We start from the raw sequence: 72,089 nt of genomic DNA on the forward strand, positions 1-72,089 counted from the left end.
AACATGAAATGGCCACGCATTTTTGTTCATCTTTGGCCGAAACTTCAAAAGAAAAAGAAAGAAAAAGAACAAGCTAGGTTCAGCCTTGTTCAAGCTTGACTAAGGTATGTGTTTAGCTCAGTTTTTTATAATTTTTACGTTTTTGAGATCGTTGCTTCGAATACTAGCTAGCCCATGTTTGAATTTTTTAATTTTTTGATGTATTCATGATTTGCCATTGATGATAGCTTGTGGTTTTTTTGGTTGATGATGAAAAATAAATATATGTTGATAGATTATCATGTTTAATTAAGTGATTTTTTGGTAAAAATGTGTATTAATGATTAAATTGTGAAATTTGAAAATTTAGGGGGTCACTGCTAGGAACCTTAGTAAAATTCGGCTATGCTTAGGTGTGGTGAAATTTTGAATATTTTGTGTTTTGTAAAATATGGACTAAATTGTGAAAAATGTGAAATGTTTAGGGCAAAAGTGTAATTTGCTCATTTATGTGTTTATGGATGAATTTGAATGAATATATGATGAAACAAGTCAATTTTGTATTAATTTAGATCAAGAAAAGAGGAAATCAGATTTGGATCGGGAGAAACCAAAAGTTGTCGATTAGTCATTCTGGTCCATTCATCTCCGTACGAGGTAAGTTCATATACAAATGAATGTTTTTAAATTGATTTACAAATGTTTATTAGTTATTGAGTTACCATGAATGTTAAACGAGAAAATATGAGCAAGAATCGATAAAGTTACGATATCTAAAAGTCTCGTATGAACCATAGGAATAGTATAGGATACGAGTGTCATGACATGAGGATTCTGAGATGTGATATCGTGTAAGACCATGTCTGGGACATTGGTATCGATCTGAGATTACATGTAAGACCATGTTTGGGACATTGGCATCGTATATGATTTCGTGTAAGACCTTGTCTGGGACAGTGGCATCGATATTTGATATCATGTAAGACCATATCTAGCATATGGCATTGTACAAGTTTACGAGCTATCAAAGTATCCTTATCAATTCCGAACGGTTCAACGAGCAATATCGAGAATGGAATGAAAATGTGAATGAATATTCGATTCAGGTACGTATGAAATGTATATGTTATTCAAGAATGAAAGGTGAGTATGTTTATTAATGATGAGATGTGAATTATGAAACTTGTGTATGTGATTTGCTATGGATATCATGGATAAGTCGGCTTATAATTATCTTATGTGTTAAGTTTATTTGTATATGGCTTACTAAGCTTTTGAAAGTTTACTTTGTGTGTTTTTTTCATTATTTTATAGATTATCAAATCTACCGTGAACTCAGGGATCGTCAAGGATCGTCGTCACACTATCAAACGTTATTTTGGTATTTTTGAAGTTGTAAATATTAATATACAACATGTATAGGCTAGTGATGTTATGATATGTGTTATGTGTATTTCTTGCCATGTGATATGGTATGAATATAATTGAGACTATGGAATTAGTTTTAATATAGACTATGTGATGGAAAAATGTTATAATTGATGTATATATATATGGTCTTGTGTGAATGGCCATCTTGGTAAGATTTGGTAGTTAAAATGGTAAGCTTTTTATATGATTTTGAGTTTAATTATATGGTGTTTGAGACAAATGGATTGGCATGATTTTAGTTCATGAAATTGGTATGCTTTGATATGAAATTGAGTATGAAATTGATTGGTGATATTGTGGATTGAATTATGCATGTTTGGGTATGGTTTTGATTGCTATTTGGTCATGAATTATGCTTTGGTTGATGCTTGTAGAGATAACCCTTTTTGGGTGGCATGTTGGCCTTATAAATAGCCTATTTCTTTCCAAACGGGGAGAGACACAGGCATGTGTCTCAGCCATGTGGGACACATAGTCATGTTACACGGCCATGTGTCCTTTGGGTACCCTTCAATTTAAAGTCAGTATACCCTACAATTTTGACATGGCCTAGACACACAGGCGTGTCTATTGGCCGTGTGTGTCACACGGGCTAGCACATGGGCGTGTGATCGGCTGTGTGACCCAAGTCAGCTACCCCCTTAGATTTCAAACGGCCTGGCACACGTACGTGTCCTCAACCATATGTTACAAGTCAGTACGTACGCCCTATTTTCACACGGCCTGTGACATGGGCATGTTTGGTAGTCGTGTGAGGCACACGGCCTGTTCACAAGGGCGTGTGACCCTTAATGTTTGAAATTTTTTTATGTTTCTTTAAGTTTGTAAATGTTATCGATTTAGTCCCGAACCTCTTCTAAGCATGTTTTAAGGTCTCGTAGAGCCTTATAAGGGACATTGTGAATTTTTTGAATGAATTCCGATTATGAATGCTTAAGTGTATGTAAATGAGGCATGTTATTTGGAAATACCTTGTAACCCTATTCTGACGACAGATACGGGTTAGAGGTGTTACAAAGTCCACACTTTATTGGACCATATGAGATAACCAAAAGGGTAGGGCCAGTTGTCTATCAGTTAGCCTTATCATCCGAATTGGAAAAGATTCATGATGTGTTCCATGTGTCTATGTTGCACCGATACCGATCTGATCCTTCGCACATGATTTCACTAACAGAGGTTGAGATCCGACCGGATATGACTTATGGCGAAGAGCCGATTAAGATTTTGGCTTGGGAAGTCAAGCAATTGAGAAAAAAAAGTATGGCCCTTGTGAAAGTTTTATGCCAAAGACATGGGGTTGAAGAGGCTACACTGGAGACTGAGGAAAACATGAGAAACCAATACCCAAACCTTATCACCGGTAAGATTTTTGGGGACGAAAATACCTAAGGGGGCGAATTGTAACATCCTGAATTAGGGCCTAGTCAAAACAGTGGTTTTAAGACCACAAATCCAAAGTAGAAATAATTATTTTATGATTCTCATGAGGTCTATGATATGATTGCATGCTTCTGTGAAGGTTTCATAAAGAAATTCAATTGATAAAGTGTCCAATTTGACTTTAGGGACTAAATTGAATAAGATTCAAAGTATGTGTTTCTAGAAGCTTTTAGTATGAAATAGCTTTGGATTATTAATTAGAGTTCCTAAAATAGCAAATTGCCCAATTTCTATTTTTATGGACAAAAATGGGCATGAATAGGAAAAATTTTAAAGAAATGCCTTAAGGGCATTTTGGTCATTAGGTTAATAAAAGAATAAAAACAGAAAAATAAGTCAAAAATCTTGTCCATCTTCCTCCTAGTGTGCCAAAAATTTCAAAGAGCCATAGCTAGGGTTTTGTTCATCTTTTCAAGCTTGAAAGTAAGTCAATCTTAGCTCCGTTTTAATGTTCTTTATGTTTTTGAGATCTTTGAAGCATGATCTAGCTATTTCTACCATTATTTTGAGCTAGGGTTCATGTTCAAAAACTTACCCGTGTATGGCATGCATGTATTTTGGTGCTTAATGGAGGAATACGAAAGTTTGATGCATGATAAACATCTTTTACTAAGTGATTTTTCATGAAAACACCTAAAAAGGACCTTTTTGTAAAAAGTCTAAAATGGATGGTAAGATGTATGATTTAATGAGAAATGTGGGCTCTATGAGTATGTTATAGGTTCGGCTAGGCTTGGGTAATAAAGAAAATGAACACATTTCATTTTAGGAGCCTAGGGGCTAATTTGTAAATATGTGAAAGTTTAGGGGTAAAACGATAATTTTTCCTAAATATAGTTTTTGGACTGATTAGAGTAATGTGATGATTAAGTGAGATGAATTTGTTATTATAGATCAAGAAAAATAGAGTCCGAACTTACATTGAGGAAAATAAGATTTTGGACTAAATCGAATTAATTGTCCATATTTTGTACCGAGGTAAGTTCATGTGTAAATAATGCAATGTTGAATCATGTTTTAAGGCTTTATCAATGTATGAGTTTCTATGTTTAATTATTATGACGAGTGTATGAACGACTTTATGGTAAATGAGAATGACATTGTGAATGAGTTTGACGAATACGAGTTATCAAGAAAACCCTGTTTGAAGCTTAGGAATAACGTAAGATACAATGTGACATACCACTAGGAACTATGTGATTATGAGCTCATCATATTATGTGTATATGTGATTATGTGAATTCGGGTGCTAGTCTGGTACGTTCTACCGGTAGCTGGGTAGCCCGGCATGTGTTGCAGGTACCGTCAGCTTGTGTGAGCAGCCCGAGTAGTTACGTCTTGACAGTCAGCTTGTGTAAGCAGGACCATGATTAGCTCGAGAGCGAGCAATGTGTTATTGAGATATGAGGTAGCATGTGGCTACATTTGAAGCACTATGTGCAAGTCTTCCATGTATCTGATAGTATTTCGAGTGTTCAACAGGCAAACCTGTGAGTTATTCGACAAGTAAGTCAATGATGAGGAAATATGGCAATGGGTTATGAGTTGGTACAGGTATGTACTAAAAACATATATGAATGAGTTTGGTATGTGATGAACTTTGGTAAGATTGAAAAATGCGTATGTTATGTCTTCAATTTTAAGCTATGCTTATGAATTTATGACAACACATAAGTAAACTATGTTATGTCAATGGTATTTATATATATGATTATGTGGCTAATTATTTGCATTTAAGCTATGCCTATGAATTTATGACAACACATAAGTAAACTATGTTATGTCAATGGTATTTATATATATGATTATATTGCTAATTATTTGCATGTGAACTTATTAAGCTGAGGCTTACTCCCCTCTCTTTTTCATTTTCTTATAGTATCACCAAGCTAGCTCAAGGATCAAAGGACGTCGGAGGCTCGACTACACTATCAACTGGACATTTGGTATAGTTAGTCTTAACATTTTAAGTATGGCATGTATAGGGACTTGGTCTTTTCGTTATATGTCATATTGGTCTTACCAAATGTGTTGGCTTATGGTAATATTTGATTTATTTTGTATACGGCCATTTGATTTGGTTCATATTGATTATTTGGGTTGTAACCCTAATCAGTTATGCATGCATGCAATGTATTATTCTTGATGTGATTGCTTGTGGATGAGATGTGTGATGAATAGCACATGTGCTAAATAAATTATGCATGGCTAATAAGTATGACCAAAACTATGGTATAATTGAGCAAATTGAAAGTAGGTTTAACAAGATGAATGAATATGAAATTGGTGTGGAATTCCATATGAAAGCATGATGGTTTGGATTGGAGATATGTTGGAATTACAAAGGCATGGGTTAATCATGTTTATGAGTATTTGAGTGACTAATTATGCTATGTTGCATGCCATCAAAGATGAATGAGTGAATGAGCATTTGAGGGTATCAAATGGCTTGGAAAATAGACTCCAAGTAGTCCACACAGGTAGACAGAAAGGCGTGTGTCTAGGCTGTGTGCAACATATGGTCATGTTACATGGCCTTGTGTCCCTTGAGGTACCCTTTGATTTAAAGTCAGTATACCCTACAGTTTTGACACAGCTTAGACACACGGGCGTGTCTATTGGTTGTGTGTGTCACACGGGTTGGCACATGGATGTGTGATTGGCCGTGTGACCCAAGTCAGTAACCCCCTTAGGTCTCACACGGCCTGGCACACAGGCGTGTCCTCGACCATGTGTTACAAGTCAGTATATATGCCCTGTTTTCACACGGACGTGTTTGGTAGTCGTGTGAGGCACACAGCCTGTTCACACGGGCGTATGACCCTTAATGTTTGAAATTTTTGTATGTTTCCTTAAGTTTGTAAATGTTATCGATTTAGTCCTGAACCTCTTCTAAGCATGTTTTAAAGTCTCGTAGAGCCTTATAAGGGACATTCACAATGTTTTGAATGAATTTCGATTATGAATGCTTAAGTGTATGTGAATGAGGTGTGTTATCTGGTAATACCTCGTAACCCTATTTCGATGACAGATACGGGTTAGGGGTGTTACAAAGTCCACGCTTTATTGGACCATATGAGATCACCGAGAGAGTAGGGCCAGTTGCCTATCAGTTAGCCTTACCATCCGTATTGGAAAAGATTCATGATGTGTTCCATGTGTCTATGTTGCGCCGACACTGATTTGATCCTTCGCACTTGATTTCACTAACAGAGTGTAACACCCCTATCCCGTAACCGTCGCCAGAATAGGTAAGGGGCATTACCAGACTTGTAACTCATGCCAGATCAGTAAAATTTTGAACATTTTCTTGAAGTAAAGATCATTCAATTGGGTAATTGCTAGACACAACCAGGGATAAAATTAAAAAAAAAAACTTATAAAAGTAAACATTCAAAAGATGTCATATTCGCATAGCTTATATACATTAACCAAAATATCCTCCCACTACTAGTCTATTCTATACATGCCATAAGATAATCTAAAACATAGCAGTACCAAACGGTGGATAGTGATAGTGTGACTAGTTCTTGACGATCCCCGAGCACTGTAGCTTCCAAATGAGATCTATAAAGCAGAGGAAACAAAGTAAGCGGAGTAAGCATTACAATGCTTACTAAGTTTTAAGCGATGTAAACAGATAACAATCAAATTATAACATAGTTGTTCGTATTTTATTTCACTCTTCCTTCGGCATACCATCCCTTTACCGAATATGCACATCTCATCATATATAATAGGCAGATAAATTCTCACTTGATAGTGATCTCTTATAAACATAGGTACATTACATATTTTCACCTAACTTTCCACATTGACCAAACGCACAATAATCATACAGCAGTCTTATTGGTTTACTCACATATGCATCACATAACGACCTTGCGATTTAGTCCAAATCAAGCTTAAATATAATCTCAAAATACATACCTGACCAACTTAACACATTGAACGTATTTATTACCAATTGTTACTGTGAAGTCGTATAATCTTATGCTTTACTCGGATCTTCATGAAACCTTTAGCTCGAATAGTCCCCACACGTAGTTATCGGTCTTACCGTACAAAATCTCCACACGTAGTCATCGGGTCTTACCGGACATAATCTCCACACGTAGTCATCGGGTCTTACCGAACATAATCTCCACACGTAGTCATCGGGTCTTACCGGAATATATTTCAAGTTTCATGTACATTTAATCACATGTTACAACATTCACATCGACTGTCATATTTGTAATTCATTTGCCTCATCAAATATCTAATAATACACACCTTTCACATTTGGTCATTCGGCCACAATATACACACATCTCCTACATATTTCACACTAGCCATTCGGCTTTACCACATATACATATCTCATACATACTTCACACTAGCCATTCGGCTTTACCACATATACATATCTCATATATATTTATCTTGTACATCAATTTCAGCAATAGCTTATAAGCAACTCAAATAGTTTCATCAATGTTTACAACAAATTCACATATTCACTACAAGCTGTTTTCCTGAGCAATAGTCACTAAATTATTTATAACTGGAGCTACAAAACTCAAAATCAATTGCCGTTAATTTTCTCTGAATATAGACTCATATATTTTCCATCCATAAAATTTTAAGAATTTTAGGTTTGGCCAATCAATACCAGATTTTTCTTAAAGTTTCCCCTGTTTCACTGTTTGACTAATCTGAGCACTCTTCACTACAAATCAAATTTCTCATTGTACAGAATTCAAAATATGTTCTATTTGATTTCATTTGAAACTATACTCATTAAGGAGTCTAAGAATATAAATTGTATCTTATAACCATTTTTGTACAAATTATAATGATTTTCTAAAAATAGAATAGGGGATTTCGGAGTCATTCTGCCACTGTCTCACACAACTTTAAATATCTCTTTATAGGAAATTTCTTTGCTTACACGGTCTCTTTTATAAGAAACTAGACTAATTAAGCTTTGATTACATATTTTATTCAGCCTATAATTCCACACCAACAATTTATAGTGATTTTCTAAAATCACGTTACTGCTGCTGTCCTAAGCAAATTATTACAATTTGCTCTTAAATTTCCAAGTCCAAACACTTATGAACTTACCATTTGAGTTTGAGACATATCATGGCCACATCATATCTTATTAAATCAACTCATTATGTCCTATTATGATTGAATTTACTCAACTCATTATTTCTCTTTTCCCCTATCCGACTTTGATCCTCATTGCTCTTAAGCTTAAGTAAAACAATAGATTTGCTTAAGTACTTAACTAATATTATTCACTTAACAATCACATTTGGCAATCACATATCATTTAATCTATATCTAAAACAATAGATTTCAATATGTATCATATTTAGTAAAACATGCCATGACTCGATTTCATGCTTATTTAATTTATATCTAATTCACATTCACAAGCAAGGAGTCACTTAATTTATCATGCTTCCTTATACATGAATTTAATCATATTGTCGAATGTCCTTATGTGTACATGGTACATTTAATCATAATCGGCAAGCTTTATTTCAACTATTTAAGGTGCAAACCAATTATTTTATTCATTAACATTTCGTCATATTAAATCTTTGATTAACCAATTTAACACATACCAAAATCCAATCATACATCTAACATTTATCTCAATACTAAACCGAGTTACAAGATTATACATTACACTAAGCATATCATTAAACATACCTATTCAATTTAGCTAATTTCATAGCCGATTAATCACCTTACCCCACATTACTCAATGCCGAATATTAACCCAACATCACAAGCATAATCACCACGAAACTTACCTTCATACACATTTTATGTAATATCCTGAATTAAGGCTTAATCGGAATAGTGGTTTCGTGACCACAAATCGAGATAGAAATAATTATTTTACAATGATTTTGATGTTTATGATATGATTGCATGATTGTGTGAAAATTTCGTGATGAAATTCTATGCCTAAAGTGCTTAAATTGAAAGTAGGGACTAAATCGAATAAGTTGCAAAAGTTGCATTCTAGAAGTTTTAGTATGAAATTGTTTTGGAATATTAATGAGGAGGTCTTAAATAGAAATTTGACCAATTTTAAGTTCATGGACAAAATTAGGACATGGAAGGAATTTTGGAAAGTTTAGTAGTAAGGGTATTTTGGTCATTTAGTTATTAAAATGAATTAAAAACAAAATTAAAAGCCAATTTTGTCCATCTTCTTCATTAGGCCGAAATTTCAAGGGTTCTCCATAGCTAGGGTTTGTTTCAAGCTTCCAAGCTCCATAGTAAGTGATTCCAAGTCCCGTTTTAATGTTCTTTACGTTTTGAGATCCGGTAACTCGATAAAGCTTATGTTAGCAATAATTTAACCTAGGGTTTATATTTGGAAAAATACCCATAGGTGAAATTTGTGTATTTTGATGTTTTATGGTAGAATATGAGGTTTTAAATTATGTTAGACAACTTGTACTACTCGATTTTAAGCAAAACGAGTAAAAGGGCTTAATCGGTAAAAATACCTAATAGTCACAAGTACATGTTAGAGTGAGAATTTGATGTTGCCATAGAAGAGAAAAGTGATCAGCATGTTGTAAAACATAAGAATAAGGAATAAAGTTTAATCCCGAGCCTAGGGGCAAAAATGTAAATATGCAAAAGTTTAGGGGTAAAATTGTAATTTTGCCAAAATTTGAGTTAAGGATTAATTTGATAATGTGGGTATTAAATAAGGTAAATGTGTTATTTTAGATCAAGAAAGACGTGGTATCGACCTCAATCGAGGAAAAGAAAAGATTGTGGACTAAATTGCAAAATCTTTGTATTTTGGTACCAAGGTAAGTTCATGTGTAAATAATGTAGCATAATTTTTATTTTTAAGTTATTGATATTAATTATGTGTTATGCTGAATTTCATTATGAAATGTATGCTTTGTGGTTAATTTCAAATAATATGTAAATTATGTGAACTACTTGTTAAATATAATTGTTACCGAGTATTGATTTCGGCATTCTACGGAAGACGGCAAGGATAAGTGTTCGAGAAAAATCCCGTTTGAACCTTAGGAATAGATTAGGATACAAGTGACATGTCACTAGGATGGTTGAGCATCCGAACTCGTTGAGTTGAGTCTGAGTTCACTTATGGATGCGAATGTCCGGACTCGTTGAGTTGAGTCTGAGTTCGAGAGATGTCACTAGGCATCCGAACTCGTTGAGTTGAGTCCGAGTTCGCTTATGGGCGGGTTACATGATTGCTTGATTGCATATATGGCACTTATGTGCAAGTTATCCATGTATCCGAATTATATTCCGATGTGTTCAACGGGTAAAGTTCTACTCAAATGGAGGAATATTCGAGATGTAAAGAGATGTATTGGTAAGTGATGTGAAATGGATATTTTGGACAGGTATGTATTTAACCCTCGGGTTTAGTATTGATACAACCACGATAAGGTAATAAGATGATGAAAAATGATTAAAAATGTGATATGTGTTTTAGTGATACATGCTAATGTTGATTGGTATGACTGTTTGTTATGTTACTTATTATTTGCATATGAACTTACTAAGCATGTATGCTTACTCCCTCCTTCTTACTCATTGTAGTTTTGGACAAGCCACTCAGAGTCGGGATAGGTCGAAGGCTCGACCACACTATCCGAAGACTTTTGGTAAATGGCTTGTAAATTTAAGTATGGCATGTATAGCAATATACCCATTTTGTGTAAATGATCTTATGGTATGGTTGTGAAATGGTTGAGGAAATGCTTGATAATGATAAATTATGAAAATGGTCAGTTTAGATTATGTTTGATGTTAAGGAAAACTATTAAGATACTTAGTGCATAAAACTCATAAAAGGATGAAATTTACCATAAAATGAATCTGCAGCAACACTAACGCGAGTTTGAAAATTTACTAAAATCATAGAAATTGAATTTGGTGGTGAACTACATATCAAATTGAATCTTATTATGTCTAGTTTCACATGAAACAAATGAAACAAGTAAAGGAAGTATATGTTAGAAGATATTTGAATTTTAGTGAAATAGAGTCATAGCAGTTTCTGAATCCCCTGTTCCTACTTTAGAAATTCACCATAAATTGTAAAGATATAATTAGGTGGTGTATTTTATATCCTCAGAATCCTTATTGAGTATAGTTTTAGTATAAACAAATCTCATAGTCATATTAATTTTTTACAGAGAGAAATGTGGTTCGTAGTAAACAGAGGTCAGACTAGTCGAGTCCTGAAACAGGGGTAACTTTAACTAAGAAACTGTACTAATTGGCCCAACCAAAAATTCTAGAAAAAAATTAGTAGATAGGTATATGAGTCTAGATTCAGGGAAAATTTACGGATCTTAATTTTGAGTTTCGTAACTCGAGATATGATTTTTCTTGTGACTGTGGCGCAAGTAGCTTAAAAGCTGTGAATGTAGAAACAAATAATCCAAAGTTCTAAAAATGTTAAACTAAGCTTAGTAACACCTCATACTTGACTCCGGCGACGGTCTCGGGTGTGGGGGCGTTACATTTAGTGGTATCAGAGCAGGTTTAGTCAGTTCTCAGACTACGTGTTGTATGTACGGATTTTGCTATACATGCCATATGTATGAATTGTGATAGTGTGACGACTTCTGACCTTTTTAAATGAATTTTTTTTTATATAGTAAATGGATCCCGATCCAGGTGTGGCGGATGAAGTAGAGAGTAATGCGCCAGCTCCGGCTGAAGGAGCAGCGCCGACCGAAAACCCACCCTCATGTTGGTCGAGCAGGGAGGAAAGGGATCGGAAGCCTTTCTCCAAATGATGAGTGCATGGTACACTGAGTTCATTCGTACGAACCCAAATGTACGACCTCCCCCACCTCCCCCAATTCCTCAACCTATGCCTCCAATGCCTCAAGGAGTGGATATGATAAAATTTCACAGAACCCCCGTTGATAGAATTCGTAAACAAGGTGCTGAAGAATTTAGAGCAAATATTGATGATGATGCAAAGAAAGCAGAATTCTGGCTTGAAAATTCTATCCGGGTATTTGATGAATTATCTTGTACACCTAAAGAATGTTTGAAATCTGCTACATCTTTGTTGAGAGATTCAGCCTATAATTGGTGGAAGACTTTGATTTCGGTGGTACCGAAAGAGAGGGTAACACAGGAATTCTTTCAAGAAGAGTTTGGAAGAAATATATTAGTGAAAGATTTATTGATCGAAATGTAAAGAGTTTCTTGAGTGAAGCAAGGTAATATGAAAGTCTCGAATATGAAAGAGAGTTTGTTCGATTAAGTAAGTATGCGGGAATATGTTCCTCTGAAGCCAAGATGTGCCGACGATTTGAAGACGGGCTTAACGAAGACATTAAGGTATTTGTTGGGATCCTTGAACTAAAAGAAATGGTGGTACTTGTCGATCGAGCTTGCAAGGTGAAGAATCTTGAAGGAAAAGAAAAGGTAGAATCAAACACGAAATTGGAAGAAAAGACCAATGAGTAATGCACCCTCACAAAGAAACCGGAAAGTCAAGAAATATGAATCCTCGTTCCCAAGTTTCAGCTGGGCAATCATATGGAAATTTTAAGAAGCGAAATGTGGGTCCTAAATCTCAGACTACTTTTGCGGCTAGTGTGGGAAATACGAGATTTGTTAAACCCGAGTGCCAGTGTGTGGTAGAAATCATTTTGGTCCGTCAGAGCAAATGAATGTTTTCGATGTGGTTCTCCGGATCATTTTATTAGAGGCGCCTGAGAGAGCCGAGAAAGAAAAATTTCAGAATGTAAAAGCTAGTGGTGCAGACTCGAGGGAAGGTATCCAGAAAAGTGGAAGTGAAACAAGCGATAAGAATGTAGCGAGGATGCACCGGTTAGACTGAAGGAAGGGCTCCGGCTAGAACTTATGCTATTAAAGCGTGAAGATGCTTCCTCACCGATGTGATTACGGTACATTTTCTCTCTATAATGTTAATGTTATTGCTTTGATTGATCCGGTTCTACTCATTCATATGTGTGCATGAAATTGGTGTCTAGTATGAATATACTGTTGAGAATACTGAATTTATGATTAGAGTGTCGAATCCGTTAGGCAAATGTGTAACTGTTGATAAAGTATGTAAGAAATGTCCTTTAATGATTCGGGATCATTACTTTCCGGACGACTTGATGTTGTTGTCGTTTGATGAATTTGATGTTATTTTGGGTATGGATTGGTTGACATTGCATGATGCTAAAATAAATTGCAAAGAAAAGGTTATAGAATTAAAGTGTGAAAATGGTGAAACTCTGCGGGTTGAATCAGATAAATCGAGGCATTGCCTAGTGTGATTTCCTTCAATGTCGGCTCAAGATATCTCGAGAAAGGGTTATGAAGCTTATTTGGCGTATGTAATTAATACAAAAGAAGTTGAAAAGAAAGTTGAATCGGTCTTGGGTTGTGTGTGAATTTTGGACGTATTTCGGAAGAATTGCGGGTTTGCCTCGATCGTGGAAGTAGAATTTGGTATTGATTCGATCACGGAACAGCTCGATTTCGATTGCTCCGTATAGAATGGCACCAGCAGAGTTGATGGAATTAAAGTCGCAGTTGCAAGAGTTGAGTGATAAAGGTTTTGTGAGACCGAGTTTTTCACCTTGGGGTGCTCCGTGTTATTTGTGAAAAGAAGGATGGTTCTATGAGATTATGTGTTGATTATCGGCAGTTAAACAAGGTGACAATCAAAAAAAAGTATCCGTTGCCGAGAATTGATGATTTGTTTGATCAGCTAAAAGGAGCGACATGGTTTTCAAAGATTGACTTGAGATCTGGGTATTACCAACTGCAGGTAAAGGAGTCGGATGTACCTAAAACTGCTTTTAGAACAAGGTATGGTCATTATGAATTTTTAGTTATGCCATTCGGATTGACAAATGCTCCTGCTGTGTTTATGGATTTAATGAATTGTAACACCCCTTACCTGTTACCGTCACCAGAACAGGATACAAGGTATTACCAGAACATAACACATACCATTAAACATAACCGAGATATAAATATGTCATCCAATTTGATAGTGCATCGTATAACATATGTCTTGAACAATATTAGCCAACTTTAATGGCTTGTACAAAGTAGCTGGTCGAGTACTGTAACTAATATTTTAAACCTAGACAAATATGACACGTAACAAAATAATTAAGCCTACTATACATGCCATAATTCAAAACGTTTAGTTCAAATACCCTAAAGTATGATAGTGAGGGTAGATCTTCACGATCCTTAACTCCTGAGCAAGCCGGAGGACACTATAAGACAAAAGAGAGAAACAAAGTAAGCTTATAGCTTAGTAAGTAAGTATGTAAATACTAATTAAAGAATTTAACATGTTTACACAACAATTCAAGTATATCTACTTTAACTTCACTATTCATTCCACTTTGATTAAGCTGTCTCTGCTGCGTCATATTCACTAAATAAATCATAACTCGAGTTACAAAACTCGAAATTCAAATCTGTAAAATTTCCCTGAATCTAGACTCATAAAGCTTTTTGTTAATTTTTTTCTATAATTTTTGGTTCAGCCGATTAGTACAGTTTATTAGTTAAATTTTCCCCTGTTACACAGCTCGACTGATCTGACCTCTGTTCACTACGAATTCAATTTCTCTCAATACACAATTCAAACAACCCTGAAGTCTGTTTCATTTAAAACTAGTCTCAATAAGGAATTTAGGCATGTAAACTATATTTCTTAATTTTCTTTGTACAATTTTTAATGATTTTTCAAAGTTAGAACAGGGGATCACGTATTCATCCTGAGCAAGTCACATACAATTGTAAATATCTCAAAATATAGAATTCCTTTGCTTGCTCTGTTTCTTTTATATAAAAGTAGACTCATTAAACTTTAATTTCACATCTCATTCAACCTATAATTATATTCCTCCTATTTTTGGTGATTTTTCAAAATCACGTCACTGCTACCATCTAAAAACAGTTTTAATGCTAATTTCACTCTTTCACACATTCTTTATGCTAACCTCATTTTATCTTATATATATATACCACCAATCATTTTCACCACATTTCATTCACCATAAGTGTAGGTCCAAACCACAATATCACCACAAAACCATCCCGTTGAACAATTCGGATCAATCCTCGATATTTAATGGTTTCAGCACACAGCCCTACCATCATACTTCGTTTAGTTCGGCTTTCTTGTACACATGGTGAACATTTAGTACCACTCATGCGACCTAGCCGATTTGTCCCGTAGCTCTCTTGTCTACATGGTGTCCTTCACTTGGAATCACGCATGCGACCTAGCTACATTTATCTTTCACGTAGCTCTCTTGTCTACATGGGATACATTCCGTATCACACATGTGACCTAGCTACTACATGGTGTCTCGTAGCTTTCTTGTACACATGAAGTGCACTCAGCATCATACATGTGACCTAGCTACGCTCCCTCTATTTCATTCGATCTCTCCGAATGTTCAACCAGGATCTCTCTCTCTATATTTATTTCCATTCTTCCAATAATCGATTTATATTTTAACATCAGCTAGTATATTTATATAATAGGCTGAAATATAAGAATATACATGAAATTATTGTAATATTTACATACAAACTTACCTTGGTGCAAAATGTGGAAATTTTGCAATTTAGTCCAAAACTTTTTCCTTCCCGTTCGAGATCAATTCGCGTCTTTCTTGATCTATAATAACACATTTAGCTCATTTAATACTTATACTATTTATTTCAATCCAAAAATCACATCATGGAAAAATTACATTTTGCCCCTAACTTTACAAAATTACAATTTTGCCCCTAGGCTCAGAATTTAATTCCAGCCCTTATTCTTATGTTTTATGATATGCTGAACATTTTCTCTTCTACAACAACATCAAATTCTCACTCTATCATATAGTTATGAACAATAGGTATTTTTCTGATTATCTTGCTTTTACTCGTTTTCACTTAAAACCGAGTAACACAAGTTATTTAACATAATTTAAAACCTCATATTCTATCATAAAACATCAAAATACACAAATTTCACCTATGGGTATTTTTCCAAATATGAACCCTATGTTAAATTATTACTAGCATAAGCTTAATCGAGCTTAGGATTCCAAAAGCGTAAAGAACATTAAAACGGGCTTGGAATCACTTACTATGGAGCTTGAAAATTGAAGAAACCCTAGCTATGGAGAGAGGAGAATTCGGCAGCAACTAAGGAGGATGATGATCAATTTTGTGTTATTTTTCCCATTTTATTTCATTTAATATCCAAATGACCAAAATGCCCCTCCTTACTAAACTTTCAAAAATTCCTTCCATGTCCAAATTTTGTCCATGAACTTAAAATTGGTCAAATTGCTATTTAAGACCTCCTAATTAATATTCCAAAACAATTTCATACTAAAAACTTTCGGGATGCAAATTTTGCAACTTATTCGATTTAGTCCCTACTTTCAATTTAAGCACTTTAGGCATAAAATTTCATCACGAAATTTTCACACAATCATGCAATCATATCATAAACCCCAAAATAATTATAAAACAATTATTTCTATCTCAAATTTGTGGTCACGAAACCACTATTCCGATTAGGCCCTAATTCGGGTTGTCACATGAATCGCATATTTCGGCCATACTTGGACAAATTTGTTGTGGTGTTTATAGATGATATTTTAATTTATTCAAAAGATGAGACAGAGCACGCTGAGCATTTGAGGATAGTTTTGCAAACTTTGAGAGATAAGCAGTTGTATGCTAAGTTTAGTAAAAGTGAATTTTGGCTTCGGGAAGTTGGATTTTTGGGTCATATTGTTTCAGGTGATGGTATACGGGTTGATCCTAGTAAAATTTCAGCCATTGTTGATTGGAAACCACCAAAAAACGTAACTGAAGTTAGAAGTTTCTTGGGGCTAGCTGGGTATTATCGGCGGTTTGTAAATGGATTTTCTATAATTGCTGCTCCTATAACTAGATTACTCCAAAAGGATGTTAAATTTGAATGGACGGAAGAATGTCAATGAGTTTTGAAGAATTGAAAAAGTTATTAATGAAGCACCGGTGTTAGTACAAATTTGAATCGGTAAAGAATTTGTGGTGTATAGTGATGCTTCTCTAAATGGTTTGGGGTGTGTGCTCATGCAAGAAGGAAAAGTGGTGGCATATGCTTCAAGGCAGTTAAAACCTCATGAGAGGAATTATCCTACTCACGATTTGGAATTGGCTGCGGTGGTGTTTGCTTTGAAAATTTGGCGACATTATTTATATGGTGAAAAATGTCGATTATATACCGACCACAAAAGTCTTAAGTACTTGATGTCACAAAAAGACTTGAATTTGAGACAACGAAGATGGTTGGAGTTGTTGAAAGATTACGAGCTTGTTATTGATTATCATCTGGGAAAAGCGAATGTGGTTCTTGATGCTTTGAGCGGAAAGTTGTTGTTTGCTTTGTGATTATGAACACTCGGTTGAAAGTGTCGGATGATGGTTCGATTCTAGCAGAGTTAAGAGCAAAACCAATGTTTTACAAGAGATTTCGAAACTCGAAAAATGATCAAGATTTGCTAGCCAAAAGAAAAAAAGGTGAAGGCGTCACGGGATCGATTTGAATTGGTTCGATGGGTGCTTAATGTTTAAAGATCGGATTTGTGTATAGAAGAATGAGGAATTGATTCAAAAGATCCTACAGGAAGCACATAGTGGTTATTTCTCGATTCATCCGGGTAGTACGAAAATGTATAATGACTTGAAGAAAATGTATTGGTGGAATGGAATGAAAAGAGATATATCAAAGTTTGTGTCCAAATGCTTAATTTGTCAACGGTGAAATTTGAACACCAAGTACCTTGAGATTACTCCAGCCTATTATGGTTCCTGAATGGAAATGGGATCGGATTACTATGGATTTTGTTTCAGGATTGCCATTGACTCCGGGAAAGAAAGATGCCATCTGGGTAATAGTTGACTGATTAACTAAGTCGGCTCATTTTATCCGATGCGTCATTTAATTATTCTCTTAACAAGTTGGCTGAATCAGATATTAAAGAAATTGTTAGATTACACGGAATACCATTATCGATTATTTCAGATAGAGATCCAAGGTTTACCTCGCGGTTTTGGCAAAAGTTGCAAGACGCGTTAGGTAATGAGTTAAATTTTAGTCCTGCTTTTCATCCACAAACCGATGGACAATCGAAAGAGTAATTGATTCTTGAAGACATGCTCGGATGTTGTGTATTGGAATTTCAAGGAAGTTGGGAAAGATATCTGCCGTTGGTAGAATTTGCTTACAACAATAGCTATCGACGAGCTTGAAAATGGCACCTTATGAAGCATTGTATGGTCGCAAGTGTTGAACGCCTTTGTATTGGGTGAACTCAAGGAAAATCAGATTTATGGAGTTGATCTAATAAAAGAAAGCGAAGAAAAAGTGAAGATAATTCGAGATTGTTTGAAAGTCGCTTCAGATAGATGTAAATCTTATGCGGACCTAAAGCGAAAGGACATTGAGTTTCAAGTTGGTGATAAGGTATTTTGAAAGTGTCTCCATGGAAGAAAGTCCTTAGATTTGGACGAAAGGGCAAGTTAAGTCCGCGTTTTATTGGACCGTATGAAATAATTGAAAAAGTTGGATCGCTAGCATATCGGCTAGCGTTACCACCCGAATTAGAAAAGATTCATGATGTGTTTCACGTATCTATGTTACGTCGGTATCGTTCGGATCCTTCACATATAATTTCACTGACAGAAATTGAACTGCGACCGGATATGACTTATGAAGAAGAACCGATTAAGATTTTAGCTCGAGAAGTCAAACAACTAAGAAATAAAAGTGTTGCACTTGTGAAAGTGTTGTGGCAAAAGCATGGGGTAGAAGAGACTACATGGGAACTGAAGAAACTATGAGAAACCAATACCCACACTGTTTACGGTAAGATTTTCGAGGACGAAAATCTTTAAAAGGGGAGAGTTGTAATATCCTGAATTAAGGCTTAATCGGAATAGTGGTTTCGTGACCACAAATCCGAGATAGAAATAATTATTTTACAATGATTTTGATGTTTATGATATGATTGCATGATTGTGTGAAAATTTCGTGATGAAATTCTATGCCTAAAGTGCTTAAATTGAAAGTAGAGACTAAATCGAATAAGTTGCAAAAGTTGCATTCTAGAAGTTTTTAGTATGAAATTGTTTTGGAATATTAATGAGGAGGTCTTAAATAGAAATTTGACCAATTTTAAGTTCATGGACAAAATTAGGACATGGAAGGAATTTTTGGAAAGTTTAGTAGTAAGGGTATTTTGGTCATTTAGTTATTAAAATGAATTAAAACAAAATTAAAAGCCAATTTTGTCCATCTTCTTCATTAGGCCGAAATTTCAAGGGTTCTCCATAGCTAGGGTTTTTTCAAGCTTCCAAGCTCCATAGTAAGTGATTCCAAGTCCCGCTTTTAATGTTCTTTACGTTTTGAGATCCCTAACTTCGATAAAGCTTATGTTAGCAATAATTTAACCTAGGGTTTATATTTGGAAAAATACCCATAGGTGAAATTTGTGTATTTTGATGTTTTATGATAGAATATGAGGTTTTAAATTATGTTAGACAACTTGTACTACTCGATTTTAAGCAAAAGCGAGTAAAGGGCTTAATCGGTAAAAATACCTAATAGTCACAAGTACATGTTAGAGTGAGAATTTGATGTTGCCATAGAAGAGAAAAGTGATCAGCATGTTGTAAAACATAAGAATAAGGAATAAAGTTTAATCCCGAGCCTAGGGGCAAAAATGTAAATATGCAAAAGTTTAGGGGTAAAATTGTAATTTTGCCAAAATTTGAGTTAAGGATTAATTTGATAATGTGGGTATTAAATAAGGTAAATGTGTTATTTTAGATCAAGAAAGATGTGGTATCGACCTCAATCAAGGAAAAGAAAAGATTGTGGACTAAATTGCAAAATCTTTGTATTTTGGTACCAAGGTAAGTTCATGTGTAAATAATGTAGCATAATTTTTATTTTAAGTTATTGATATTAATTATGTGTTATGCTGAATTTCATTATGAAATGTATGCTTTGTGGTTAATTTCAAATAATATGTAAATTATGTGAACTACTTGTTAAATATAATTGTTACCGAGTATTGATTTGGCATTCTACGGAAGACGGCAAGGATAAGTGTTAGAAAAATCCCGTTTGAACCTTAGGAATAGATTAGGATACAAGTGACATGTCACTAGGATGGTTGAGCATCCGAACTCGTTGAGTTGAGTCCGAGTTCACTTATGTATGCAAATGTCCGAACTCGTTGAGTTGAGTCTGAGTTCGAGAGATGTAACTAGGCATCCGAACTCGTTGAGTTGAGTCCGAGTTCACTTATGGATGCGAACGCCCGAGCTCGTTGAGTTGAGTCCGAGTTCGCTTATGGGCGGGTTACATGATTGCTTGATTGCATATATGGCACTTATGTGCAAGTTATCCATGTATCCGAATTATATTCCTATGTGTTCAACGGGTAAAGTTCTACTCAAATGGAGGAATATTCGAGATGTAAAGAGATGTATTGGTAAGTGATGTGAAATGGATATTTTGGACAGGTATGTATTTAACCCTCGGGTTTAGTATTGATACAACCACGATAAGGTAATAAGATGATGAAAATGATTAAAATGTGATATGTGTTTTAGTGATACATGCTAATGTTGATTGGTATGACTGTTTGTTATGTTACTTATTATTTGCATATGAACTTACTAAGCATTTATGCTTACTCCCTCCTTCTTACTCATTGTAGTTTTGGACAAGCCAGCTCAGGAGTCGGGATAGGTCGAAGGCTCAGTCACACTATCCAGAAGACTTTTGGTAAATGGCTTGTAAATTTAAGTATGGCATGTATAGCAATATACCCATTTTGTGTAAATGATCTTATGGTATGGTTGTGAAATGGTTGAGGAAATGCTTGATAATGATAAATTATGAAAATGGTTAGTTTAGATTATGTTTGATGTTAAGGAAAACTATTAAGATACTTAGTGCATAAAAACTCATAAAAAGGATGAAATTTACCATAAACAGAATATTGCAGCAACACTAACGCGAGTTTGAAAATTTACTAAAAATCATAGAAATTGAATTTGGTGGTGAACTACATATCAAATTAAATCTTATTATGTCTAGTTTCACATGAAACAAATGAAACAAGTAAAGGAAGTATATGTTAGAAGATATTTGAATTTTAGTGAAATAGAGTCATAGCAGTTTCTGAATCCCCTGTTCCTACTTTAGAAATTCACCATAAATTGTAAATATATAATTAGGTGGTTTATTTTATATCCTCAGAATCCTTATTGAGTATAGTTTTAGTATAAACAAACCTCATAGTCATATTAATTTTTTACAGAGAGAAATGTGGTTCGTAGTAAACAGAGGTCAGACCAGTCGAGTCCTGAAACAGGGGTAACTTTAACTAATAAACTGTACTAATTGGCTCAACCAAAAATTCTAGAAACAAATTAGTAGATAGGTATATGAGTCTAGATTCAGGGAAAATTTACAGATCTTAATTTTGAGTTTCGTAACTCGAGATATGATTTTTCTTGTGACTGTGGCGCAAGTAGCTTAAAAGCTGTGAATGTAGAAACAAATAATCCAAAGTTCTAAAAATGTTAAACTAAGCTTAGTAACACCTCATACTTGACTCCGGCGACGGTCTCGGGTGTGGGGGCGTTACATTTTATCCCATTGCCGAATACATATATATATCATCAAACAAATATTTATTCACATAACAACAATTCATTCACATCTCTATAAATGATCATAATCGGACATTATAAACAAATCAACTAGTTTAGCATTCAAATTCTTCTAACCATTCCTCAATCACTTACTCAATGAACAACAATCCAAGCACATCAAAGCATAGTTGAATGTATCATTCTTCTTAAATTCATATTCGAACACTCAATTATACCCTAACTTATCCATTTCTTTCTTTTAAACAACTCACATAACTTATTCATTCATGAACACATTCGGTACTATGCATGTTTACAAATATTTCTTGGCACCTTTATCACATTTTCACAATCGGCATAACCATGTTACCAATCTAATACATCAAAATTTACTTATCCAAGACTACATTCAGCATATATATATTCACATAAACACAATAGTCGAACTCTTCATGAAGTTACCGAGACTCATCATTTGCCATTTCACACACACTCACATCCAATCCTTTTTATTAAACACTTAAAATCAACCATCTTCATCCCTCATCACAAAAACATCAAAACACCTACCAAGACACTCTACAACCCATAGCCGTATGCATCACTTCAAACCAATAACAAAAATTGAGTCATGGGCTATGAAAGGAGCTTAGCAATTAACTCAATTTCACATAAATTATCAAGAAATAAAATTAAACATACCTCCAATTAGAATCACCAAGGCCAAATATCAAAGAGCCCTTTTGTTCTACCTTAGATTTTGAGCTTGCTCCATTGCCGAAATCCTCAAAGCATTTTTCTCCATTCTTTCTCAAACATTCACATGAACAAGGCAAGGATGTATGGCCTTCTTTTTTTTCTAATACTTATTTCCTATTATAAAACCATGTAGTCATTATAATATTAATACAAAATGCATATATTTTGTATCCCATACCATCATGGTGCCACTTCCTCTAAAGTGGGGAATTTGACATGCAAGTCTACATTTTTTTCCACCATGCATTATTTGCCCACTACCATTTAACCTATCACATTTCCAAAGTTTCACACATAAGTCCTTTCTAATTAATTTCACATTTAAAAGACAAAATCAAAACATGAAATTTTCACACACACACTTTCACTTATAATAGGCATAAAATATAACATTTAATTATTCTTATGACTCGATTTTGTGGTCCCGAAACCACTTCTCGACTAGAGTCAAATTAGGGCTGTCACACAAAGTTCGAGATCCGACTGGATATGACTTATGGCGAAGAGCCGATTAAGATTTTGGCCTAGAAAGTCAAGCAATTGAGAAACAAAAGTAATGCCTTTGTGAAAGTCTTATGGCAAAGACATGGGGTTGAAATGGCTAAATGGGAGACTGAGGAAAACATGAGAAACCAATACCCAGACCTTTTCACCGGTAAGATTTTTGGGGATGAAAATACCTAAAGGGGGAGAATTGTAACATCCTGAATTAGGGCCTAGTCGAAACAGTGGTTTCGAGACCACAAATCCAAAGTAGAAATAATTATTTCATGATTCTCATAAGGTCTATGATATGATTGCATGCTTGTGTAAAGGTTTCATGAAGAAATTCAATTGATAAAGAGTCCAATTTGACTTTAGGGACTAAATTGAATAAGTTGCAAAGTATGTGTTTCTAGAAGCTTTTAGTACGAAATAGCTTTGGATTATTCATTAGAGGTCTTAAAATAGCAATTGGTCCAATTTCTTTTTTTATGGACAAAAATGGGCATGAATAGGAATATTTTAAAAGAAAGGCCTTAAGGGCATTTTGGTCATTTGGTAAGGAAAAATAAGTCAAAAATCTTGTCCATCTTCCTCCTAGTGTGCTAAAAATTTCAAGGAGCCATAGCTAGGGTTTTATTCATCTTTTCAAGCTTGAAAGTAAGTCAATCCTAGCGTCATTTTTAATGTTCTTTATGTTTTTTAGATCTTTGAAAATGATCTAGCTATTTCTACCATTATTTTGAGCTAGGGTTCATGTTCAAAAACTTACCCATGTGTGACATGCATGTATTTTGGTGTTTAATGGAGGACTATGAAAGTTTGATGCATGATAAACATCTTTTACTAAGTGATTTTTGATGTAAACACCTAAAAAGGACCTTTTTGTAAAAGGTCTAAAATGGATGGTAAGATGTATGATTTAATGAGAAATGTGGGTTGCTATGAGTAAGTCATAGGTTTGGCTAGGCTTGGGTAACAAAGAAAATGAACACATTTCATTTTACGAACCAGGGACTAATTTGTAAATATGTAAAAGTTTAGGGGCAAAACCATAATTTTGCCTAAATATAGTTTTTGGACTGATTTGAATAATATGATGATTAAATAAGCTGAATTTGTTATTATAGATCAAGAAAAACAAAGTCCGGACCTAGACTAGGGAAAGAACAAGATTTTAGACTAAATCGAATTAATTCTCTATATTTTGTTCCGAGGTAAGTTCATGTATAAATAATGCAATGTTGAATCATGTTTTAATTCTTTATTAATGTATGAGTTTTTATGTTTAATTATTATGACGAGCGTATGAACGACTTTATGGTAAATGAGAATGACATTGTGAACGAGTTCGATGAATACGAGTTACCGAGAAAACCCCATTTGAACATTGGGAATAATGTAGGATACAATATGACATGTCACTAGGAACTATGTGATTATGAGCTCATCATATTATGTGTATATGTGATTATGTGAATCCAGGTGCTAGTCTTGTATGTTCTACCGATGGTTGGGTAGCCCAACTTGTGTTGCGGGTACCTGTCAGCTTATGTGAGCAGCCCGAGTAGTTTCGTTCTGACTGTCAGCTTGTGTGAGTAGGCCCGTGATTAGCTCGAGAGCGAGCAATGTGTGATTGTGATATGAGGTAGCATGTGCCTACATTTGAAGCACTATGTGCAAGTCTTCTGAGTATTCAATAGTATTTCGAGTGTTCAACGGGTAAACCTGTGAGTTATTTGACAAGTAAGTTAATGATGAGGAAATATGGCAATGTGTTATGAGTTGGTATAGGTATGTACAAAAAATTATATGAATGAGCTCGGTATGTGATGAACTTTGGTAAGATTAAAAAATGTGTATGTTATGTCTTCCAATTTAAGCTATGCCTATGAATTTATGACAACACATAAGTAAACTATGTTATGTCAATGGTATTTATATATATGATTATGTTGCTAATTATTTGCATGTGAACTTACTAAGCTTTATGCTTACTTCCCTCTCTTTTTAATTTTCTTATAGTATCGCCAAGCTAGCTCAGGGATCGAAGGACGTCGGAGGCTCGATTACACTATCAACTAGACATTTGGTGTAGGTAGTCTCGACATTTTAAGTATGGCATGTATAGGGACTTCTTCTTTTTGTTATACGTCATATTGGTCTAGCCAAATGTGTTTTCTATGGTAATATTTGATTAGTTTTGTATATGGCCATGTTGTAACATCCCAAAATAGGGCTTAGTTAGAATAGTTGTTTTAGTACCACAAATTCGAGGTTAAAATATTTATTTTTGATTTTTATGAGGATTAGAATATGAATATATGCATGTGTTAAAGTTTCATGAAGAAATTCTAAGTATAAGGTGTCCAATTGGAAATTAGGGACTAAATTGAATAAGTTGCAAAATTTTTGTTCTAGAAGAAATTTTTATGAAATTGCTTTGAATTATTAATTAGGTCTTAAAGAGCAATTTGCCCAATTTCTAAGTTTTTGGACAAAAATGGGCTTGTGTGGAAAAAATTGAAGGAAAGGCTTTAAGGGCATTTTGGTCATTTGGTGTATAAATGAAATAAAATCGAAAAATAAGCCAAAATTCAGCTCATTTTCTCCATGTTGCTGCTGAAAATTAGGGTTCTCCATAGCTAGGGGTTTCAAGCTTTCCAAGCTTAATAGTAAGTGCTCCCAAGCCCCGTTTTTAATGTTCTTCGTATTTTTAAAATTTCGGTAACTTGCTCTATCTATTTCTACCCATATTTCATGCTAAGGTTCATATTTAAAAATTTACCCATGCATGAGAAGCTTATGCTTTGACGATTTATGGAGGGATATGAGAGTTTAAAGGATGGTAAACAACTTCTACTAAGTAGATTTTCATGAAAAGGGCTTTAAGGACTATTTTGTAAAAGTTGTAGAAAAGGATAGAAAAATGTGAAAGAAAGGAAAATGTGGGCTACTATGAACATGAAAAATGTTCAGCTAGGCTTGGGTAACTAAGAAATCCCATACATTGTATTATTCGAGCCTAGGGACTAAATTGCAAATATATGAAAGTATAGGGGTAAAATACTAATTTTACTCAAGTATGAATTTTGGGTCATTTTAAGTATTGTATGTATTAAACGAGCTAAATTTGGTATTATAGATCAAGAGAATCTAGATACAGGTCTTAATCGGGGAAAGAACAAGGTTTTCGAGGTTTAGGCTCGATTTCTAATATTTTATACCGAGGTAAGTACATATACAAATAAATACATTATTTATTGTTATTAAATGATTTATTCATATATGTATGCTTAATATGCCTATTTGGCTATGTTGATAATATATCATGTTTTGATGCTTTGCTATATGATTATGAGACATTGGCCATGTGAAAGAAACCATTATACGAGCACGTTCGATAAAGATCTGAAAGTATAAAACCATGTTTCAACCTTAGGAATTGTTGAGGATACAAGTGACATGTCACTAGGATAGTCATGTGTGTTATGAGCTCATTTAATATGTGATACATGCTAGGGTCTGGGTGCTGGGTATCCTGAGTTGTGTTCGGATACTCTCTTAGCTTTTTTAGGAGGCCCGTTGAGAGTGCCATGTGATTCTATGATATGAGGAACTTCAGTGAACTTTCTGTCAGGTAGCCAATGCTACGTTCAAGCACTTTGGTGCATTCTTTCTGTGTGTCCGAATCATATTCCAAGTGTTCAACGGGTAATGTAATATGAATTCTGAAAGTAAAGTTTAAGTAAGCCATATGTGTGCAAAATGGTATATGTATGTACTAAAACCCTATGAGGACTTAGTATATGATGTGTATTTGGATAAGTAGGTGCATATGAATATGGAAGGTAAGTATACATATGACATGATGAAAAGTATCATAATGGATAAGTAATTATGCTTAGATATTCAATAGTTGCAAAATGTAGATTATTTGTGTAACACCCCAAACCCGTGACCGTCACCGGATTTGACCACGAGGTGTTACCGGGCTTACTTTACTTATTCCTCTCTTGGAAAATTTTTTTTTTGTTTTCCTTTTTCTGTTCCAGGCAGGCTAGTTAACTGCGTCACTGTCACCTTAAAATCATATCTCGAGTTCCAGAACTCGAAAATGAGTTCAAATCAATTTTCCTGAAACTAGACTCATATATCCATCCATGGATTTATTTCTAGAATTTTTGGTCTGGCCAATTGGTACAGTTTATTAGTTAAATTCACCCCTGTTTCAGGGTTCGACTACACTGACCTTTACGCATTACGACCTGGATATCATCTCGTACAGAGCTCTAATGCTCATACCGTTTGTTTCTAATGAAACTAGACTCAAAGGGGAATCTATGCATATAAGGCATGACTTCTAATTGTTTCTGGATAATTTATGGTAAATTTTCCAAGTCTGAGCAGGGGATCCAGAAACCGTTCTGGCCCTGTTTCGTAAAAACCTGAATATCTCTTAAAATACAGCTCATACGGTCGTTTCATTTCATCCATATGAAAATAGATTCATCAAGGTTAAATTTCATAATTTATTCACTATTTAATTCTACTTCTACTATTTTTAGTGATTTTTCCATCTCACCTCACTGCTGCTGGCAGCATCTGGTACTAAAGCAAACAATGACTATTTCATAATTCTTCCATGGCCAACTATTTCATCATACATAATACAAACTATGGCCACCTTATCAAAATTAAGGTTTCTAAGGCTCGTGCCTATAGGTTTTAGATTCACACTCAACCGACCACATAGGCCATCTTCGCATGGCTTAAAGTTTACAACCCGAGATTCAACAAAACAAAATAGCCTATACATGCCAAATGTTCTCCTAGTTCAACTACGAAGACAATACCAAAAGATTTCCAGCCGGTGTGATGACTTCAACGATGGTTCCGAGCACGCATAAACGATCGAGTCCAAGAGACCTAAAATGGGTGACAAGAAAACACCGAGTGAGTTTATAACTCAGTAAGTCATAAGCATTTCACAACCATCCGCTACTAAAATTATCATAAAATGAAATAATGAAACAAGGCCCATTGTTCCACCATACCGAACTATACCATAGTTCCTTAGACCTTCGGATCAATCTCATACCAAGTCATACATTTACATTTCATATACTATTCAATAGGATATTTGAAGCAATTTCCATACATCATTTCATTTCCGCAACAATCATGCAATTGAAATCATCACATAGATTTAAAACTTACCAACTCAACTCCGAGCATGAACATAGTATCTATTAGCCACGAACTCAAGGTACTTACTCTTTCCGCTGTCCATACTCAACTCGATGAAGACACACCCTCCATATAATTGTTCGATCGGAGATATATATATAGAGTATGCACACACAGTGCTTAATACTCGATTTCGCACACTTAGTGCCATGTGATTTAAGCCCGCACACATAGTGCCATACCCTTGAGCTCGCACACCCAGTCAGTATATTTCCAGCATGCACACTTAGTGCCATATATTTCTAGCATGCACACTTAGTGCCATATATTTCCAGCATGCACACTTAGTGCCATATATTTCCAGCATGCACACTTAGTGCCAATCTCAAATCACCGTACACACGTATTGCCAAGACACTTAGTGCCGAAAGCAAACTTTCTACACATTTCACTATTTCTTTTACATTCAACAATGTCATCATTCCATACACATACATTTTCATTTACATATCATCTCATTAAACACAATTGCATAGATATTATGATCATTTAAAACAATGCCAAATATATGCTTAATGACTTACCTTGTGTTGGGTAAAATGGTTCCAACTCGGCTATTCGATGTTCTTTCCTTTGCTTTTGCTTGATTCTCCCCCTCTAGCTTCTTGAACTAATCAATAAATTAACTAGTTTAACCGTCTTGCCAAATATTTATACATATATACATGACATCAACAATACTATCATCATTAATTCATCAATTCAAAAAGTTTTATTTCACGAACATTTGACCCATTTTTACCCCATATGGCCGAATGCTACATTCATTACCCAACTAGCCATTCAACAATTTTCAGCCTCATTACCACCCTTTTTATGTCTAATCGTCTAAATGAGATCATAAACATGCCTAACCATAGCCGAATGTGCAACATTAATCTAGCATTTCCATTGCATTTAACACTTAACATTTACCCCATCTAGGCCAAATTTTGCTAGCACACAAGCCTTTGGCGAATGTCCTTGACCTCTAGTCACCCAAAATTTCTTTGTTCTTTAAAATTCATCCAAGACTACATTCGGCACTTCCAACTAATAATTTAGGTGCTCTCAAGCTCATTCACAAGTACTATTATATATCACATTAAGCATTAAATCATTTTGCAACATAAATTTTATAGCATGGCGAAAACTCATGCACATACACACATAACAACAAGAACTCAATGGCACAAAATCTCCTTTTTGTTAAACATTCGAACTCACTCATCTCCATGCTTTCATCACAACAACATCAAAACACTAATTAGGAAATACAACATTCTTGGCGAAATTTAACTCACCTAACAACTTAGTTTCGATCCAAGATTCAAGGAAAAATTTGAACCAATCCTCCAAACTATGCATGCATTTTCAAGAGTGGCATAAAACATACCTTCTTGTATCAAAACACCTTAGTCTAGTAAGCTCCCATGGCTGATTTTCTCAAGCTTCCCCTTTCTTCTTAGTACATTCGGCCATGCAAAGAAAAATGAGAGAATGGACACTTTTTTTCTTCTTCTCAAGTCATGGCAATTGTAACAAAATGAGAAAGGATGAACAACAAAATTTTTCTCCTTTCTTTTCCTCAACTCACGGCAACAAGGGGGGCATCCACACTCTCTTTTTTCATCATTTTCCTTTTTTTCATTTCTTTATTTTCCTTCCATAATGCACTAGGCCAACATGTCTAGGACATGTTTTCTTTGCCCATCATCATGTCATGGCCACCACTAACCTTAGGAAATGGGTTATTTGACATGCAACTCCACCCTTGTGTTAACATGCACTAATAAGCCATTTAAAATTAGCATATCATATTTCACCATGTTTCACATTGATCCCTATTTAATAATTTCTCATAAAATTGGTAAAATTAGAGAATGAAACTTCCACATATGCATGCACACACATAGTAAGCATAGAATATAACAATTAATTATTTTTATGACTCGGTTTAGTGGTCCCGAAACCACTTTCCGACTAGGGTCAATTTAGGGCTGTCACAATTTGTATGTGTACTTACTAAGCTTTATAGCTTACCCTCCTCTCTTTTCCCTTCTCTATAGATACGTCAAGCTAGCTCGAGGGATCAGGGGACGTCGGAGCTCAGATTACACTATCTTCAAGAAATCTGGGTATAAAAAGGGTTAATTATTTTGGTCATGGCATGTATAGGAAAGTTGTCTATTTTGTGTATATGTGTCATGTTGAAGTAGCCAAGTATAATGGCTCATTTGGGCATTGATTATTTTGTATGTGGCCATGTGATTTGGTCCATATTAATGATTGAGATGTATCTCTAAATTTATCTTTACATGCATACTAAGATGTGTATGTGTTGGTTTGATGGATGACTATTCAATTGCTAGTATGTTGTTGCGTGATTTAGCACTCATAATGGAATGATAATAAGGAGTATGGTAAACCATGAAATTGGTGTGGAATGACTAAAAGACAAGTTTGTGTGAATACTAATGGTCTATTTTGTAAAAGGGTCATAGTGATGCTATAATGTTGCATGTTTAAGTGTCCAAATATATCACGGGATATGCCCTTGAACATACAGAAGTGTATGATTGTTTAAGGGTGACCAATGGCTTGGAGAGTAGCCCCCAAATGGTCCAGATGGGTAGACACATGGGCATGTGTCTAGGCCGTTTGTGACACACAGTTAACCCCATCGGTGTGTCGTTCGGCCATGTGTCCCCTGCACCTTGAATTTTAGGTTAACTGCATGGTCGTAAGCACACGGACAGAAAAGTGCCAACAAAGCTTTGAAAAGTTGAAAATGCTATTGACCGAGACACTAGTGCTAGTACAACCGGAACCAGGGAAAGAATTTGTAATCTACAGCGATGTGTCCTTAAATGGACTAGGTTGTGTGCTAATGCAAGAAGGAAAGGTCGTAGCCTATGCTTCAAGACAGTTGAAGCCCCATGAGAAGAATTATCCAACTCTGATTTGGAATTGGCCGCCATAGTGTTTGCCTTGAAGATTTGGCGTCATTATTTGTTCGGAGAAAAATGCCATGTCTATACCGATCATAAGAGCCTCAAGTATTTGATGACTCAAAAAGATTTGAATTTAAGGCAACGAAGATGGTTGGAACTGTTGAAAGATTACGAGCTTATAATTGATTATCATCCAGGAAGGCGAACGTGGTCGCCGACGCTTTGAGCAGGAAGCCGTTATTCACTTTGAGGGCAATGAATACACAGATGGCCTTATGTAATGATGGTTCCATTTTAGCCGAATTGAGGACTAGGCCGATCTTCTCAGTCAGATTTGTGAAGCTCAGAAATTCGATGAAAAATTACAAGCTAAGAAAGTTCAGTATGAATCAACCAGTGAACCCGACTTTCAGATTGACTCTGAAGGATGCTTGAGATTTCGGGGAAGAATCTGTGTTCCAAAGGATACCAGGTTGATCCAGACTATTTTACATGAGGCACATAATAGTCGTATGTTAGTTCATCCGGGAAGTACGAAGATGTACAATGACTTGAAGAAAGTTTGTTGGTGGAATGGCATGAAAAGGGATATCTCAGAATTTGTAACAAGATGTTTGATTTTCAACAGGTTAAAGCTGAACATCAAGTACCCTCTAGTCTTCTTCAACCTATTATGGTCCCTGAGTGGAAATGGGATCAAATCACTATGGATTTCGTAACCGGGTTGCCAGTGACTCGAAGAAAGAAAGACGCTATTTGGGTAATAGTCGACAGATTGACTAAATCGACCCATTTTATACTGGTATGTATAGATTATTCTCTAGATAAGTTAGCTGATTTGTATATTTCAGAGATTGTTAGACTTCATGGTGTGCCATTGTCGATTACTTCGGATAGAGATCCAAGATTTACGTCACGATTTTGGAAAAAGTTACAAGTGGTTTTGGGAACGAAACTGAATTTTAGTATTGCTTTCCACCCACAACCTGGTGGACAATCCGAGAGAATAATTTAGACACTTGAAGATATGCTTAGATATTGTGTTCTCGAGTTTCAAGGTAGTTGGGAAAATTATCTACCTTTGGTCGAATTTGCTTATAATAACAATTATCAGTCGAGTTTAAAGATGGCACCTTATGAGGCGTTATGCAGGCAAAAATGTCGAACTCCTTTGTATTGGATAGAGCTTAAAGAAAGTAAAATTTTCGGAGTTGATTTGATCAAAGAAACCAAGGATAAGGTTAAGGTGATTCAAGATTTTTTGAAAGGCATCGGATAGACAGAAATCGTATGTGGATTCAAAAAGAAAAGAAATTGAGTATCAAGTAGGTGACAAGGTATTCTTAAAGGTATTGCCCTGGAAAAAGGTTTTGAGATTTGGTAGAAATGGCAAATTAAGTCCTCGTTTTATTGGGCCCTATGAGATTACCGAAAGAATAGGACCACTTGCCTATCGCTTAGCTTTGCCAGTGGAGTTGGAGAAGATCCATGACGTGTTCCATGTATCCATGTTACGTCGTTATAGATCAGACACCTCACATGTGATTATCCCGATAGAGGTTGAAATTCAACCAGACATGACTTACGGTGAGGAATCGGTTAAGATCTTGGCCAGGGAAGTTAAGCAACTGAGGAACAAAAGCATTGCCTTGGTGAAGGTACTGTGGCATAGACATGGGGTTAAAGAAGCCACCTGGGAACCAGAAGACACTATGAGGGGCTAATATCCGAACTTGTTTATTGGTAAGACTTTCGAGGACGAAAGTCCCTAAGGGGGGAGAATTGTAACATCCCAAAATAGGGCTTAGTCGAAATAGTGGTTTCGAGACCACAAATCTGAGGTTAAAATATTTATTTTATGATTGTTATGAGGTTTAGAATATGAATATATGCATGTGTTAAAGTTTCATGAAGAAATTCTAAGTATAAGGTGTCCAATTGGAAATTAAGGACTAATTTGAATAAGTTGCAAAATTTGTGTTCTAGAAGAAATTTGTATGAAATTGTTTTGGATTATTAATTAGGAGGTCTTAAAGAGAAATTTTCCCAATTTCTAAGTTTTTGGACAAAAATGGGCTTGTATGGAAAATTTTGAAGGAAAGGCTTTAAGGGCATTTTGGTCATTTGGTTTAAAAATGAAATAAAATGGGAAAAGAAGCCAAAAGTCAGCTTATTTTCTCCATGTTGCTGCCGAAAATTAGGGTTCTCCATAGCTAGGGTTTTCAAGCTTTCCAAGTTCAATAGTAAGTGCTCCCAAGCCCTGTTTTTTATGTTCTTCGTATTTTTGAAATTCTGGTAACCTGTTCTCTCTATTTCTGCCCATATTTCATGCTAGGGTTCATATTTAGAATTTACTCATGCATGAGAAGCTCATGTTTTGATGATTTATGAAGGGATATGAGAGTTTAAAGGATGGTAAACAACTTCTACTAAATAGATTTTCATGAAAAGGGATTTAAGGACTATTTTGTAAAAGTTGTAGAAAAGGATAGAAAAATGTGAAAGAAAGAAAAATGTGGGCTACTATGAACATGAAAAATGTTCAGCTAGGCTTGGGTAACTAGGAAATCCTATACATTGTATTATTCGAGCCTAGGGACTAAATTGCAAATATATGAAAGTATAGGGGTAAAATACTAATTTTACTCAAGTATGAATTTTGGGTCAATTTGAGTAATGTATGTATTAAATGAGCTAAATTTGGTATTATAGATCCAGAGAATCGAGATATGGGTCTTGATCGGGGAAAGAACAAGGTTTACGAAGTTTAGGCTCGATTTCTAATATTTTGTATCGAGATAAGTACATACAAATAAATACATTAATTATTGTTATTAAATGATTTATTGATATATGTATGCTTAATATGCTTATTTGGCTATGTTGACAATATAACATGTTTTGATGCTTTGCTATATGATTATGAGACGTTGGCCATGTGAAAGAAACCATTATGCAAGCACGTTCGGTACAGGTCTAGAAGTCTAAAATCCTGTTTGAACATTAGGAATAGTTGAGGATACAAGTGACATGTCACTAGGATAGTCATGTGTATTATGACCTTGTTTAATATGTAATACATGCTAGCGTCCGGGTGCTAGGTATCCTGAGTTGTGTTCGGATACTCTATTAGCTCTTTGAGTAGCCGCATTGAGAGCGGCATGTGATTTTGTGATATGAGGCACTTCAGTGCACTTTCTGTCAGGTAGCCAAGGCTACGTTCAGGCATTTCGGTGCATTCCTTCCATTTGTTCGAATCATATTCCAAGTGTTCAACGAGTAACATAATATGAATTCCGAAAGTAAAGTTTAAGTAAGCCATATGTGTGCAAAATGGCACAGGTATGTACTAAAACCTTATGAGGACTTAGTATATGATGAGTATTTTGATAAGCAAGTGCATATGAATATGGAAGGTAAGTGTACATATGACATGATGAAAAGCATCATAATGGATAAGTAATTATGCTTAGATATTCAATAGTTGCAAAATGTAGATTATTTGTATGTGTACTTACTAAGCTTTATAGCTTACCCTCCTCTTTTTTCACTTCTCTATAGATACGTCAAGCTAGCTCGAAGGATCGGGGGACCTCGGAGCTCGGATCACACTATCTTCAAGAAATCTTGGTATAAAAAGGTTTAATTATTTTGGTCATGGCATGTATAGGAAACTTGTCTATTTTGTGTATATGTGTCATGCTGAAGTAGCCAAGTATAATCGGTAAAAATACCTAATGTTCATAAGTACATGTTTGTGACACCCCTAATGTGACCCTAGTCGGAAAGTGGTTTCGGGACCACAAAACCGAGTCACAAAAATAATTAGATGTTATATTTTGTGCTTATTGTATGTGGAATTTGTATGTGTGAATATTTCGTGCCTTGATTTTATCAATTAGGTGCTAATTTATAAGAAAGGACCCATGTGATAGGACTTGAAAATGTGATAGGTGAAATTTAAAGTGGCCAAATAATGCATGAGTTATTGACATGAGGGACTTGCATGTCAAATGGACCACTTTTAATTTAGTGGCCGGCCATAATGATGGTTGATAGATATTATATGCATTTTATTTTTGCATGACAATAGTTAATGGCTTTATAGTATGGAAGAAAGAATAATTAAAAGAATGGGAGAGTGATAGAAACAAGGTGTGTCATCCTTCTTTTCCCCCATCTTGCCGTACCTAGAAGAAAAAAAAAAAGAGGCTTCATCCTCTTTGTTCCTCTTGACCGAAAAAGGAAAGAAAGAAGAAAGTTTGGTTGCCTTGATTTTTGGCTTAGAAGATAGCTAGAATGAGCTCAAGAGCCTAGAGGATCAAAGTTGGATAAGGGAAAGAAAGAGGTGATCGAATAGCCGTCGTAATCGTTCGGCAACTTCCGAGGTAAGTTTTAAGTGATTAAATGTTGAGTAAATTCAACTATAATAGGATATAATGAGTTGATTTAATAAGATATGATGTGGCCATGATATGTCTTAAACTCAAATGGTAAGTTCCTAAGTGTTTGGACTTGGAAATTTAAGAGCAAATTGTAATAATTTGCTCAAGACAGCAGCAGTAACGTGATTTTAGAAAATCACTATAAATGTTTGGTGTGGAATTATAGGCTGAATAAAATATGAAATCAAAGCTTAATTAGTCTAGTTTCTTATAAAAGAGACCGTGTAAGTAAGGAAATTTCCTATAAAGAGATATTTAAAGTTGTGTGAGACGGTGTCAGAATGACTCCGAAATCCCCTGTTCGGTTTTAAGAAAATCACTATAATTTGTACAAAAATGGTTAAAAGATAAAATTTATATTCTTAGACTCCTTAATGAGTCTAGTTTCAAATTAAATCAAGTATAACATACTTTGAATTCTGTACAATGAGAATTTTGATTTGTAGTGAAGACTGGTCAGGTTAGTCAAACAGTGAAACAGGGGAAACTTTAAGAAAAATCTGGTATTGATTGGCCACACCTAAAATTCTGAAAATTTTATGGATGAAAGATACATGAGTCTACATTCGGGGAAAATTAACAGCAATTGATTTTGAGTTTTGTAGCTCCAGTTATAAACAATTTAGTGACTGTTGCTCAGGAAAACTGCTTGTAGTGAATATGTGATTTTGTTGTAAACTTTGATGAAACTATTTGAGTTGCTTATAAGCTATTGCTGAAATTGATGTACAAGAAAAATATGAAATATGTATGAGATATATATATGTGATAAGGCCTAATGGCCGATGTGATGAATGTGAAAGTGTATATATATGTGATAAGGCCTAATGGCCGATGTGATGAATGTGAAAGTGTGTATATATGTGATAAGGCCTAATGGCCGATGTGATGAATGTGAAAGTGTGTATATATGTGATAAGGCCTAATGGCCGATGTGATGAATGTGAAAGTGTGTATATATGTGATAAGGCCTAATGGCCGATGTGATGAATGTGAAAGTGTGTATATATGTGATATGGCCTAATGGCCGATGTGATGAATGTGAAAGTGTGTATATATGTGATATGGCCTAATGGCCGATGTGATGAATGTGAAAGTGTATATATATGTGATAAGGCCTAATGGCCGATGTGATGAATGAGAAGGTGTATATATGTGATAAGGCCTAATGGCCAATGTGATGAATGTGAAAGTGTATATATGTGATAGGGCCGAATGGCCAAAGTGATGGATGTGGAAGTGTATAAATGTGATAAGTCCCGAAGGGCATTTGTGTCGATACTATATCCGGGTTAAAACCCCGCAGCTTTATGCGAGAATATTATCATCGATTAATGACCGTGAGGCCGTGCTCGTACTACACCCGAGCTCTAATGACCCGATGACTACGTGTGGAGATTTTGTCCGGTAAGCCCGAACTAAAGGTTTTCTTGAAGATTCAAGTAAAGCGTAAGATTATGCGACTTCACAGTGACAATTAGTAATAAATACGTTCAATGCGTTAAGTTGGTCAGGTATGTATTTGAGATTATATTTAAGTTTGACTTAGACTAAATCACAAGGTCGTCATGTGATGCACATGTGAGTAAAGCAATAAGACTGTTCTATGATTATTGTGCATTTGGTCAATGTGGAAAGTCAGGTAAAAATAGGTAATGCACCTATGATCATAAGAGGTCACCGTCAAGTGAGAATTTATCTGCCTATTACATATGATGAGACGTGCATATTCGGAAAAAGGGTTGGTATGCCCGAAGGAAGAGTGAAGTAAAAATACGAACAATTATGTTATAAGTTGATTGTTATCTGTTGACACTGCTTGAAACTTACTAAGCATTTTAATGCTTACTCCGTGTACTTTGTTTCCTCTGTTTTATAGATCTCATTTGGAAGCTACAGGCTCGGGGATCGTTAGCAACTAGTCACACTATCACTACCCACTGTTTGGTACTGCTACGTTTTGGAATATCTTATGGCATGTATAGAATATACTAGTAGTGAGAGGATATTTTGGTCAATGTATAGGACTACTCTTTCGTTTGTTGGTCATAGACCCCTTGGATTTTGTATAAATTTGGATAGTCATGCGAAAATGGCTTAAGTATACTTGATCATAGCATTATAATCGTTTCGTCCGTCGAGAGGTATGGAAATGTTTGGAAACGATTAGCCATTGGAATGGTTAATCATGATCATTCTTTGTGCCATGTTAGCAAAAAGGGCTAATTGAATCATGGAAATTATGAAATAGGTAAAGTCTACCTCAAAGGCAGATGCTGTCAGCAGCAGTGGTGTGGATTTGAAAAATCACTAAAAATTGTAGGAATGGAATTAAATAGTGACTAAATTATGTAAATGAACCTTGATGAATTTACTTTCATATGGAAGAAACGAAAAAGTCATATGAGTTGTATATTAAAAGATGCTTAGGTTCTCGTGAAACAGGGCCAGAACGGTTTCTGGAATCCCTGTTCCGACTTTGGAAATTCACTATAAATTAACCAGAGATAATTAGGAGTCATGCCATATATGTATAGATTCCTCCTTGAGCCTAGTTTCTATAGAAACAAACAGCATCAGTATTGAAGCCCTGTATAAGGAGATATCCAATTCGTAATGCGTGAAGGTCAGTGTAGTTGAACGCTGGATTAGGGGAGACTTTAACTAATAAACTGTACTAATTGGCCCGACCAAAAATTCTAGAAAAAAATGTGTAGATGAAAATATGAGTCTAGTTTCAAGAAAAAATTACGAAACTGATTTTCAAGCTTTGAAACTCAAGATATGATTTTTAAGGCGACAGTGACGCAGTAACCAGCTTGCCTGGAAAAATTTTTATGGACTGTGAAAGTAAATTAATTAAGTCGGTTAGCACCTCGTGTTCGACTCCGACAACGGTCTCGGGTACGGGGTGTTACAATGTTAGAGTGAGAATTTAATGTTGTCATAGAAGGGAAAAATGATCAGCATGTCATAAAACATAAGAAAATAGGATGAAGTTTAATTTCCGAGCATTGGGGAAAAAATGTAAATATGTAAAAGTTTAGGGGCAAAAATATAATTTTTCCAAAGTTTCAGTCAAAGACTGTTTTAATAAATGTGAGTATTAAATAAGTTAAATTTTTTTATTATAGATCAAGAAGAACAAAATCTTGAGTTAGACTGGGGAAAGAAAAAGATAGTGGACTAAATCGATATAGTTGATCGTATTTTGTTTCGCGGTAAGTTTGCGGTAAATAAATGCAATATTCTATTATTTTATGTTAATGTTGTTAATTTCCAGCATGTGTATATTTATTTTATAAAATTATTCAAAGAAGACTCAAGCATGAATTGACGGAGAAGTAATTTCAGAAAGTCCCGGTTGAACCTTAAGAATGTGTAGGATACAAATGTCATGACATTAGGGTTTAAGGATACCATGTAAGACCATGCCAAGGCATGGCAATGGGTAAGGTTTCTAAGGCAAGGAAATCATGTAAGACCATGTCAAGACATGGCATTGATAAGTTACTTTAAGGCAAAGGTCCCATGTAAGACCATGCCAAGGCATGGCATTAGTGAGTTCATAAGGCAAGGATACCATGTAAGACCATGTCAAGACATGGCAATGGTAAGTTTCAAAAGGATACCACATAAGACCATGACAAGTCATGGCAATGGTAAGGTACCCGTGTATCCTTAGTATTCCAAGTGGTTCGACGGGAAAATTTAAAGAGATTATCAAGGTAAGGTAAGGTAAGGTAAGACGAGTTATGCTAAAAAGGTAAGACAAGTTCATGCTACAAGAGCAAAGGTAAGTATATAATGTTCATGCATGCTTGATAAGGAAAAAGGTAAGTAAAATGTATTAATAAATTTGATTAAGTAAGTAAGTATTTAAGTAAGTGAGTAAGTGAAGAACTTTAAAATATGTCTATGACAATTAATGAAGTTGCATTAAGTAGTATCATGCCAAGTAGTAAGATAATTCTTATGAATGTTGTTATTTATTTGCATGCAAACTTACTAAGCTTAATTCTTACCCCCTTTATTTTCCTTCTTTTTATAGTTTTGTCAAGCTAACTCGGGGATCGTAAAGTACGTCAGAGGTCCGGGCACACTATCACAAGGATTATTTTGGTATAGCTAGACGTTTCATTTTGAGTATGGCATGTATAGCATTGTAGCCATTTTGTGTGTATGATCTTATGATATGGATGATGAATGGTATGTAAATGCTTGATAATAATTAGCTATTGGAATGGCTAATCAAGGACATGTTTGGTGTTATGTATGCCTAAATGCTAGTTATTCCATGGGAATCATGAAAAAGGTGAAATTAGCTTTAAAACAGTATCGGACAGCAGTAATGACGTGAATTTGGAAAATAACTAAAAGTAGTAGAAATGGATTTAGAAAGTGAATAAGATATAGAATTAAATATTATTGAGTCTATATTCATATGAAAGAAACAGAGTAAATAAAGAAGTTGTATTTTACGATATATTTAAATTTTGGTGAGAGAGGGTCAGAGTGATTTTTGAATCCCCTATTCTGATTTTAGAAATTCACTAAAACTTGTACAAAAATAATTAGGAGTTATACTTTATATGTATAGATTCCTTATTGAGTATACTTTTAAAAAAAATAAACGGCATGGTTATTTGAATTCTTTGCAGGGAGAAAGTTAATTCGTAGTGAACAGAGGTCAGAGCAGCCAAACACTGAAATAGGGGAAACTTTAACTAATAAACTGTATTAATTGGCTAGACCAGAAATTCTGAAAAATATTTAGTAAGAAGAGATTTGAGTCTAGTTTTAGAAAGAATTTATGGATTTGGATTTCGAGTTTCATAATTCGAGTTATGATTTATTTAGTGACTATGACGCAGATGGACAGTTTATTTATGAAAGATGAAATAAATTGTTTTGATTTGTTTAAGTGATCGGAAAATTTTTATTGATTCCGGTTTGTTCTCGAACCATTTCAATTTCATATTTTAGGGTCTCGAGGACCCTTTTTAAGGACATATTGACTTAATGAAATTAAATTAATTTTAAAAGAAAATTTTTATGCCCCGAATTAGTATGCTAAGTCAGGTAACGCCTCGTGCTCGACTCTGGCGACGGTCTCGGGTAAGGGGTGTTACATTTATTGGTATCAGAGTAAAGGTTTAGTCAGTTCTCGGAATATTTAGTATGAGTAAGAGTCTAGCTATACATGCCATACGTATGTGTCGATAGTGTGACGACTCTTGACGATTTTAAAATGTTTTCTTTTATAGTTATAGATCCCAAACAAGCTGGTGCAGATGATGTAGAGAGTAACGCACCCGCTCCCGCAGAAGGTACGATGCCACCAAATAATAGTGAAAGGCCCGTTACAGTTAGTCAGGGAGGAGGGACTCGAGAAGCCTTCTTCCAAGCTATGAATGAATGGTTTGCCGAGTTCGTTCGTACGAATCCGGCTGTTAGACCTCCACCCCTTCATGATCATCAGACCACCCATGTAGCTTCCCCAATCACAGGTACGGTTATAAGAGAAAAACCACCAGTTGATAAAATCAGAAAATAAGGAGGCGAAGAGTTTCAAGCTACAAAAGATGATGATGCAGAAAAGGCAGAATTTTGGCTCGAGAATACCATCAGAGTCTTTGATGAGTTATCCTGAACACTTGAGGAATGTATGAAATGTGTTGTATCACTTCTTAGAGATTCGGCCTACCATTTGTGGAAGACACTTATATCAGTTGTACCGAAAAAGAGAGTCACTTGGGATTTCTTTCAGGAGGAATTCCGTAAAAAGTACATCAGTCAGAGGTTTGTTGACCAGAAAATAAAATAGTTTCTAGAGTTGAAACAAGGCAATATGACAGTGACTGAATATGAGCACGAGTTTGTTAGACTTAGCAATTATGCTCGAGAGTGTGTGTTTACAGAGGCTATTATGTGCAAAAGATGTGAGGATGGGCTTAATGATGATATCCGATTGTCTGTTGGTGTCCTAGAAATAAAAGAGTTTGTTATCCTAGTTGAGAGAGCCTGTAAGGCAGAGAAGCTGTTAAAAAGAAAGGGCAGAGTTGAAATTGAGACGCAAGACATGAAGAAAAGACTAAAGAGCAAGTCATTTTAGTCTACATCTAAAAGGCCTAGATAGCTCTCCACTAAAGTTAATTTTTCAACTGGATATTCTAGCCGAAACAGAGGCAGAAGATTTATGAGTCCGAAAGCTCAGACCACTTCGATTACAAGTGTCGGTAGTGTTCAGCCTGATAGACCAGAGTGTCCCTGATGTGGTCGACGTCACCCAAGTCAGTGTCGAGCATCTGAGACAGGTTGTTTCCGATGTGGTGAACTAGACTATTTTATTCGGGAGTGTCTCGAGATGATTAGAGTGTAAGATTAGGCAATGCTCCTGTCAGAGGCAGACCACTGAGAAATATGGGAGCTGGGGCAAGTAATAGAGGTGCATCTAGAGATTCAGCAGTGAGGCCAGATGTTAGAGCACCTGCGAGGACTTATGCTATTGGTGCTCGCGAAGAGGCATCTTCCCCCGATGTGATTACGGGTACATTTTCTCTCCATTATACTAGAGTTATTGCTTTGATTGATCCGAGTTCAACCCATTCATATGTATGCATTAAATTGATGCCTAGTATAAGTATGCCTATAGAATCTCCAAAATTTGTGATTAAAGTATCGAATCCATTAGGCAAGCATGTATTAGTAGATAAAGTATGTAGAAATTGCCCTTTGATGATTAGAGGCTACTATTTTCTGGCTTATCTCATGCTATTGCCATTTGATGAGTTTGATGTGATTCTTCGTATGGATTGGTTGACTACACATGATGTGATAGTGAATTGTGGAAAGAAATTCATTTAGTTGAAATGTGAAAATGGTGAAATTCTTTGGGTTAATTCAGAAGAGTCAGATAGTTCGTTTGCCATTATTTTTGTTATGTCTACTCAGAAATGTTTGAGAAAAGGGTATGAAGCTTATCTTACTTTTGTGTTGAACACTAAAGATCTACAATTGAAAATTGAATCAGTGCCTGTGGTATGTGAGTTTCCCGATGTGTTTCCGGAAGAACTACCAGGTTTGACTCCTATTAGAGAAGTTGAGTTTGGTATTGAGTTGATTCCAGGTACTACACCCATTTCTATCGCTCCTTATAGAATGGCCCCGTTGGAATTGAAAGAATTGAAAGCTTAGTTGCAGGAATTAATAGATAAAGGCTTTGTAAGACCCAGTAGTTCACCATGAGGTGCACCAATGTTATTTGTAAAAAAGAAAGACAGATCGATGAGATTGTGCATAGATTATCGGCAGCTTAGCAAGGTAACAGTAAAGAACAAGTATCCATTGCCTAGAATTGATGATCTGTTTGATCAATTGAAGGGAGCCACTGTGTTCTCGAAGATAAATTTGAGATCCGGATACTATCAGCTGCGAGTTAAAGAGTCAGATGTCCTGAACACTGCTTTCTGGACTAGTTTTACAGATTTTAAGAGATAATCAGTTGTATGCCAAGTTTAGCTAAAGTGAGTTTTGGCTACAAGAAGTTGGTTTTCTTGGACATATTATCTCAGGTGAAGGTATCAAGGTTGATCCGAGCAAGATTTCAACCATTGTTGATTGGAAGCCTTCTAGAAATGTATCAGAAGTTAGAAGTTTTCTTGGTCTTGCCGGATATTAAAGACGATTTGTAGAGGGATTTTCCATGATAGCTATCCTACTGACAAGATTGCTACGAAAGGATGTCAAGTTTGAATGGACTGAGAAGTGTCAACAGAGTTTTGACAAGTTAAAGGCATTGTTGACTAAAGCTCCTATTTTAGTACAACCAAAACAAGTAAGGAGTTTGTGATTTACAGTGATGCATCCATGAATGGACTTGGTTGTGTACTTATGTAGGAAGGAAAGGTAATTGCTTATGCCTTTAGACAGCTAAAGCCACATGAGAAGAACTATCCGACACATGATTTAGAGCTAGCTGCCATTGTTTTTGCGCTGAAGATCTGGAGACATCATTTGTACGGTGAGAAGTGCCACATATTCACTGATCACAAAAGTTTGAAATATTTGATGACTCAAAAAATTTGAATTTGAGGCAAAGAAGATGGTTAGAGTTAATTAAAGATTATGAGCTAGCGATCGATTATCACCCAGGTAAGGCAAACGTTGTTGCTGATGCTTTCAGTCGGAAATCTTTGTTTGATTTAAGAGCTTTGAACACTAGTCTAGCCTTATCAGATGATGGTTTTATCTTAGCTGAGTTGAGAGTTAAACCGATGTTTCTTGAAGAAATTTATGAAGCTCAGAAAAATGATAGTGAGTTGTTAGCCAAAAGAGCTCAGTGTGAGTCGGATATAGAGTCAGATTTTCAGATCAGTTCTGACGGTTGTTTGATGTTGAAAGACAAGGTATGTGTACCGAAGAATGATGAGCTTATTCAAAAGATCTTACAGGAAGCACATAGTAGTTCTTTGTCTATTCATCCAGGTAGTACAAAGATGTATAACGATTTGAAGAAAATGTACTAGTGGGTAGGAATGAAAAGGGACATTTTAGAGTTTGTTTCTAGATGCTTGATCTGTCAGCAAGTAAAGGCCAAACATTAGGTACCTTCAGGTTTATTACAGCCTGCGCTAGTCCCTGAGTGGAAATGGACCGAGTTACTATAGATTTTGTGACAGGATTGCCATTGACACCAAGAAAGAAAGATACAGTATGGGTTATGATTGATAAGTTAACGAGGTCAGCTCATTTTATCCCAGTTCGTATGGATTATTCACTTGACAAGTTGGCCGAGTTGTATATTTCAGAGATAGTCAGACTACACGAGATACCATTATCGATCATTTCAGACAGAGATTTGAGATTTACTTCACGGTTTTGGAAGAAATTACAGGAAGCTTTGGACACAAAGTAGAGTTTTAGTACAGCTTTCCATCTTCAGACCGACGGTCAGTCAGAGAGAGTTATTCAGGTACTTGAAGATATGCTTAGATGCTGTGTACTGGAATTTCAAGCAAGTTGGGAAAAGTACTTAACATTAGTAGAGTTTGCCTACAATAATAGTTATCAGTCAAGTTTGAAGATGGCACCTTATGAAGCTTTGTATAGACGTAAATTTCGCACACCTTTGTATTGGACTAAGCTTAAGGAAAATTAGATTTACGGGGTTGATCTAGTTAAGGAAATAGAAGAGAAAATAAGAGTCATCAGAGATTGCTTGAAAGCAGCTTCAGACAGACAAAAGTCGTATGCAGATTTGAAGAGAAAAGAGATTGAGTATCAAGTTGGTGACAAAGTGTTTTTAAAAGTATCCCTGTGAAAGAAAGTTCTCAGATTTGGCAAGAAAGGCAAACTAAGTCCACGTTTTATTAGACCGTTTGAAGTGGTTGAGAGAGTCGGACCATTAGCATATCGGTTAGCTTTTCCGATTGAGTTAGATAAGATTCATGATGTCTTTCATGTGTCTATGCTACGTCGTTATCGTTCAAATCCGTCACATGTGATTTCTCAGACAGAGATTGAGATTCAGCCAGACAAGACTTACGGTGAAGAACCAGTAAAGATTCTAGCTCGAGAGGAAAAGCAATTAAGGAACAAAAGTATTGCACTTGTTAAAGTACTATGGAATAGACATGGGGTAGACGAGGCTACATGGGAGCCCGAAGAGGCCATGCAAAAACAGTACCCAAATCTCTTCACAGGTAAGATTTTCGGGGACGAAAGTCCCTAAAGGGAGGAGAAATGTAACATCCCGAAATAGGGCCTAAACGGAATAGTGGTTGCGAAACCACAAATCTGAAGTAGAAAAATTTATTTTATTATCATTTTAAGGTCTATGGCATGATTTCATGATTGTGTCAAAATTTTGTTTAGAAATTTTATCGATAGAGGGTCCAATTTGATATTTAGGACTAAATTGCTAAAGTTGTAAAATGTGTGTTCTAGTTCACAAGTGCTCTAGTTCACAAAGGTACTAAGTACTTGTGAGTAATGGGTTTTTAAAGTGGAGGTCTTTGGATAGTAATTAGACCATTATACTAGTTTGGACAAAAATACCTAAAGGAAGATAAAACACCATAGTTTTTAATTAAGGGTATTTTGGTCATTTAGTTATTAAAATGAATTAAAAACAAAATTAAAAGCTAATTTTTGTCCATCTTCAACCCATTAGCCGAATTTCACATGAGAAAGACATAGTTAGGGTTTTCCAAGCTTTCAAGCTCGATTGTAAGTTTGTTTTAGCCCCGTTTTTAATGTTCTTTATGTTTTTAGAGTCCCGGTAACTTGATTAAGCTTATTCGAGCAATAATTTAACCTAGGGTTTATATTTGGAAAAATACCCATAGGTGAAATGTGTTTATTTTGATGTTTTATGGTAGAATATGAAGCTTCAAATTGTGTTAAACAACTTTTGCTAAGCGATTTTACGTGAAAATGAGTAAAACGACATAATCGGTAAAAATACCTAATGTTCATAAGTACATGTTAGAGTGAGAATTTAATGTTGTCATAAAAGGGAAAAATGATCAGCATGTCATAAAACATAAGAAAATAGGATGAAGTTTAATTTTCGAGCATTGGGAAAAAAGTGTAAATATGTAAAAGTTTAGGGGCAAAAATATAATTTTGCCAAAGTTTGAGTCAAGGACTGTTTTAATAAATGTGAGTATTAAATAAGCTAAATTTTTTTATTATAGATCAAGAAGAACGAAATCTGGAGTTAAACTAGGGAAAGAAAAAGATAGTGGACTAAATCGATATAGTTGATCGTATTTTGTTTCGCGGTAAGTTTGCGATAAATAAATGCAATATTCTATTATTTTATGTTAATGTTGTTAATTTCCAGCATGTGTATATTTATTTTATGAAATTATTCATAGAAGACTCAAGCATGAATTGACGGAGAAGTAATTTCAAAAAGTCCCGGTTGAACCTTAGGAATGTGTAGGATACAAATGTCATGACATTAGGGTTTAAGGATACCATGTAAGACCATGCCAAGGCATGGCAATTGGTAAGGTTTCTAAGGCAAGGAAATCATGTAAGACCATGTCAAGACATGGCATTGATAAGTTACTATAAGGCAAAGGTCCCATGTAAGACCATGCCAAGGCATGGCATTAGTGAGTTCATAAGGCAAGGATACCATGTAAGACCATGTCAAGACATGGCAATGGTAAGTTTCAAAAGGATACCACGTAAGACCATGAAAAGTCATAGAAATTGTAAGGTACCCGTGTATCCTTAGTATTCCAAGTGGTTCAACGGGAAAATTTAAAGAGAATATCAAGGTAAGGTAAGGTAAGACGAGTTATGCTAAAAAGGTAAGACAAGTTCATGCTACAAGAGCAAAGGTAAGTATATAATGTTCATGCATGCTTGATAAAGAAAAAGGTAAGTAAAATGTATTAATAAATTTGATTAAGTAAGTAAGTATTTAAGTAAGTGAGTAAGTGAATAAGTTTAAAATATGTCTATGACAATTAATGAAGTTGCATTAAGTAGTATCATGCCAAGTAGTAAGATAATTCTTATGAATGTTGTTATTTATTTGCATGCAAACTTACTAAGCTTAATTCTTACCCTTTTATTTTCCTTCTTTTATAGTTTTGTCAAGCTAACTCGTGGATCGTAAAAACGCCTGGAGGTCCCGCACACTATCACAAGGATTATTTTGGTATAGCTAGACGTTGCATTTTGAGTATGGTATGTATAGCATTGTAGCCATTTTGTGTGTAAGATCTTATGATATGGCTGATGAATGGTATGTAAATGCTTGATAATGATTAGCTGTTGGAATGGCTAATCAAGGACATGTTTGGTGTTATGTATGCCTAAATGCTAGTTATTCCATGGAAATCATGAAAAAGGTGAAATTAGCTTTAAAATAGTATCGAACAGCAGTAATGACGTGAATTTGGAAAATCACTAAAAATAATATAAATGGATTTAGATAGTGAATAAGATATAGAATTAAATATTATTGAGCTTGTATTCATATGAAAGAAATAGAGTAAATAAAGAAGTTGTATTTTACGAGATATTTAAATTTTGGTGAGATAGGGTCAGAGTGATTTCTGAATCCCCTATTCTGACTTTAGAAATTCACTAAAAATTGTAAATAAATAATTAGGAGTTATACTTTATATGTATAGATTCCTTATTAAGTCTACTTTTAAAGAAAATAAATGGCATGGTATTTGAATTCTTTACAGGGAGAAAATTAATTTGAAGTTAAAAGAGGTCAGAGCAGCCAAAAACTGATATAGGGGAAACTTTAACGAATAAACAGTACTAATTGGCTAGACCAAAAATTATGAAAAAAATTGGTAAGAATATATATGAGTCTAGTTTCAAAGAAAATTTACGGATTTGGATTTTGAGTTTCGTAACTCAAGTTATGATTTATTTAGTGACTATGACGCAGATGGACAGTTTATTTATGAAAGATGAAATAAATTGTTTTGATTTGTTTAAGTTATCGGAAAATTTTTATTGATCCCGGTTTGTTCTCGAACCATTTCAATTTCATATTTTAGGGTCTCGAGGACCCTTTTTAAGGACATATTGAATTAATGAAACTAAATTAATTTTAAAAGCAAATTTTTATGCCCGAATTAGTATTCTAAGTTAGGTAACACCTCGTGCTCGACTCTGGTGACGGTCTCGGGTAAGGGGTGTTACATAGTAAGCACACGGCCAGAGACACGACCGTGTGTCTCAACCATGTGGAGGACACGGTCTCTGGCCCGAGCGTGTGCTTGGTCGTGTGCCTCAAATTTGTATGATGACATCATAAACAGAATGCTCGCTAAAATCACACGGGCTACCACACGGGCATCTGCTAGGCCGTGTGAGGGACACAGGCCAAGGAAACAGGCGTGTGCTCGGCCATGTGAAAACCCCTATAGGTTTGAAATAGATAATAAATCCAAAAATTCAACATGGGTGTGGGACACGGACGTGTCCCCAAGCATACGGGTGTGTGCAACGCCTCCACACAGGCATGTGAGGCTTCAACCTAAAAATTTTCTTAGAATCTTCCTAAGTTCTTGGTTTAGTCTAGGACGCCAATACGATATGTTTTGGGCCTTGTAGGTCCATAATAGGGACATTTTAACTTGTTTTGAAAGGTTTTAGATTGGAGGAAATTTCATGGCCCGATTTTGCATGTTCGTTTCTATTTAAGTCCGGTAATACGTCGTACCCTGTCCCAGTCTCGAATACAGGTAAAAGGTATTACACATGTGATATGGTTCATATTGATTATTTGGGTTGTAACCCTAATCAGTTATGCATGCATACAATGTATTATGCTTGAAGTGATTGCTTGTGGATGAGATGTGTAATGAATGGCACATGTGCTAAATAAATGAAGCACGACTAATAAGTATGACCAAAACTATGGTATAATTGAGTAAATTGAAAGTAGGTTTAACAAGATGAATGAATATGAAATTGGTGTGGAATGCCATATGAAAAGCATGATGGTTTGGATAGGAGATATGTTGACATTAAAAAGGCATGGGTTAATCATGTTTATGAGTATTTGAGTGACTAATTATACTATGTTGCATGCCATCAAAGATGAATGAGTGAATGAGCATTTAAGGGTGTCACATGGCTTGGAAAATAGCCTCTAAGTAGTCCACGCGGGTAGACACACTGGCGTGTGTCTAGGCCGTATGTGACACACGGTTTGCCCTATGGGCGTGTGATCCGGTGGTGAGTCCCCTACACCTTAATTAATGCAAAACAGAATGCCTAGTAGTAAACACACAGGCAAAGACACGGCGTGTGTCTCTATCGTGTGAAAGGCACGACCTTAGGACATGGGCGTGTGCCCAAGCCGTGTGAAGTCTGCACCTGAATTTGGAATTAAATTCATCACACGGTCTGAGCACACGGGCGAGTGATTTGGCCATGTAACCTTATTTTGGTTGATGATGTCATAGTCAGAGAGTTACACAGGTTGAGGACACGGGCATGTCCCATGCGACACGGGCTTGTGTGACCACACGGCCTACCCATACGGGCGTGTGACCCTCCAAAGCATGAAAATTTTCTAAGTGTTGCAAAAGTTTTGAAAGTTCTCGATTTAGTCCCGAACCACTCCCAATGTATGTCTTGGGCCTCGTAAGCTCATTTAAGGGACAATACGAATGTTGTTGAAAAGTTTTAAATTTGAGTGGAAATTATGTCTCGATTCTGCATGATTGCCTGTGTATAAGGTCGGCAATGCCTTGTACCCTATTCTGACGTGGAATACGGGTAAGGGGTGTTACATGTTACATCATCCACAACTTACTGGCAGTTTATTTGCAATTATTGGTGGTTCATCCACAAAGCAAAGTGTAGGGATGGATAAGTTCTAGGGAACTCTTACTGTGGTGTGTATGGGTAGGAACTTTCTTGTTATACATTAATTGCATTGACATCATAAGCATGCTCAAATGAAATGTTGAGTTCTGTTTTAAAATTGTGATTGTTCTTAAAACTGTTATTTTGTATGCTTTATCCACTATTTTGTACTGATTTTCTTGTGCATAGACTTACATTGAGCATATTAAACTCAGCCCCCTTAATTTCTTTCTTTATAGATAATCTACAAGGTTAGGACGAGCTCGATATTCAGAGGGCTTGTCTCGGATAGTTTTTTCAATTAAAGTATTTTAGACATATTATTTATAATCTATTATTTGGGAACTGTATTTTATTTATTCAAACTGTGACATGAGACTTAAATTTTGGGTTAATATTGGCATGCATGTCATTTAAGTGTTTAGATTTTGAAACTTTGGAATTAAAGTAAAGATGCATGATTTTAAAAAAAAAAAAAAAACTCTGTCAATTATCACTTTTTCGCTTCTATACTTATAAATGAGTTTTTGAGTAGTAAATAAATTGGAAAATAACTTTTGCAAAGTAAACATTAAAATCAACTGGATTTTAAAAAAGTTGTATCTTTTAGAAACACGTTAAGTTTTTCTTTTAAGGTAAGCAAATGTTTTAAAAAGACTATTGTATAAAACTCTGATAATCTTACTTGGTTGTTTTGTTGGCTAATGTAGCCTTCAAAATCCAGTCATAACGTCTAGGTTGGGTTAGGGAGGTTACAATATTTCTTTCAATCTTTCCATTTTTTATAATACTTGAGTGAGCTTATTTGTTGTATATTTGCCTTTTAGAGGTTTATTTGTTTGTTAATCTTATTTCTCATCTTTGTAAGAATTTGCTTAAGGTTTTAGGTAGAAAACCTTAATAGAATTGACTCTCTTTTGCCTATTGAAAATATAATGGTTGTAAAGACTAAACCTTACCCTCAAAAGGATACAAATTAGTGAATTTAGGAAAAATTTTAGTTATCATAAACTAAAATAGTAGTGGTACACAATTGGGACTAAACTATTATAAATTCTTATGCCTTTTTGATAAACATATTTTCTTAGATTTTTTCAATCAAGTTTTCTTAGAATTTTTAAAACACCGATTTAGTCTATCTTGATATATATTAAACTTAATAATCAAGCTAATTTCTTTTTGATGTATGTAAATATGGAATTTATTTACTTTTCATTAATAGCATATGAAATGCACCATTGTGTTGTAAGTCATTTAATATTATGCTATAGTGTATTTTTATTATTAATTTTCTTGTAATGAAGATATTAAAAAAAATCTCTATGCACAATTGATTGTGATTTACCTACTATGTTATCATAATTTCAAACTCAAATATTTAATAATATATATATCATACAGATAATTATGTTTTTAAAATTGTAAACTGTTTTTATCATTTATATTAATATCTTACGAAGAACTTAAATTTATGTAACTATTTTATTATATATTCGTTTTCTATAGATTATATAAGAACAATTTTATTTATATTACATTAATATAAAATTTTAAATTTATATTCAAAAATGAAAAATATAACAAAAAGTTTAAAGCATAATGTCAGTTAAAAATAAATATATAATCTTTCTTTATTTTAAAATTTTATATATCATTTACACACAAATTATTGAAAATATGAATATTGTAATATTTTATAATATTTTTTAATTGATTTGATGTAATAAATTTTAAACATAAAATTTACACTTTAACTATAACTTGATTTTTTAAATTACAATTTTTAAGAGAAATAAATATTTTCAATTAGGTAATATAAGATATAATATAGACATATAAATATTTAACTCTTTTAGTAAAACATGTCAATTAAATTGATTTACTCATAAATTCTAATAAGGTAAAATTGTTGTGGTTTGGGCGTAATTAAAATCGAATTAAAAATAACAATTTAATTAAAATAATTAATTTTAATTAATTGAATAAATAATATTTTGAGAATAAAATTTGGTTATTAGATTTAATAATTATATAAACTTATTTTAAATAAAAAAAATTAAATTGTACCACGAGAAAATGTTGTTAAATATGACTCTATTTTAAGTCAAATTTGAAAAAATAATCTTTCAGTTAAACTTTGTTTACTTGTTTCAATTAAACAACGATTAGTTTAGATTATTTTATTATTATTTGACCTATGAATTTACCCTATAAATAGGCTCTTTTACAACCTTAGAAAAATACACCTATTAGAGATTAGAACTAATAACACATTTAGAGAATTTTGTGTTTACGTTTTGAGGGTTCTTTGTTTTCGGATTTTTGGGTTTTCGGGGTTTAGTCTTTATCTCCATCTTTTGTACTCTTCGTTCTTTTGCCATTATAGTAAAATTATCTTTGCCTGTTGTTTTTTATCCTCTTTGGAGGGGTTTTTCCATGTTAAATTTGTGTGTTCAATTTCTCAATTTATTCCACTATTTTTATTGTTAGTTGCTTAATCGGGTCGATCCTAACAAGTTGTATCAGAGCTAGTTCAATTTTCATAGATCAGCTCATTCAGAGATGACAACAACAAGGTTTGAAATTGAGAAGTTCGATGGTGAGACAAATTTCAATCTGTGGCAAGATTGGATGATGGTAATTCTAGTTCAATCCGGTTTGGAAAAGGTTGTTACCGGGAAAAAGCTTGAGAATCTAAATAAAACAGAATGGGAAGAGCTTGATGAAAAGGCTTTGTCTGCAATCCAGTTATGCCTCGCGAATACAGTATTACAGGAGGTATTGATGGAGAAGACCTCATCTGCTTTGTGGAAAAGGTTAGAAACTCTTTATGAGACTAAGTCTCTGGCTAACCGTTTAGTGTTGAAACAACGTCTATTTATGTTTCTCATGAACGAATGTGAGCTTTTTAGAGATCACATTAGTCAATTCATTACTCTTTTAAATGATTTAAAGAACGTTGAGGTTCATATTGATGATGAAGATCAAGCTATGCTATTATTGTGCTATTTACCTCCTTCATACAAGTCTTTCAAGGAGACCCTAATTTCTGGCATAGACAAACTCTCGTTTAAAGATGTGAAGGGTCATTTGTTAAGTAGAGATAAACTCGATAGTAAGCTTCATTTGGATAGCAAGACAGATAGGCAAGCTTCCGTTTTGGTAGCATCAAAGAAACGAGACAAAAGGTGTCGCTATTGTAAAAAGTTAGGTCACGTCAAAGCAGATTGTTATAAACTACAAAATAAAAGAGTTGCTGAAAGTAACGAGGAAGATGTAGCTGGTGCTAATTTGGCCGATGAAAATGGTGATGATTTCTTGTTAGTGTTAACAAGCGATAACTCCAAGCTCACGTCCGAGTGGATCCTAGATTCAGGATGTTCTTTCCACATGTGTCCCAATAGAGAAGGTTCTCCACAAACAGTTCGGTTGAAGGTAGAGTTGTGCGCATGGGAAACGGTTCATCTAGTAAGGTAATTGGTATTGGTACTGTTAAAACTAAGATGCATGATGGGATGTTTAGGACACTCTCAGATGTCAGATATGTACCTGATTTACGAAAAAACCTTATCTCGTTGAGCATTTTAGACTTGAAAGGATGCAAAATTAACATCGAGTCGAGCGGCATTAAAGTATCTCGTGGAGCTCTCGTTTTGTTAAAAGGTAAAAGAACCGACAATTTTTATATTCTGGAAGGTTCTACAGTGACCGGTGAAATCAGACGTCCCTCGTCCATTACGGAGTTGAAGTCAACTTGTTTGGAGCGGAGGCAACTTGGTCATAAGAGGGAAAAAGGTATGACCGTTTCGTTGAAGAGAGGTTCTCTTTTGGATGCAGGTTTTAAAAAGTGAGGGCATTGTGTTCGTGAAAATCAGACCCAGGTTAGTTTTTATTTTACAGTGTACAAGTCGAAGGCTAGAAGTCTTCCAATTTCTAAGCACAAATTCGAATCAATTAATTCCCTGTATAGTTCAAGATAGGCTCGTGGCGGGTTTTGGCAAAGACGGCATTGTGGAAATATGAGTCAAGGTGGAGATTTGTTAAATATGACTTCTATTTTCAGTCAAATTTGAAAAAAATAATCTTTCAGTTAAACTCTATTTACTTATTTCAATCAAACACTGATTAGTTTAGATTATTTTATTATTATTTGACCTGTGAATTTAGCCTATAAATAGGCTCTTTTACAACCTTAGAAAAATACATCCATTAGAGATTAGAACTCATAACACATTTAGAGAATTTTGTGTTTACGTTTTGAGGGTTCTTTGTTTTCGAGTTTTGAGGTTTAGTCTTTATCTCCATCTTTTGTACTCTTCGTTATTTTGTCATTATAGTAAAAATATCTTTGCCCGTAGTTTTTTATCCTCTTTGGAGGAGTTTTTCCACATTACAGTTGTGTGTTCAATTTCTCAATTTATTCCGCTATTTTTATTGTTCGTTGCTTAATCGGGTCGATCCTAACAAATGTCATGTAAGTTAGCAATGATTTTGGATACGCATTATTAAAGTATTTGCTCCTAGCGTGGTTAAGGAACAAGTTTTTCCATGAAATTATCTGTTGAGCTATATGTAATTGTCGATTGGATTATGATGCATTGGTAGAGACTTAATTGTAGTATAAAAAAATCAAAGTGGAGGGAGAGATGGGCGATGGCGGCTCAATCGCTTCCTCGTTTGGTTACCTTCAAGATCTTTAAGTTTTGGGTTTTGGTGACTTGCCCCAACATGGCCTTTTGCAATCTACTTCAGCAAATTGTTTTTGTTGAAATGGCATTTGCAATTTGTTTCAGCAGATAGTTTTGTGGTTTTGTTACAATTTGGTGAGCTGTTGTGTTTTAATGGTTTTATGGTCTTATGCCTTATGGTATGAAGCATGTAGGCGTTTTATTAAGTTTTTGACGTGAGTGTTCGTTGCTTTACGTTTGACTTGGGAAAATGATGTATTTGCATCAAATTCACATTTTCTGGTAAGGGTGTGGTTTTAGACTTAAGGTGCTGAAATTTTAAAGGTTGTGGAGCTCTATGCTCTTGATGTCTTTGTTTTAAGTTGAATTTTGATTTTGTTTTGTGGTGTTTTTTTGGTACTTTAACTTTTGTATGGTATTCTCTTTTTATAAGGTCTTTAGTCAATAAAATCTATTGACTTACAAAAACAAAAACAAAACAAAAAAAAAAAAAACATGAAACACTTAATGAGCTCATTTTAATAGGGGTTGGCAGTACAGGATTAGCGAATCCCATGTCACCTATCACATTGAATCTGCTATGATTCCGGATTTTTTATTAATATATATATATATTTTCCCTGTCTTTTGTTTTAATAGAACACTTGTGATTTTCCTTATATACAGGGAATATAAGATAGTCGAGGATATACACAAGCTATACATGGATACTTTGTGAAAGAAAATTTTATTTAGCTACAAATAAATTTTAATTTTAGTAAGTACTCAAGATATAAATTTGTAAGATTATAATTGCAATCTCTTTTATAAGTATAAATCAATTTTTTACTATAAATTTTCATTTTAATTATCTATAGAGACAATGAATTTTTTGATTGGAAGGTTATAATTTTTGTCTTGTATCGGTTCGTGATAAGAGTTTACTCTCTTAGCATTTGAGGATTTAAGAATAGTAGAGAAGATTGTTCTTTCAAAAGCCAAAAATTAATAAGTCTACTTAATTTGAAAGCACAAACATTAAATTTGACAATATTTATTGTCTTAGATACCATAAGAAAATTTTGAATTTTATGAAAATTTTGAATTTCGACTGTACAATAAAATACTTTTCATAAATATTTTTTTATTTAAAGTAGAAAATGGTGACTAGTCCTAAAAATAGAGGTGGAATTACTATATATATTATTCACCTTTTATTGAGATGCACTTTCAACAAGATGAATAATATTCTTAACTAGGATTTTTATGTCTTATTCTCTTGAGAATTTTGCCATGCTCATAAAGTGAAAGTACTTCTAAGTGCTTCGCTCAAATGGTACCATCTTCTCATTAATGTTCTACGTGTCATATGTTATGGGGTTGAAACAGATTATGTATAGAGTCTTCTGTTTATTATGGTTTCATCTTTATAATTATTTTAATTATATCTTCTAAGTAACCTACTAAAATTTTTGAAAATGTAAAGAAACAAAATCCAAATCAGGGACACAACTAAATATGTTTAAAGCTTTATCGGAGTTTTACTCCTTAACTTTTTTAAGAATTTTTTTAAATTTACAGAATAAAAGCAACTCGAAATATCTAAACAAATGAAATGATGATAAACTAAATGGTTTGTGCATTACTAGTTCAAGTAATTCTCCATTATAATTGATCTATATGCCATAAATCATCTGATCAAATCTAATCATCTACACGATTTTACATAGTTGGTCTCCACTCAATGAATTTATTAGAACTCTTAGTAAAAATCGAAAACAAACCTCTAGAGATTATACCTAGCGTTTGTGATATATCCTGATACACTGGAGGCACATCAACAAGCTTCATTATCAGATTCAGGCAATTGATGAAAATGTTAGCTGGGACATTGCTATATATTTTGACAGACATAAATGGAAGAAAAAAGAATACTATTAAAGAAAGATTGTACTTAAAAATTTATCAATTCCTTGGTGGCCAATTGATCAGGTCCGTAACAATTTTTACAACATATAACCATAGAAAATTTCCCAAAATGATTCGATCCTCAGACTTTTTTAAAAATGAAAAATTTTTTATTTAGTTTTTTTATAATTTATAAAAGTTTAAATTAATAATGGTGAAAATATATATTAACTCTCTAAAAATTTAATTTAATCTTTTAAAAATTAAAAAATATAACTATTAAAAAGATAAAATTACATATTTTACTATCATAAAATACACAATTTAACTTCAATCAAAAAAGAAAATATGCCTTTACCCTGAGTTTAAGCAAAACTCAACCACGCACACGTGTTGTTATCAGTATGTCCCGTGCGGGCTGGTTATGCTGGTGGAGCTCCCGTCACATGGGAAAGATTCCGTATCATAACTCACCTGGTGCTGATGTTTCGACTGCATCGCCCCCACCTGAGGAAACTCCGACACGCTCCATACCTTCACCGACTTATCGAGGCTCCCACTGTAGACAATCCACCGCTGCTCTTTCTTTGATTCCAGATCCTTTTCCACTGCCAAGCACTTCACAGGCCCCGTATGCCCCGTAAGCACTGAAATGTTCGTGTGGACGCTGCCGTCCCTACGCCAAATACATATAGTCTTATCAGCTGAACCACTAAACAAAAAGTTCCCAGCTGCCTCGAGGCAAAGAACCGCCATCTTGTGGCCTTTAAGAGCACCACCCTGGGAGAAGTCCTTTGCGAGTTCTCGGTATGTGATCAAACCGTCACTGGAGCCACAGTACAACGCTGGACCTGAAGAGGTGATGATTGCTAACGCTGTTACTGCACATTCTTGTTTTATAAGCGTTTGATCCAACGTATGCTTTGTTCCTTTCCGAAGCAGTTCTCTTTTCCACACTTTAACTGTTCCATCTGCTGAACCTGTGAAAATCAGTTCACCGAAGCTTGAAACCACGGAGTTAACGGCATCGTCGTGCGCCTGAACTGATTCAAGACATTTAGAATCTGAAATTCTCCAAACTTTAAAGCTCCGGTCCCAAGAAGCTGAATAAAGAAGACCTTGTTCCTCGTTCATGCTCAAACACGATACCGCATCCGAATGTTTGATCCATAAAGCACGTTTACGTCTCACTTCCACGTAATTGCTTGGTTTAATAGAACTTTTAAGGATATCTTTTAGGGTTGGCAAAGTACCGGCTCTTTTATGAAGGGTAGGGTTCTTAAGGGAGCTTTTCCAAACACGAATCTTCCCATCTTGATGGCCAGTGAAAATCTTTTCACCTGATATCACAATGGCCTTAACCAAACCACTATTTGATTTAAAGCCTGTAAATTCTTTAAGATTCTTCCACACACGAATGTTCTTGCTATCGGAGCCAGTGTAAAGGAGATCCTTTGTGGCTGCTAAGGAATAAATATGTCCCTCTTCACGTGTGAGAGACCCGATGAGGCTATTCACCGGAACCGTGTTATCGTCGTCGAAAGGGACCCATGAAGATTTTTCCATAGTATTGGTTTGGTTCCATGGTGACATGGTTAGGGGTGAAACTTCACAACTCAACCTGTTGCCTTCACAGAAGGCAGGGCAATTAGCTGCCGTATTGCTGTAAACAAGGCATAAATCATCTGCTGCAGTCATAGGAGCATTCACTGGCATGCTAGGATCCGGATACTTCATGTCTCCATACTGGGATCTTCTAAGGCTATCAGCCTCTTCGAACACCGTGTTTGAGCCCGCTCTTCCGTCTCTCATCCCAAATCCCAAAGAATGAAAATGAATAATAAAAAAAATGAAATATTGTAATCAAACTATCAAAGACCCAAAAAAAACTAAACCAAATTCTAAGTATAGTAAAACAACAGAGATTTGAGGGATGAGAGAATAATATATAAGAAAAACAAGTTTAGGGTTGGGAGAGGAGACACAAGTGGTTGCGTTTGCATTGAATTCATAGTCATATTATTTTAGTAAATCACACTATTTATATACTTTTTCCCTATTAAAGTAGTTAAAAACTATGGGAAATTAAATTTCTTTTAAACCAAAAATTGATTTGAACATTTGAGCAGGGGACAAACTCCAACTCCAACTCCAACTTCCTTTGATCATATATCTTTGCTTTGACCTATCAGTTATTGCTAAATGGTAGACGACAAATTTAGGCATAAATGGCGATAAGAAGGGAAGAGGAGATGGAGGCATAGAATTTTGACAAGTGGTGGGAGGAAAATGGTATGGTCCAGGGCAATCCGAGTCCACCGCCTGCCAACATCGCACTGCGTTGATAATTTTCTATTCCTTCCGGTTTGGGATGTTATTTTTTGTAAGGTGGTTTCCTTAACTTCAATTCCTAATTTAGGATCAAATTTGGAGTTCTATTTATAAAAAAAAAAAGTTGAAAAAAAGGAAAGAAACCTCCAACCGAATCATGCAATGACAAGTTAATGTCTTATATCCGATTGAATTTTTATTACCATCTTGTTTTTAAAAAATAAACATTGAAATATTTAATATTGATTTAAATGATGAAATTTTTTTATAAAGAATGCGGGCAACAAATCAAATTCAATAATTATATTCACTAAACAATATTTTAATTTGTTGATAGTTAATCAGTTCCTTCGAGAGAAAAATTGTGAATTATTATCTCTCGTAAGTTGAAAATTTCTCTTTCGACAACTTTGATAGCTCATGTAGTACCATGCTATTCCATTAATGATCTATAATCTATACATCAAGGTTTGAGCTTTGCCACGTGTAAATTCTTCAATTAGTTATGACTTCATCTTTTCAAACACGATAAGGTGCTCTTCCAGAGTGAGGTTCTAGATGTTCTCTTTTAATAAGGACCAAATATTTTCATTGATGAGAAGAAGCCAGATGATGTGGAGGAGAAAGATTGGAATACTATTAATCGTTTGCCATGTGGTACAATTTGATCGTGCCTTTCTCAAGAGAAGAGGTATACTTTCTCAAAGGTGACTTTTACAAATAAGTTGTGGTTGACACTTGAAGAATTATTTTTGAAGAAAAGCAGTTAGAAAAAGCTCCACGTAAAGAAAAGGTTGTTTTCTTTTACTTATGTTTCGAGTACCACTATGAATAATCACATAACCAGTTTTAATCAGTTAGTCACTTGTCACACCCGAATCTCTATATGAACTCTAATTTAGAGAAATTTTGGGACTTAATTGAACTCATAGTATACTGGCGGACTCGACCTGGATTTCTGGGAAAAAATTGTGATTGTCTAGTAAATAATTAGATTTCAATTTTGATTTAGTTAGTTTGGAACTGGTTGGTTCCTTAGTGGGAGACAAAATGATTAAGGATGAATGGTTGTACTTGTGACAGCCTTAAAACGACCCTAGTCGGAATGTGGTTTCGGGACCACAAAACCGAGGCATAAAAATAATTTGATATTTATTTTGATGCCTATAATATGTGTTAACTCATGTGTGACATTCTTGATGCTTTAATTTAGAGTTATAAATGTGAATTTCACTAGAAAGGACCTAGTAGTAAACTTTGAAAGTAGGATAGGGAAATGTGTGATGACTAATTAAAGCATGCATGCAAAACAATGGCCTTGCATGTCAAATATCCCTCTTTTTACAAGTGATGGCCGGCCATGACAAAGAAATATGGGCAAAACATGTCATAGACATGTTTTGTTGGTGCATCATGGGTGAAAAAAATAAATTAATGAGCATGGGTAATAAAGAAATGGAAAAAAAAGAAAAAAAATGGTCTCATGCATGCCCATTGCCGTGAGTTGTGGAGAAAGAAAGAAGAATTTTTGTTCATCATTTTTCATTTCCTTTGGGCTGAAAATTCTAAGGAAGAAGGAAGGAATTCTTGTTTCATGTTGGTTTGGAAGAGGTTTAGGAGGAGGTTTGGCCATACTTGTACCTAGATTAAGGTAAGTTTGATGTTTTGCCATGAGATTCATGTATATTTTTGTAGTTAGCTTGAGTTCTAACTAGCCATGGTTCAAATCCTTACTATGTCATGGAGATGATATTCGGCTAAGGTGAGGTTGTGTTGATATCATTTGCATGCTAAAAGTGACGCTTTGTAATGGTGCATGTGATGATGGACTGATGATTATTGAATATTTTTTTTTAACACTTTTGAGTGAGAGTTTGATAGATACCATGAAGTTAAACTTCATGACATTGTAAGCTTGTAAGTTGGATGATGAAGTTCATGCTTTGTGAAGGTAAATGGGGTAGAAGGAGCATTCGGCCATAATGAAAATATATGAGATAGTCATAGTCATCCTTATGATTCGGCCCTTGCACCTATATGTATATATGTTTGCACATGATGTATTGGCATGACATGACATATATACTATTTCAAGGTATATATTTGCTTGTGATGATGTTTCGGTTATGAAGTACATGAGAGATGTGTATTGAGCTACAATATGTAATGCGTTAGTTAGTAAAATGCATGCTGTTTTTGTGTGGTATTAAGTGCATAATTGGCCTCAACATGGACATGCATATTCGGCCACATGAAGGGGGGGTTGGTGTGCATGCATTCGGTTAGAGGCAAGCATATTGATGCCTATTCTTGGCTTGGAAATTTCAGCTAAGGAGGGTACTAACTAATGTGTTGAATTTGATTCGTGATTTCGTACACATGTGACTCTAATGTCTAATGTGTATAAGGGCTAAGTACCTTGAGCTTCACTTTGATGTTTGAATGAATTGTATTGAATTGCTTGTTGTGCTTAAAAATTGTGCATGACCATTGTGTATTTGAGCTAAAGGATGGCCATATGACCATTTAAACTCCTTGTCATATTCGGCCATAAGCTATCATAATGAGATTTTAATAAGTTAAATTTGTGTGAATTAGCTCAAGAGCTTAGAGGACCACAGTTGGATAAGGGAAAGGAAAAACTGATCGAATAGCCGTCGAAATCGCTCGACAACATCCAAGGTAAGTCTTCGAGTAATGACCCTACTTGAATTATATTGAAATCATGCTCCTTGTGTGTGGCTATTGAGCCGAAATTGTAAAGGTTTGATATATATTTTGTGTTTGAGCCTTAGTAACGAAAATGAAATATGGATGTGTCGTGATTATTGATATATGTGTACATGAGCATTTGAATGATATCCGGGCTAAGTCCCGAAGGCATTTATGCTAGTGATTATATCCGGGCTAAGACCCGAAGGCATTCGTGCGAGTTGTTATATCCGGGCTAAGACCCAAAGGCAATTGTGCAAGTTACCCAATCCGGGTTAAGACCCGAAGGCAATTGTGCTTGTGGTTATATCCGGTTAAATCCCGAAGGTACGTGACTCGAAAATTAGCAATCTTGCTGTAAAAATTTCAGTTTATACACTTGTGAAAATTCCAGCAATGAGGTATGTTCGTATGTGCTTGAATTAGTTGAGTCCATACAAATAAGTATGCGCTCAGTTGATAAACGAGCTACCGGCCTTTGGCTAAGTTGTTCTTTTGTGTATGAACATAAGGGTCGGTAATGTGAAGTAAGTATGATTATGAGAATGTGTATTAATAAAGTGATTCATTTAGTTATGTAAATGTAATACTTTAGTCAAAGCTGATTTCATTACTTGAGACTTACTAAGCATTAAAATGCTTACCCCGTTGCTTTGGCTCTCTGTTTTATAGATTTTGCTCGTTAGCTATCGGATTCGGGATCATCAAGTCAAGTCATCCACACTATCAAAGCCCCATTTTGGTACAATTTTGGTTGAACTTTAAAATGGCATGTATAGGACTACCCTTTTGTTGTAGGTCATGTACCTTTCGGTTTTGTGTAAACTTGGATAGCCATGCGAAAATGGCTTATATCGTTTTAGCATAGTACTATAATCGTTTGTATGTTGATCATTATGAGGTATGGAATTGTTTTGAAACGATTAGCCATTGGAATAGTTAATCATGATCACACTTTGTGCTATGTATGCAAAAAGGGCCAATTGAATCATGGAAATCATGAAATAGGTAAGGCCTACCTTATAGGCAGACGCTGACAGCAGCAGTGATGTGGATGTGAAAAATTACTAAAAATAGTAGGAATGGTATTAAATAGTTAATAAATTATGTAAATTAACCCTGATGAATCTACTTTCATATGGAAGAAATGAAACGGTCATATGAGTTGTATGTTAAGAGTTATTAAAGTTTTCGTGAAGCAGGGCCAGAACGGTTTCTGGATCCCCTGTTCCGAATTTGGAAATTCATTGTAAATTAACCAGAGAGAATTAGGAGTCGTGCCATATATTTATAGATTCCTCTCTGAGTCTAGTTTCTATAGAAACAAACGGCATCAGTATTGAAGCCCTGTACAGGGAGATATCCAATTCATAATGCGTAAAGGTCAGTGTAGTCGAACCCTGGATTAGGGGAGACTTTAACTAATAAACTGTACTAATTGGCCCGACCAAAAATTCTAGAAAAAAATGTGTTGATGAACTTATGAGTCTAGTTTCAGGGAAAATTTACGAAACTGATTTTCGAGCTTTAAAACTGAAGATATGATTTTTGAGTCGACAGTGACGCAATAACCAGCTAGTCTGGAAAATTTTTTTTTATGGACTGTGAAAACAATTAAGTTAAGTCTGTGTGCACCTCGTGTTCGACTCGATAACGGACTCGGTGCGGGTGTTACAATTTTATTGGTATCGAGCTACGGTTTAGTCGATTCTAGGACTACCGTAATGCGTTTGGGTCTAGCTATACATGCCATTTTATGTGATTATTTGATAGTCCGGTGATTTCGACATTTGAATTTGTGTTTATTTATAGTAATGGATCCCGATCCCAAGCGAGCGATAGCGATGATGTGGAGAGTGTGGCGCTGCTCCGCTCAAGGGACAACACGGCGGCATTCTCGACCTATTGCTAGCAATCCGAATGATGAGGCTTGGCGGGCTTTCTATAGCGTGATGAATGATTGGTTCAACCAATACATTCGAACTAACACTACTATTCCACAACCTCCATTCCCGACTAATACAACCCCGCACCTACGATGCCTCCCAGAATCGACCAAATAAGGTCGAATAAGCCCCAGTTGATGTAATCCAAAAACATGGGGCTACTGAATTTAAAGCTACGGATAGCGACGATGCCGAGCAAGCTGAATTTTGGTTGGACAACACTATCCGCATTTTCGATGAGCTATCTTGTACACCGATGAATGCCTAAAGTGTACTATCTCCTTGCTACGTGATTCTGCCTACTATTGGTGGTGTACTCTGACTTCTGTTGTGCCCCGAGAGCAAGTAACTTGGGAGTTTTTCCAAACTGAGTTTCGGAAAAAGTATATCAGTCAGAGATTTATAGATCAAAAACGGAAGGAATTTCTTAAACTTAAACAAGGTTCCATGTCGGTTACCGACTATGAACGAAAATTTGTGAGGCTTAGCCAGACAAAGTGAATGCATTTCTTGAAGTCGTGATGTGTAAACGCTCAAGATGGATGAATGATGATATAAAGTCAGTATGTTGGCATTTTGGAAATCCGAGAGTTTGTGGCTCTTGTCGAGCAAGCGTGCAAAGCCGAGGAACTCAAGATGGAGAAAAGAAAAGTGAAGTAGGAGCAAGGGAGTTTCAGAAGAGGTCTTGGGAAGCCCTTCCCACATCATCAAAGAAATTTAGAGATGGCTTAGGCCGGTCTAGAGACACCGGGCTTTTCTAGACGAGATTGCGACCGACCCCTGTGACCACACGAGTCACTTCGATCGCTGATGGTGGAAATGATCGTCGAGAGAGAGCGGAGTGCGATGATTGTGGCAAATGGCATTCGGAAGTTGTAGATTCCGTGACCGCTCTGTTACAAGTGCGGAGCGATTGACCACTTCATTAAAGATTGCCCAAGGTTGTCTCGAACAAAATGTAGATCGAGTGGGAAACCGGGTGCTACCACCGCCGAGGTAGACCATCTAGAAATACGGCAATGCTAGTGGTGGTCGAGAGGATCTAGAGATGCTACGACCAGATCCGAGGCTCGTGCTCTGCTAGGGCTTATGCCATACTGCGACGTGAGGATGCTTCCTCGCCAAATGTTATTACCGGTACTTTCACTCTCTTTGATACTAATGTGATTGCTTTGATTGACCCCGGTTCTACTCATTCTTATATATGCGAAACCTTAGCATCCAAAGAAGACTTTACCTATTGAGTCTCTCGAGTTCGTAATTCGGTGTCAAATCCTTTGGGTCGTTCGTGCTTGTCGACAAAGTGTGTAGGAAATGCCCCTAGTAATTCGAGGTTCTGCTTTTCCGCGGACTTGATGCTTTTACCGTTCGATGAACTTGATGTTATTCTGGGTTTGGATTGGTTGACCGTGCATGACGCGGTTGTGAATTGCAAAAGCAAGACTATTGATTTGAGGTGCGCAAATAACGAGATGATCCGAGTTGAGTCTACGGACTTGAAGGGGGTGCCAGCTGCAATATCATCAATGTTGGCCCAGAAATATGTAAGAAAAGGGTGCGAAGCATACCTTGCGTATGTACTCGATGATAAGGAGTTAGAAACAAAACCCGAATTTGTGCCGATGGTTTGTGAATACCCGGATGTTTTTCCCGAAGAATTACCGAGTTTGCCCCCTGTTCGGGAGGTAGAGTTTGGTATTGAGCTTATACCTGGGACCACACCGATTTCGATAGCTCCGTATCGTATGGCACCAACGGAATTGAAGGAGTTGAAAGCTCAGTTGCAAGAGTTGGTGGATAGAGGTTTTGCTCGCCTGAGTTTTTCACCTTGGGGTGCACCAGTGTTGTTTGTGAAAAAGAAGGACGGAACCATGAGGTTGTGCATCGACTATCGTCGACTTAATAAAGTGACAATAAAGAACAAATATCCGTTATCGCATATCGATGATTTGTTCGATCAACGAAGGAGCCTCGGTGTTCTCAAAAATAGATTTGAGATCGGGCTATTATCGATTCTATGAATTCGAGATTCGGACATACCCAAAACTGCCTTCAAAACGAGATATGGTCACTACGAGTTCTTAGTGATGCCGTTTGGGCTCACTAATGCCCCTGCGGTATTTATGGATTTGATGAATCAGATCTTCAGACCATATTTGGATCGGTTCGTAGTTGTGTTCATTGACGAGATCCTGGTCTATTCAAGAGATGAGACCGAACATACGGAGCACCTGAGATTAGTGTTGCAAATTTTACGGGATAAGCAGTTATACGCTAAGTTCAGCAAGTGTGAGTTCTGGTTAAGAGAGGTTAGCTTCTTGGGTCATGTGGTATCTGCATCGGGTATTCGAGTCGACCCAAGCAAAATTTCAGCCATACTTAACTGGAAGCCTCCAAGAAATATTACCGAGGTTCGGAGCTTTTTGGGACTTTGGTTACTACCGACGGTTTGTAAAAGGATTCTCGATGATAGCCACACCCATGATGTAAACCGCTTGTAAAGATGTCAAGTTTGAATGGACGGAAAAGTGTCGAAAAGTTTCAACCAATTGAAAACTCATTTGTGGAAGCTCCAAGATTAGTAATGACCCGAATCGGCAAAGAGTTTGTCATCTATAGTGACGCCTCCCTACTTGGGTTAGGTTGCGTATTGATACAAGAAGGTCGAGTTGTGGCCTATCGTCGAGACAATTAAAGCCACATGAGAAAAATTATCCGACCCATGATCTCGAATTGGTCGCCATCGTATTCGCTTTAAAGATATGGCGACATTACTTATTTGGTGAGAAGTGCCATGTATTGGATCACAAAAGTCTCAAATATTTGATGACTCAAAGAGACTTAAATCGCAACAAAGACGTTGGCTCGAGTTGTTAAAAGATTATGAGCTTGTCATTGATTATCACCCGGAAAGGCTAATGTGGTTGCGGACGCCTTAAGCCGAAATCACTTGTTTGCTTTCTGACGATGAATATACACTGTCTATTCTACGACAATGTGTTAGTAGTGAATTAAAGGCCAAACCATTATTGACTCATCAAATTCGTGAAGCTCGTAAAGTTGACGATGAGTTGGTTGCAAAACGGGTGAGTGTGTTCGAACAAGGAATCGGAGTTTCAAATTGATGATGATGATTGTTTGAGGTTGAAGTCGTCGTGTGTGTTCCAAAAATTGAACTTATTTCGATAATTCGAACGAAGCCTATTGTAGCCGAATGGCAATCCACCGGGAGTACGAAGATGTACAACGATTTGAAACGTCGATTTTGGTGGCATGGTATGAAACGAGACATCTCCGACTTTGTTTGAGATGTTTAATATGTCAACAAGTGAAAGCGGAACATCAAGTGCCTTGAGATTACTTCACCGATTACGATACCCGAATGGAAATGGGATCGAGTCACAATGGACTTTGTGTCCGGACTGCCATTGTCAGCAAGTAAGAAGGATGCGATTTGGGTTGTTGTTGATAGACTGACTAAGTCGGCTCACTTTATCCCTGTGCGTCGGATTTTTCATTGGATAAACTATTTGAATTGTGCGTTTCTCAGTTGTGAGATTACACGGGTACCGATTTACATTGTGTCGGATAGAGATCCGAGGTTCACCTTGCGATTTTGGAAGAAATTGCAAGAAGCTTTGGGTACCAAGTTGCATTTCAGACCGCTTTCACCCCAAACCGATGGTCAATCCGGCAGATAATTCAGATACTTGAGGATATGTTGAGATGTTGCATCCTCGAATTCGGTGGTTCATGGGAGCGGTATTTACCTTTGATTGAATTCGCACAACAATAGTTTTCAATCAAGTATTAAGATGGCGCCTTACGAGGCTCAGACGGGCGTAATCTTGTACACCATTGTTTTGGACCGAGCTCGGTGAAAACAAAATTTTGAGTGGATTTAATTAAAGATCTTTGAATGAAGGTAAAGGTAATCCGTGAAAGTCCGAAGGTGGCCACAGATCGTCGTAAATCGTCGCGGATTTGAAACGAAAGGACACCGAGTATCGGTGGGAGATAAAGTGTTTCTTAAAGTTTCGCCTTGGAAAAAGATACTCAAATTTGGCCATAAGGGCAAGTTGAGCCCGAGATTCATTGGGCCGTACGAAATCTCTGAACGAGTTGGCCCAGTTGCGTATTGTTTGATTTTGCCCCGAACTCGAAAAGATTCAACGTCTTCCATGTTTCAATGCTTGACGCTATAGATCTGATCCGTCGCACGTAATTAGTCCATCGAGGTTGAAATTCAAGCCGATATGAGTTATGAAGAAGAACCGATTCGTATTCTAGCTCGTGAAGTGAAAGAGTTACGAAACAAAAGGGTTCCGCTAGTGAAAGTGCTATGGCTCAAACACGGGATAGAAGAAGCTACTTGGGAACTCGAGAACTCTATGAAAGAGCGATATCCAAATCTATTTACGGTAAGATTTTCGGGACGAAAATTTCTTAAGTGGGGAGAGTTGTGTGACCTTAAAACGACCCTAGTCGGAATGTGGTTTCGGCACCACAAAACCGAGGCATAAAAATAATTTGATATTTATTTTGATGCCTATAATATGTGTTAACTCATGTGTGACATTCTTGATGCTTTAATTTAGAGTTATAAATGTGAATTTCACTAGAAAGGACCTAGTAGTAAACTTTGAAAGTAGGATAGGGAAATGTGTGATAACTAATTAAAGCATGCATGCAAAATAATGGCCTTGCATGTCAAATATCCCTCTTTTTACAAGTGATGGCCGGCCATGACAAAGAAATATGGGCAAAACATGTCATAGACATGTTTTGTTGGTGCATCATGGGTGAAAAAAAATAAATTAATGAGCATGGGTAATAAAGAAATAGAAAAAAAAGAAAAAAAAATGGTCTCATGCATGCCCATTGCCATGAGTTGTGGAGAAAGAAAGAAGAATTTTTGTTCATCATTTTTCATTTCCTTTGGGCTGAAAATTCTAAGGAAGAAGGAAGGAATTCTTGTTTCATGTTGGTTTGGAAGAGGTTTAGGAGGAGGTTTGGCCATACTTGTACCTAGATTAAGGTAAGTTTGATGTTTTGCCATGAGATTCATGTATATTTTTGTAGTTAGCTTGAGTTCTAACTAGCCATGGTTCAAATCCTTACTATGTCATGGAGATGATATTCGGCTAAGGTGAGGTTGTGTTGATATCATTTGCATGCTAAAAGTGAAGCTTTGTAATGGTGCATGTGATGATGGATTGATGATTATTGAATATTTTTTTAACACTTTTGAGTGAGAGTTTGATAGATACCATGAGGTTAAACTTCATGACATTGTAAGCTTGTAAGTTGGATGATGAAGTTCATGCTTTGTGAAGGTAAATGGGGTAGAAGGAGCATTGGCCATAATGAAAATATATGAGATAGTCATAGTCATCCTTATGATTCGACCCTTGCACCTATATGTATATATGTTTGCACATGATGTATTGGCATGACATATATACTATTTCAAGGTATATATTTGCTTGTGATGATGTTTGGTTATGAAGTACATGAGAGATGTGTATTGAGCTACAATATGTAATCGTTAGTTAGTAAAATGCATGCTGTTTTGTGTGGTATTAAGTGCATAATTGGCCTCAACATGGACATGCATATTCGGCCACATGAAGGGGGTTGGTGTGCATGCATTCGGTTAGAGGCAAGCATATTGATGCCTATTCTTGGCTTGGAAATTTCGGCTAAGGAGGGTACTAACTAATGTGTTGAATTGATTAGTGATTTCGTACACATGTGACTCTAATGTCTAATGTGTATAAGGGCTAAGTACCTTGAGCTTCACTTTGATGTTTGAATGAATTGTATTGAATTGCTTGTTGTGCTTAAAATTGTGCATGACCATTGTGTATTTGAGCTAAAGGATGGCCATATGACCATTTAAACTCCTTGTCATATTCGGCCATAAGCTATCATAATGAGATTTTAATAAGTTAAATTTGTGTGAATTAGCTCAAGAGCTTAGAGGACCACAGTTGGATAAGGGAAAGGAAAAGCGATCGAATAGCCGTCGAAATCGCTCGACAACATCCAAGGTAAGTCTTCGAGTAATGACCCTACTTGAATTATATTGAAATCATGCTCCTTGTGTGTGGCTATTGAGCCGAAATTGTAAAGGTTTGATATATATTTTGTGTTTGAGCCTTAGTAACGAAAATGAAATATGGATGTGTCGTGATTATTGATATATGTGTACATGAGCATTTGAATGATATCCGGGCTAAGTCTCAAGGCATTTATGCTAGTGATTATATCAGGGCTAAGACCAGAAGGCATTAAATGCGAGTTGTTATATCAGGGCTAAGACGAAGGCAATTGTGCAAGTTACCCAATCGGGTTAAGACGAAAGGCAATTGTGCTTGTGGTTATATCGGTTAAATCCAGAAGATGCGTGACTTCGAAATGAGCAATCTTGCTGTAAAAATTTTAGTTTATACACTTGTGAAAATTCCAGCAATGAGGTATGTTAGTATGTGCTTGAATTAGTTGAGTCCTTACAAATAAGTATTATTTCGGTTGATAAGCGAGCTCTAGGCCTTTAGCTAAGTTGTTCTTTTGTGTATGAACATAAGGGTCAATAATGTGAAGTAAGTATGATTATGAGAATGTGTATTAATAAAGTGATTCATTTAGTTATGTAAATGTAATACTTTAGTCAAAGTGATTTCATTACTTGAGACTTACTAAGCATTAAAATGCTTACCCGTTGCTTTGGCTCTCTGTTTTATAGATTTTGCTCGTTAGCTATCGGTTTGGGATCATCGAAGTGAAGTCATCCACACTATCAAAGCCCCCATTTTGGTACAATTTTGGTTGAACTTTGAAATGGCATGTATAGGACTACCTTTTTGTTGTAGGTCATGTATCTTTCGGTTTTGTGTAAACTTGGATAGCCATGCGAAAATGGCTTATATCGTTTTAGCATAGTACTATAATCGTTTGTATGTTGATCATTATGAGGTATGGAATTGTTTTGAAACGATTAGCCATTGGAATGGTTAATCATGATCACACTTTGTGCTATGTATGCAAAAGGGCCAATTGAATCATGGAAATCATGAAATAGGTAAGGCCTACCTTAAAAAGCGAATGACAGCAATGCGATGATGTGGATGTGAAAAATCACTAAAAATAGTAGGAATGGTATTAAATAGTGAATAAATTATGTAAATTAACCTTGATGAATCTACTTTCATATGGAAAAGCAAGCGGTCATATGAGTTGTATGTTAAGAGTTATTAAAGTTTTAAGTGAAGCGAGGCTAGAAGCGGTTTCTGGATGCCTGTTCGACTTTGAAATTCATTGTAAATTAACCGAGAGAATTAGGAGTCATGCCATATATGTATAGATTCCTCTCTGAGTATAGTTTCTATAGAAACAAAGCGGCATCGATATTGAAGCCACATGCAGGGAATACAATTCGTAATGCGTGAAGGTCGGTGTAGTGAACCTGGATTAGGGAGACTTTAACTAATAAAGCTGTACTAATTGGCCCGACCAAAATTCTAGAAAAAATGTGTTGATGGGCAGTTTTCGTAAATTTTCCTGAAACTAGACTCATAAGTCCATCAACACATTTTTCTCGAAACTCATACAATTTACAGACATTTAACTCATTTTGATTACTCAATCCATCAACATGCATTGAATTTCTCAGTCTTACAATATAACAATACTAGTATGTGAAGACCGTGCCAATGGAGTATATATATATATAGGGGTGCGTGGAGACAAAATTCTTCTCAATTCTATTTACCAAAATTTCCCTTTGTAGTAGTGTCATCTTCGATCACTCCATAGAAGAAGAGGATGTAGCTAAAGAAAGTTCTGTATGTTGCAGTTGTCGTCTAAATTGAAGTCTGAAAGTAGAGAAATTGGGGAACTGGTAAGTTTCCTTATCTTTCTGTACTCATGGATAAAGGAAGAAGTAGGGTAAGGACTCATAAAAGCTTTTGTAAAATTTAGAAATTCTGGGTTTTTAAGGACTTACAACTTTTAGTTTAAATGATAAAGGTTTGTCATGCTTAGTTGCTAGGATGAAGGAGACTCTGACGTTTAGACAAGCTAAGTTGATAAGGATAAAGGAATTCAGGTGAGTCTTTGTACCTTGCCTTTTTGGGTGATAAATGATGTTATGTTGCTTGCATGAATCACATTGGGTATGCACTAAGTTTGCCTGAGTTCATGGTGTGTATGTACTTGATGAAAGAATAGGCTCACTACAAGAAAATAGACCTTTAGCGGCGCTTTTAGTGGCGTTTTAACAAAAAAGGCCACTAAAAAAGAGCATTAGTGGCGCTTCCACAAAAATGCCACTAAAAAACTAGCATTAGCGGCGCTTATAAGGAAAACCGCTATATGTTGAGAATTAGCGGCGCTTATATGAGAAACGCCACTATAGCTTGACCATTAGCGGCGCCTTGGAGAAAGCGCCGCAAAAAAAATACACACAACGTCGTCGTTTTTTGTTAAGATTTAGTGGCTTTAGCGGCGCTTGCTAAAAATGCAGGTAATGCTGACTTATAGCGGCGTTTTTCAAAAAAGAGCCACAAAAGATTGATCTATAGTGACATTTTTTGAAAACGCCGCTAAAACTCGATATTAGCGGCGTTTTTAACAAGCCGCTAAAAGTATAATTTATTTTTAATTGTATATTTAAATTCTTAAAAGAAAATA

General features: G+C 35.6%; 1 protein-coding gene and 1 long non-coding RNA gene across 2 annotated transcripts; one reads left to right on the forward strand and one right to left on the reverse strand.

The window, feature by feature from the left end:
• Positions 1–19,786: 19,786 nt before the first annotated feature.
• LOC128290333 (uncharacterized) lies at positions 19,787–20,842 on the forward strand. Its single transcript, XR_008280079.1, has 2 exons — positions 19,787–19,842; positions 20,655–20,842. It is a non-coding gene; the product is annotated as an uncharacterized LOC128290333 (long non-coding RNA).
• A 35,834-nt stretch (positions 20,843–56,676) lies between these two features.
• On the reverse strand, positions 56,677–58,567 carry LOC108465562 (protein JINGUBANG-like). The gene has a single exon (XM_017765908.2). It carries the CDS (start codon positions 58,216–58,218, stop codon positions 56,806–56,808), a length of 1,413 nt encoding a protein of 470 aa, XP_017621397.1. The 5' UTR covers positions 58,219–58,567; the 3' UTR covers positions 56,677–56,805.
• Positions 58,568–72,089: the final 13,522 nt, after the last annotated feature.

This window comes from Gossypium arboreum, chromosome 3, assembly GCF_025698485.1.
Source record: "Gossypium arboreum isolate Shixiya-1 chromosome 3, ASM2569848v2, whole genome shotgun sequence".
NCBI lineage: Eukaryota > Viridiplantae > Streptophyta > Magnoliopsida > Malvales > Malvaceae > Gossypium > Gossypium arboreum.

Coding starts and splice junctions, on each gene's coding strand:
- LOC108465562 (XM_017765908.2), bottom strand. CDS start 58,218: ATGAGAGACGGAAGAGCGGGCTCAAACACGGTGTTCGAAGAGGCTGAT.